General features: G+C 29.9%; 1 protein-coding gene across 1 annotated transcript; it reads right to left on the bottom strand.

Annotated features, from left to right (window-relative positions):
• Nucleotides 1–35,761: 35,761 nt before the first annotated feature.
• Nucleotides 35,762–58,662, bottom strand: LOC110282384 (GTP-binding protein REM 1-like). The gene is made up of 4 exons (XM_043044282.2): nt 57,289–58,662; nt 49,094–49,182; nt 46,942–47,122; nt 35,762–39,877 (listed from the first exon to the last, which is right to left on the bottom strand). The coding sequence occupies exons 1-4, from the start codon at nt 57,992–57,994 to the stop codon at nt 39,624–39,626; spliced, it is 1,230 nt and encodes a 409-aa protein (XP_042900216.1). The 5' UTR covers nt 57,995–58,662; the 3' UTR covers nt 35,762–39,623.
• Between the last annotated feature and the right edge of the window lie 13,427 nt (nt 58,663–72,089).

Here is a 72,089-nt window from a genome sequence, read left to right on the forward strand (position 1 = left end):
ATTTAAAAATTTTCCAAAAATCCTAATATACCTATTCATTGTGGTATCAATAGAATTCATAATAAATGCGTACAGAACCTTCTCCTTTATAAATAAAACACCTATTGTTATTTTAAATACATCTGAGTTTCTGCGAGCTGGCCTACTGTATAAATCTTCTTTTAAAGCGTTACTAATTTTCAGACATACGACGAAACTCATGACGTATTTTTTTTATAATTTTGTACCATCTTTAACAAATGCAATTATTTACTTATCTTTAACAGAAAATTTTCGATTCATCTACAACTATAATCAGATACTAAATTCAAATACTGATGTTTATACGTCACCAAATAAAATTAAGCAAACTATTGATTTGTACCAAAAACTCACTAATATTGTACGGAAAGTTAATACAATAATATCGCCCATTATATTTCTGTTATTTTTATATCGATTGGTGAGTGTATGCTATTCTTTGAGTGTTATTTTGCGACCGAGTGCTGAAACTCCAGCGAGAATTGTTGTGTACGTACTTTCAACTATTGTAGCTATTACTGAGTTCATTCTTTTGGTACGTGCATCAATTAAAATAGAAAATGAAATTATTCAAGCCAAAAACAGAATTTTACTAACGCTGAAGCAGGATTATAATTTCTTAACAAAGCCAAGCAAAATTGTGAGATCTTTGTATGTAGAAAATGTTTTCAATACCTTCAGGCATGATGTTTCAGTAGCTCCGATGGGTTTGTTTAAATTAGAAAAGAAGTTAATTTTAGCTGTTACTGGATTAGTTGTTAGTTACGAAATAATAATTTTACAGTTTAGTGTTCTGAATTCGTAAAATTATTATATGAATATAATCAGGCAACCGAGTGTTGAAAATCAGTTGCACAAGCAATCGTACCGCTTACGTTGATCAACTAAATATACTTCATTGCACTATTCATAGAAGAGGGGTGCCATTGCCTCTGAAAAGGTTGGACTGCAAGTACTGTCCTCATTTTCAACTAACTCCAGACCATGTTTTTGACTGCCAGGCCATTATCGGCTCCCTCTTTCAACTAGGAGCACCCCCCATTCTCCACGGCCATCGGGCTCCAGAACTTGCAAATCTTGTTATCAAGACTTTTGGAGGACTCTAATCTTTGCACTAGCACTGCATGTATAGACACGACAACAACAACAACTAAATATACTATCGATTTATATCAAAAAATCGCTAATATTGTACAAAAGGTTAATACAACAATATCACTTCTATTATTAAGTCGATTAGTGAGAGTATGCTATTCTTTTAGTGTTATTTTGCGACCAGGTGCTGGAAATCCTGCAAGAATTGATGTATGCGTACTATCAACTACTGTAGCTATTGCTGAATTCATTTTTCGGTAAGTGCATCAATTCAAATGGAAAATAAGATTATTCAAGCCAAAAACGAAATTGTATCAACAGCAAATCAGGATTAAAATTTCTTAAAAAATCCAGGAAAAACTTTGAGATATTTGTACACGGAACATGATGTTTCAGCAGATCCGATGCGTTTGTTTAAATTGGAAACTTTAATTTTGCTATTACTGGCTTAGTAGTTAGCTTCAAAGTTTTGTGGTTCAAATTCGTAAAATTATTATATAAATAAGAATCAGATACAGAGCGTCAACAATAATACAACTAGGTTGAATAGTTATATTAATAAGAATCTATGTTAAAATTATTATATTAATAAGAATCAGACACAGAGTATCAAGAATAATACAACTAGGTTGAATAATTATATTATTAAATCTAGGTTGAAATTATTATATTAATAAGAATCAGACCCTGAGTGTCAACAATTATACAACAATAATATCGTACAACAATAACATGATACAATAAAATTCAATAGGTATATTAATAAGAATCTAGGTTGAAATTATTATACTAATAAAAATCACACTCTGAGCGTCAACAATAATGCAACTAGGTTGAATAATTATATTAATAAGAATCTGGATTGAAATTATTATGCTAATAAGAGTCAGACACATTGCGTGAAAAATAATACAACTAGGTTGAATAGTTATATTAATAAGAATCTAGGTAGAAATTCTTATATTAATCAGAATCAGACACAGAGTGTCAACAATAATGCAACTAAGTTGAATAACGAAAGATACGTAGCCTAAATAATCCAAAGTAGCGATGTAAACTATTCCAAAATCGAAATTGACGTTTAACTATGAATAAGAGTTAATATTCATTAATTCCAGTACCCTCTAACCCTCATTAATTTATCTCAGACTGTAAAATAAGGGTTAATTTATTATTTGAAAGCAATCAATTCTGAACGTTTTTGGGTTTTTACAAAATTGTTGTATTATTGCTCAAGAAGATCTTATTCTTAACCAGTATGAATATATTTAACCATGCAGAACAATTTCTGGAATAAAAATGACTAAGTGATTTGGTTAGTGAATCATTATATGGTTTTTCAGCGAAGAAAAAGCTCCTTATTACGATACCCAATCATTTGTGGACTTTTCTTGCTCTAAGGACATAACATTAGAGTTGATTCCTCACCATGAATATATGAGCGAATAAAATTCAGACAACCAGCTTTCAACACGGGCAATAAAACAGTAGTCCTAGTCGTGAAATGCGAAAATTGAAATCCCCAAACGAACTGTTTCACTGCTACTAAATAAAAACCACAGTAAAACCTACATACGTTTTATTTGCGTCATTTAGTTGCACTTTCCAACTCTTCTGTACGCAGTCTATTTAGGCATCTGTCATAACGCGATACCAACTTCTAAACCCTCAAAAAAAAGAAGCCATTTGCGCTTTCTGTGAATTCTTTACATTAGTTTGCAGCTTATTGTCTGAGCTAAAATGCTGTCCTCCCAGTTATCGTGAGCTAAGAGATAAAAATATGAGAGAGTTTAGGTGTCACTTCATCGAGTCTCTAAACAATATCATCGGTTGACTGTCACTCATGACCGTCACATGAACGTCTGCCTATCCTACTTCAAAGATCAAAGTTAATCATGAAAGTGCTATCACGCACATTATTCATTCATTAATGAATTCTGGCAACACAGAGCGGCTGAAATTGAAAGAAAAAAAACGAATTACAGCCCACAACTCACATATGGTGAAAGACTTTATTGTTGTCACTATATTTAAGTTTGCACAGAAAGTGCTCTAAACTGACAAAGGGAAACAAAACTGAATCACAGAACACACATCACGCATGGTGAAAACTTTATTGTTGTCACTCTATTTATGTGAGCCCACTAAGTGCTCTAAACTGGCAAAGGGAAACAAAACTGAGTCACAGCGCACATTTCACAACATGGTGAAAGACTTTATTATTGTCACTATATTTATGGGTGCACAGTAAGTGCTCGAAATTGACAAAGGGAAACAAAACTGAATCACAGCACACTCTTCACGCATGGTTAAAGACTTTATTATTGTCACTATATTTATGTGAGCCCACTAAGTGCTCTAAACTGACAAAGGGAAACAAAACTGAGTCACAGTATTCATTTCCCGCATGGTGAAAGACTTTATTGTTGTTATTATACTTATGCGTGCACACTAAATTTTTAAAACGGACAAAAATTTAACATTCCTGACTATTCCCGAAAGGAATAAGACAGGCATTTATTTAGTTTAAGTGAGCCCACTAAGTGCTCTAAACTGACAAAGGGAAACAAAACTGAGTCACAGGACGCACTTCACGCATGGTGAAAGACTTTATTGTTGTTATTAAATTTATGTGTGCACACTAAATGTTTAAAGCAGACAAAAATTTAATATTTATGACTATTCCCGAAAGAAATAAGAAAGGCATTTATTTAATTTAACCAATTGCAGCAATACAGATAATAAAATATTTAGCACATTTCACCATGCATCAAAGTAAAATTAAATAAAATAATTAAAAACAATATTTTCTTTTACTTTAATTTTTTCATAATTTTTTTAAATTTTTATTAATTTTACTAAATTTTGGTAAATTAATCGAAAGTAGAAAGACAGAAAATGAGTAATCACTACAGAGAAATCAGAGCAAATGATAAAATTACAATCTGACGTGAGGTGATCGAAGAGACTGTACAAGATCTGTGCAACACTCTTCAAAAATAAAAACATTAAATTTTTTTTACGATTTTTCATGATTTTTTTCAATGTTTTATTATTCTATCATTATTTTTTAATTGATTAAATCAGGTAAAGCAATTAAAAGTAGAAATGCAGAACATAAGTAGTCACTACAAGGAGATCAAAACCCACAATAACAAGACAGTATGAAGGGACGTAATGGACGGGTATACCAGAGACATTGTGCAACATCTGCCAACACTGTCCAAAAACAAAAACTTCTGTTTTGCTTTCATTTGTTTATGTTTTGGTAAATCAACTAAAAGAATTAAGGCAGAGTCTGATAAAACACTACAAATAAATCACAACTCACACTGAAATTACAGAGCTACCAGATGTGATTGACAAGTATACTAGAAGCATTTTCTCGAAGCTTCATAGGTTTTTCATTGTGATCTTCATTTAGCGACCGATCGAACCTTGAAAAACGCTTATAAGATGATCCTAAATATGCTGACATTTTTGAATTTTTGGAAAATGAATTGACATATATTTTGCTTTCTTAAATACTAAGAAAAAGGATTTACATTTCCTATTTTTATTGAACTTCGTTATTGAGAGATGTAGTAAATAATATATTATGTATAAATGATAATAAGAACAAAATCCGAATCATTCCTGAATTTGTAAGCCTTTGAAAAATCCTTTATCAATTTTTTTTCTTTTTTAATTGTTTAAGGTTTAAACAAAAGAAATTTATTTCAATTTTTAAATATTTTTCCGTTTTATTCCAGGTGATAAACAGAATATTATTGTTAGTGCCAGAAACTATTTAATTTCTTCCAATTTATCAAATTATTCAGCAATATATATATTTATTTNTGCGTAATGCATATAAAACTTATTTGCAATCAATAAATTATAATTATAAGTTGATTCACTTTCAGAACCTATTTTCTTCCACAAATTACTTTTCCGAATTGATTTTTTTAAAGAAATGAATAAATCAATAATATTGGCAAAATTTCACATCTGTTTGTTCGGTGATATTTTATTTGTGAATTTTTTTTTAACTTAATAAAAACTGCTTTAAAAATTTTTATTTCTTGGATGATAAGACACTTCTGTGCTAAGATTAAACTGACTGAAGATGAAATTATTACGTAATGAAACGGCTAAATGACATTTTTCCGTCACCTAACAAATGATCAAATCTATTGAAAAAGTGACTAAGCTTGCAAAGGATGCGACGCTTGCCACAAGTTTTGATTGAACGAGACATTTTTTGGTAAAAGTTTTAACCCTATACATTCAAATTGTTGAAACTTAAACTTTAAGCAAGTTTCAAATCACAAGCGGCAAAACTTTTGTCTGGGGAACGTATCTTGACTGGTTAAAAGATATGTGTATTTTCAAAATCATTAGGTATATAGTAATCTATCGTTTAGCTTAATTTACTTAGAAATACACTAAAATAATAAAATTATGAGGAAGTAAATACTGAGTCAGGATAGTGAAGTACTGGACGAATTAGAACATTTACCTCTATACCATCCTGTCAAATGGTGCAAATGTTTTAAAAATCAATTAAAAATTGTTGAGGACCCTCTAGAATCACACGTGCAAAAACAATTTAGTCAAGATATCTGAGTATTTACATTTAGATAAAACTCTCATGGATTGCATGACGAAATTATCAATCACGAAATACAGATTGAAGACTGCATACATCCTGCTTAAAATATCATGGATTGCATGACGAAATCATCAATCACGAAATATAGATTGAAGACTGCTTACTTTTACTAAAAATCGCATAGATTGCATGAGGAAATTATCAATCACGAAATACAGATTAAAGACTGCTTACAGTTAGCTAAAAATCTCATTGATTGCATGACGAAATTATCAATCACGAAATACAAATTAAAAACTACTAAATTGTGAAAAGTTTCATAAAGTTTTCAGAAAGTGTTCTATTGAAAGACGAACGGCGTCTTAAGAAGTTTACAGTTGAGCTTTGGCGTCATAATTTTCAATCAAGCATAAATCTGTTTTGTTTGCTATCTGATTTTTAACATCACTCATAGCAAAATGATATTTTTAACATTAATCTGATATTTTTAACATTAAAGATAACTCTACCCATAACTTATTGTTTATCAAATTCCATAAATTTTTATCCAAAGCAAAATGAATTCAGTTAGAGTGTCATTCTTTTCTAAAAAACCTCAAAATGAATTTTTTGACTCAATTGTTATTAATAAGGAGTGGAGAACTTTGTTTCTTATTTTGAAACTATGCTGCATGCATCCGATAAAAGATTATAACAAAAAAAATTTACGTCACACTTTACAGAAATATTTTCAAAGTTTCGTTTTCATGCTGTGGGTTATGGTAGCAACGTATAATGTTCTAGTTTATTTCTTCGTTTATACTTTGAACACGATTGGTTTAATTCACACCATTGAATGTTTCATGGTAATTATTTCGAGCTTTATTTTGCGTGCAGTACTGAAAGAAATACCTAACCTCCTTGGAAAAGTTTTCAAAATAACGAATATGCATATCAAAACTAAAATAAACAGTCATTCACATGTATTCCAATATTTATTACTTTTCGTAATATTGCATTGCGTTATAAACATTCAAAGATCTGTTTCCACTTTAAAAATAGCTGAAGATGGTTCTATTTCTGTGTTAAAAATTTTACCTTTCGATTTAGTGTTGGCTCCATACGTTAAAGCATTTCTGATGTTTCGATTCGTATGTGGAGTAATATCTAATACTTTCTTTGATATTGTCCCTTATGCAGTAACTGGTATTATTTATATGACACTGGCGACGAGCTCTAGACTAGTGTATTCCATGAATCAATCATTGATATCGAGAATTAAATATGATAAATCACTTAAAACAGTTATGCAAATCATTGAATGTTATTCTGAAGTTACTTATAATATCAAAAAAGCAAACAAAACACTATATCCTTTACTTGCTATTTTACTATCATATCAGTTTATTAGCGTGTGTTATGCTCTAAGTGTAATTTTAAAACTTAACGATATAATTGCTGTTAAGCACATAGCATATACGTTATCTATTTTAATTACCAGTTGTGAATTTGTCATGCTGGTTAATACGGCTGTTGATGTAGATAATGTATTTCTTCAAGCCGAAACTATTTTTATATCGAATGTTAAAAGTGATCCTGAATTTTTATCTAAACCAGACAAAGCTTTTGTTTACACATACGTAAGTACTGAATTCAAAAAACTAAAAAAGAATGTGGCTGTAACCCCAATGGATATGTTTAAAATGGACAAAAAATTAATTCTGGCCTTTACTGGGCTAGTTGTTAGCTATGAAATCATCATACAACAATTTAAATAGTAACATTTAAGGGAAACCTACATTACACTCTAAATGTTTCACAGTGTATGGTGATACTGAAAATTCTTCATGTTTTGAAGGAAATGGAGGAAATATTGTGGAGGCAACGCTGGGACTCGAACCCTCTTTCAGTAGGTCATGAGTAGGTCACAGTGTATGGTGATTCTGAAAACTCCTCATGTGTTGAAGGAAATATTATGGAGGCAAAGCTGGGACTCGAACTGGTAGTAGGTCATGAGTAGGTCACAGTGTATGGTGATACTGAAACCTCTTCATGTGTTGAAGGAAATATTGTGGAGGCAAAGCTGGGACTCGAACCCTCTTTCAGTAGGTCATGAGTAGGTCACAGTGTATGGTGATACTGAAAACTTCTCATGTGTTGAAGGAAATATTGTGGTGGCAAAGCTGGGACTCGAACCCTCTTTCAGTAGGTCATGAGTAGGTCACAGTGTATGGTGATACTGAAAACTCTTCATGTGTTGAAGGAAATGGAGGAAATATTGTGGAGACAACGCTGGGACTCGAACCCTCTTTCAGTAGGTCATGAGTAGGTCACAGTGTATGGTGATACTGAATACTCCTCTTGTGTTGAAGGAAATATTGTGGAGGCAAAGCTGGGACTCGAACCCTCTTTCAGTAGTTCATGAGTAGGTCACAGTGTATGGTGATACTGAAAACTCTTCATGTGTTAAAGGAAATAGAGGAAATATTGTGGAGGCAACGCTGGGACTCGAACCCTCTTTCAGTAGGTCATGAGTAGGTGGTCACAGTGTATGGTGATACTGAAAACTCTTCATGAGTCTTGGCTGTGATCTTCCTATGGACTGTTTGAACCGTCTTACTCCCACTGAAATCCACTCCCTGGGAAAACATCGTCTGCTTCCAGTGTGGCGCCGTACTCCATCCCATCAGTGGTATGCTGGCAACCGCCCTGGCCTATCATTAACATGCAACGACCCTCGGCCTTCCCAATTAACCAGGGCCAGATTTCGTAGTGGCCATCTTAAGTGTTTAAGGTTTCAAAATGGGGAGAAGACTTTCCAATCTTGTTCCTGCTCACAACCTGCTAGTCCTGATCATCTTTTTTTTTTTGCCTTGGCGCTTCTTGATCAGCCCGATCAACCCCGAGCCCGAAAGTCCCGATCAACCAGCGCAGCTGCTGGTTGATCGGGACTTTCTGCAGATATATGGGGAACTGACACGACGGGGCCTTCTGGACCTGGTCTAGGCTTTCCTTTTCCTGGGGAATGTGTAACAACAACACTATAAAATGGAAATTAAAAGGAAAATTAAATATAAAATTTTTTTATATTTTCGGTTTCAAAATTTCCACATCTTCGAAAAGAAATTTTTGTTTTTGAAACTGAATATTTCGTTTTCTGAGACAAAGAGATGGTAAAAAATATTACCTGCTATTTTTTTCGCAAATTAAGAAAAAAATAGAAAAATTAACTAAAATGAGCAAAAAAATCATTAGAAATTTATTATAAGCATGAAAATAAACACGCCTTGTTTTGCTACAAATAAATTTATAAACTTTAAAAAAACACTTTTGATAATAATGCCTTTATTAAGTTTGATTTAATCGAACAAACAACTTTCAGGCTTTCAGGCTACAACTTTCAGGCTTTCTTTCTAAAAAAAATACATTTAAAACATAAAAATAAGAAAATTCCAATCACTTAAGCAACACGTTTTCAATCAAATTATTTTAATTTTGTATACGAAATGTTTATCAGTCAAGTATAAAACTATTAAAATTGGAAATCAATAAAAAAGACTGAAACTTGTCTTTATTTTTCCATTAAATATTTACATAACTTTCAAAATCATTTTTTCTAAAATGTTAAGAAATTATTCTTCCTTTTGTTAACAATGTAATTACTTACTTTTATTGACTCCAAAAATAATAACCTTTATTAAACATCTCATTTGCGACTAAAATGTAGCTAATATGAAAAGAAAGGAGGGTGGCGAAAGAAGATCGGCATCGTAAGAACAAAATGGTGTGATTGGCAATACACTATCTACCAATAAGTATTTGGGCACGTGTGATTGAAAAGAAAAACAAACTTTATTCATGATAAATAGTTGTTAGATCTTCCACGAGAGGCAATTTCAGCGGGAATCCTCCGGGGCATACTTTCCACAAGTCCTTGTGGTATTTTCTTACACTCGGCTTGGAGAAGACATGTAAATTCCTTCACCGATTTTGGACGGGTAGTGCACCCCTTAATTATGCGATACAACTTGTCCCAGAGATTCTCGATAGGGTTCAGGTCTGGACTCTTGGCAGGCCAGTCCATTCGGTTAACCCCATTGGCACCATACAAAGCCTTGGTGACCCTCGCAGCATGACAGCTGGCATTGTCGTTCTGGAAGTAACAGGGATCCACCCCGTAAAACTGCCACAACGAAAGAAGCACATTGTCATCCAAAATAGTGCAGTTGGCATCTTGCATGGGACTAATGCCGATATTGTTCCCTACACGATATATACCGGCGGAGGACATGATGTATCTCAGGACCGCTGATATAGTCATTTGCACAGGTGTCCAAATACTTATTGGTAGATAGTGTATTATAAGGATACACTTTGGACGAGAATCAGCTCCTTTACTTTATTTTTGAAAGGTTGTAAATCAGCAGACATTTTAAAGTAGCGTATAAAAGCTGTAGTGCATGTCATATTGCTATTATAAATAGTAATCTTTATAGAGTTTCTTCTGAGATATATAGGTGAAAAGTCATTTTTACTTTTATAAATCATGCGTCAATTCTCAATCTAGTAAAGAAACTCAAAATAGCATTCATAGTTTTACAAAGAATGGAAAATTCTACATAAACAAGATGACAGAAAGTAGCTTAGCCGCAATTTCAAGTATCAATCATCCATACTCGCTCAAAATGCTAATTATTTTATATTATATTACNGCGTATAAAAGCTGTAGTGCATGTCATATTGCTATTATAAATAGTAATCTTTATAGAGTTTCTTCAGCGATATATAGGTGAAAAGTCATTTTTACTTTTATAAATCATGCGTCAATTCTCAATCTAGTAAAGAAACTCAAAATAGCATTCATAGTTTTACAAAGAATGGAAAATTCTACATAAACAAGATGACATAAAGTAGCTTAGCCGCAATTTCAAGTATCAATCATCCATATTCGCTCAAAATGCTAATTATTTTATATTATATAACCGTTGTTGAACAAACAACCCAATTTTTGGGTTAACGACTACTAATGTTCAACTCCGTAGCCTTGTAGTTTTGAACCCAATCCAGAAGACAAGGGAACTCCAGGATCAAGTATTGGGAGAAATTTCCATCGCTGGAATTCGCTGGAACCAGCCATCGCTGGAATTCGAACCCGGTTCAAAACTCTGGAAGGCGAGCGTTCTATCTCCTGACCCATCACGACTCCACCATGCTTATTAATGATAAAGATTGGAATGCTATGATCACATTTCTTAGACTATATGGCATAGACATTTCAAAAAATTGCAGAGATAGCATTCTCCGGCAAAGAGTAGGAAAATGCTTTCGAAACTTACTTTTTATGATGTGGGTGATAATATCTTTGTATAATATTTCAATTACTCTGTTTGTTCACATCGTAACATCCAATCCTTTTACCGATACAGTTGGTTTAATGCGCAATATAGAATGGCTAATGATAATTATTCTAGGTATTTGTTTACGTGCAAAAGTAGATAATTTACTAAAGTTAATCAGAAAACTACATGAGCTGAGAAATACAACTTTAAAAACAAATATGAAAATTATTTCGAGTACCTTCCGATATTTATTTCTTTTAGTATTAATTACTTGCGCATTGAACATTTATCGAAGTATTTTTATTATAGATTCTTGTAAATCTTTATATGTGTCTACTTTTGGAATTTTAAACGAAGAGTCCTGGCCTACTTCCTACGAAAAAATATTTCAAATTTTCAGAAGAGTGATCAAAACGATATCAGTTATTTTCTTCTATACTATTCCTTATACAGCAGCTTGTATTATTTTCATGTCTCTAAAAGAAAATTTCCTCATAGTTTATTCTATGAATCAATCACTGAAATTAGAAATCGGTTTTAGTATATCATCAAAAAGAATCAATAAAACCATTGATTATTATTCCAAGATTACGAGCATAATCAAAAAAGTAAACAAAACGTTGTCTCCTCTTCTGGCTGTTTTATTGGCATATCAATTAATCAGTGTGTGTTACGCTTTAAGTATAATTTTGAAGCCAAATGGCATATATACTACGAGAATCATTTCGTTTATATTATCTACCATCATTTCCGGAGGCGAGTTTGTTAGTCTAGTGAATGCGGCTGTAAAAATCGACAATGAAATTTGCCTAACCAGAAAAATTATAACGTATAAAATTAAAACCGAGGAGGAATTTTCGGAAAAACTGGACAAAATTGCCAACTATCTATACGTAGTTACTGCTTTTAAAACACTGAAACGAGATGTTTCCTTGTCAGCAATGGATATGTTTAAAGTAGAGAAAAAATTAATTTCAGCTGCTTTAGGATTGATCATAAGCTATGAAATCATTATTTTACAATTCAATGGATCAAATGTTTAAATTATAATATGTAAACAGTGTTAGTTAAATGTATTTATAACTTTTATGGACAACTCATATGAAAATTATATCTTACTCTTTTTCTTATATCTAGCCTTTTTTTATTTATTAAGATGTTTGAAAAATCTTCTCTTTATTGAAAAATAACATCGACGTGTTTTATCATTTCACAAATAACAATTTTTTAAGCAAATTTTATTTTGCTAAAAAAATAATAGTCTGCATAGAAATTACTGTCTTATACACCGAAGAGCCATTACATTATGACCAGCCTGCTAATAACATGTAGGACCACCTTTAGCTCTCAAAACTGCTAGCACCCGCCGTGGCATTGATTCCACAAGGTGCTGATAGGTAGTCGGAGGTATCTGGTACCAAGCGCTCACCAGCTGGTCCTGCGATTTCCTCACATTGGGAGGGGGTAGCGTGGCAGCACAAATTTGGTTTTCCAAGTAGGACCACAAATGCTCTATTGGATTAAGGTCAAATGAATTTGGGGGCCAAGACATGACTTGAAAGTCACTGGAATGTTCCTCGAACCAATCCATGACGATTCGACCCTTATGACATGGTGCATTATCCTGTTGGTAAACACCATCCCCAGCAGGAAAAACTGTTGCCATGAATGGATGAACCTGGTCTGCAACTATGTTCAAGTAGCTTACAGACGTCGGGGATTGTTCTATGAGGATTATGGGTCCTGATGTGCCCCATGAAAACATTGTTCCTGGGCGAGGAACATGAAAACCTGGGCAAGCCCATTGTTATAGATGGAGGTTGGTCATAATGTAATGGCTCTTCGGTGTATCTAACAAATAGTTTTCCAAATTCATAAATACTATTGATTTGTTAATTTTTTTTAATGGCCGTATTTTCCATAATATCATGCACCATTAAGAAAATTAAAATCGATTAGAAAATTTGCTTACAAAACATTCACTATTTAAATAATAGTCGAACATATTCGTTGAATAAAAATATTATTATTTATATAATTATTACCTTTATATTAAACTAAATTCTTCAAAGAAAATTCGCTGCATTTTTGTCTTTTAAATATGGTCAGTCAAAATCAAAGTTGTTTAAAGTTGATTGACTACATTTGAAAAAGGCCTAAATGTCAAAGGTGTTATGTGTCATTCCATGACATCTATTTCTAAAAGAAAACACAAATTTGGTTTCTAAGTTTAAAAATATGTGATGGAACTATTTCTGCACCATTCCATAATGTTTAGTTGGCTTCATTTGACGGTACTGTTGGAATAAATTATCTACAATGGGTTCATAGCATAGAGTTGAAATACTACAATGGTTCATAGTGTTTCATCGTTTTAACCTCCGTAATGGCGTTGTTGCCTTGATTTCACTGAGATAAGTATTTTCATTGAGGTCATTTCGTGACAATGTTACGGTTAGAGCACTTAGTGCTGATTTAATATAGTTAGGTTATGATTAACATTCATCATCTTAGTTTCAACGTGTGTTCTATAACGGAGTCCTCAACAATCTTTATTTTAACATGGAAAATAGGGCGTTTCCTCAAGGCGTCGCTGACAAGTTTTTATTTCATGGTATTTTACAGTAAAAAAACAGCTTAGTTGTAGATCTGAACATCATTTGGGTTTAAACTGGGTCTGTCCGTAAAAATATTCCAGTACCCCAAGTTATACACGAAATTCTAATTTTCTAAGTTCTGAACAATCTAAATATTCCGAACTTTACCGTTTAGCTTAAAAAGCGGGTCTTGTTTGGCCATAATCTATGGAATGCCTTTAATCTTAAAAGGAAAACAATTACAGAAAAAATCATTACATGAAATACTATAACAGAAATATTACTTAGAGTTTCGCTTTATAAAATTTTACAGATTGAAAAAATTAGACTTTTTGTTAATTTATGAAGGTATACTATGCAATTGTTAACTTTTTCGTTATTTAAATAAACTTTCATTCTGGTAGTTTATATTTAAAAAGTATAAGTTATTTTAATTTTTCGCTACTTTAAAAACATTTAGTTTTAGCTTTCTAGCTCCATTGCTAGTCATTAATAAACCACTTATTCGAAAATATTATTAAATTGTTTGCTAAACACAAATATATTTTAAATTCAAACTACCATAGGAAGTATTTTAAATATTTTAGAAATAATAAAACTTAAACATTTACTTTAACATTATTTTTTTTTTCATTTTGTAAATATTTTCATAACATGTACTGTAAAATAACTAGCGTTAATACTTTAAACTTATCGATTATTTCAGCAATACATTCTTAATAACACGTTTTATGCTGATTCTCTTGATTATAAATTTACCAAAAGTAGCATGGTACACAGAGAAAACAAATCTGGGGAAATTACCATATTCTAGGCTAAGAACATTTGTGGTAAAAAATACAACATAATTCGGGTTAATCTAACAACCTATATGGAATTTAAACCATTCATCTAGTAATTTCCCCTTTCACGTGCAATTTGTATACCAGAAATTATGGTTTTTAAAATTAGAGTTCCTATTACCATGCATTTAGTAAAAAATAGAAAACTATTAAGTGAATTTATCCGAATAAATGGTTTTTATCATTGTAAAATTACGAAATTTCATCACATTTATCCAATTTTATCTTAGGTTAAAAACTATATAGTTAATTTCACCAAACCCTTTTACAAAGTCCTGTGGTAAAAATTACCGAGCTTTTCAATGCCTCTATAGAACCATAAATGCGGTTAATTTTGCCATATTCTGGTAATTTTGATCATACTTTTTTTTTAATGTATAAAAATTTGAGTTGATTTAAAACTTAAAATCTTGGCTACTTTTCGACTAACTAAAGCACTCAAATCGTTACTAAAGCTCCGTCCCTGATATCATTACAAGTTACAATCGTTTCTTGAACGCTGAAAGCAATATTCATCGCCAATCGAAATTCCGACCATTTTTCAAGTCAAACGAAACTTCAGATATAAAGCTAAATGAGTAATTAAAATAAGATAATGCCATAAAATCATATTTGTTGTTAATTTTACCAAACTCATCATCAGAGCGCTTTTTTGAAAATTACCGAGCTTTTTGGTGTCTAAATGGAACCAGACACGTGGTTAATTTTACACTATTCTGGTAATTTTAACCATACTTTTATTCTCAATGAGGGAAAACTTAACTGTTCCTAACTTATACTTTTAATAATCTGGGAGAAAGAAACTTTAATGGATGCGAAAAAAAATTTTTTTAATTTTCTAAAATAATTGTTTGATGAAATTCAAATTATCTTTTTTAAAAAAGGCAGTCACCGCATATATATATATATATANGAAGAGCTGTTTGGACATAGTACCCTTTATGTTGCATATTATGAAGAGTTGTTTGGACATAGTACCCTTTATGTTGCATATTGTGAAGAGCTGCTTGGACATAGTAACCTTTATATTGCGTATTATAAAGAGCTGTTTGGATATGTGTAGAAAAATGCTATTCTCGTTGAAGGTCGTTGGAAGTGCTGTTTGAGCAAAAATAACAGAATATTTTTGTTGTATGTTATTAAAAAAGCGGTTTGAAGGTGAAAAATATCTTGCTTGTTGAATATCATTGAAGTGTTGTTTGAACGAAAGCAGGGCAAAAATGGTGTGGGAAACTCAATATGTTTCACAGATAGAGGATGAGTGTAAGTAATCTACTGCTTATTTTTATTTTATAACCATCGCTGAATAGCTGACCCAATTTAGAGTTTACGGCTACTAATGTTCAACTCCGTAGCCCTTGTTATTTTGAATCCAGTAGAGAAGACCAGGAAACTTTCGGATCGAATATTGGGCGAAATTTGCCATTATGGAGGACTTTCTGATGGAACTAACCCGCATTTGCGTTGCATGGAGAGGAAGACCTCGAGAACCTCCCACGATTAACCTGACGGCAAGGGGACTCTAACCTATGATTCGTCTACTACTGAGGATATTTAACAGCAGCACTGTGGTCGGTGCAAACCGGTAGCAGAATTCGTATAAACCAGCCATGGCTGGGATTTGAACCCGGTTCACCTCATTGGGAGGCCACCTGGGTGAGAGCCAGGTATCCTAACCACTAGACCAAGTAAGAGAGGAAGTTTAAAAAAATTAAAATTGATAGGAAAATACTATTTTTGATATATATATATATATATATATATATATATGCATTTATAAAATTCAATTATCTAGCCTTTAAATTGAAGAGACTTAATACATTTAAAAAGGCATTTTATTAAGGGATCTTAAGTTATTTAAAACAGTGTTCGTTGACTATGTACAATGATGGTTTCCCAATTATTCAGGGATGTTTGGATTTGGCCCAGATTTATCTAGCTATGAAAAATATGAAAAAGGCACTCATTTTTGGCTGTCCCGAGATTTTAAAGGGAGGTTCTGAGAGGGAGTGGTTGCAAGGATCTTCTTGTCTTCATGAAGCGTCATTCAATTGATAAAATTTAGAGATTTTGATTCGCTAAAAGGATAGCGCCGTCTGGTTCTGGGAAGTTTTTGTGACAATCTTAATGTGTACTTCATCGACGAATTATTGCCCATTAACTTCAGAAAATAATCTTTTGTGTGACCTTATCTGGTTCATCTTGATTTTGTATGGCTTTTTGTGAGAAATCGACTTCTACATCTTAAACTTGATAAGAAACATATGTTTAAAGCCTATCAGTTAATATAGAAATCAGTTAATATAGAGTTAATGAGAAATTCTAACATTTAAACTTACAATAGTCTGAAAAGAACTAGGACCACAGTGAATACTATATAAAATTTTAACGTGATTTTTTTCCATCGCGCGATTAAGAGAAGTTTAAAACCTTGAAATGCTAAGACAGTCTAATGCTTTAAACCTTCAGAAGTTTAACAGCTTCAAATATTTTAAACCTTCAGCAGTTAAGGACTTCAACCGTTTTTAACTTTCAAGGCCTTTGAGCAAGCGTATATAAATTTAACTTAAATTGTTTCAATAATGTGTATTTAATGAAGATTATACAATAAAATAAACTTCCATTTTTTGGCAGCATTTTCCAAAATGACCACGTTTAACACTTATTTTTGGTTTTGTGATAAAACTGAAGCCAAAAAAATATGCTGTAGAAAATTAAAATTAATATTTGGTGCTCAAAAAACATAAGCTTTCAAAGTTTGACTCAACTAGTAAAGCGGGTGAAACAGAAAACGCCAAAACCAGCTTGATTGCCGAAGCAATTAAAAAGGAGTTTAAAAAAAAACATTCCATAGATTCGACGGATTTTAATTAAAATAATTTTTCACTGTCATTTAGTATTAATTGTCACCTTTTAATACTTTTATTCATTATTTGACAAGTGTTCTAAAAATACATTTAGGATAATAAAAATATATTATATCAAGATTAAGAATATTATTACATTACGGGTCATCCTGAATATTGTTGTTGTTATCGTATGTCGTCAAAGTAAGAGGGATGCCCTTCTTGTTTTTCAGTGACGGCATCCATGGCCAAGAATTCGACTTTTGCCACACACATGCGTCACAGCCTATTTTACCAGGACAATATATTCACACACCATCCATCCATCCGCAGATCGTAATTTTGACCTAAACCAGAACACCATTAAATCTCCGAACCAGTACTCCCAGATGTATTGGTTTGTTATGAATGTATTGGTTGTATTGGTTGTTTCTTAAGATGTATTGGTTTGTTATGAGAACTTAGAGGACTTTATATGCACAAGTTACCATTTTGTACATTTTGCTTGCACCAGTTGCCATTTTGTACATGGAGAATCTGGAAGGGGTCAAACTCACGAAGTCTTGGACATGGGCACAACGTCCTACCAAGCAGGCTATCCCGGCAGCTCCTGCATACTAATTATTATATTCCATATTTATTTAAAAAGAAATTAATTACTAACGTTTAAAATAATAAAAATGTATTACAACAAATTAGCATATTTAAACAAGATGTTCCAATGATTGTCCTTAATTTATTCTAATGTAATATCAGTTTTCATTACCAGTTCGCTTTTTCTAAGAATAAATTGTTAAAGCAACTTTTATACACCTTTCGCTAATTTCTTTGCTAATTGAATAAACTTTCACATTTCTACTTCTCAAGGTAAATTACTACTTACTCGTTTTCGGAGGGTGGAATTTTGTAATCAATATTTCGACTACTCTTCAATTAACTAGGGCACTCATTACAAGTCCTTTCCTCATGTCCTTACAAGTTACAATCATTTCTTCTTGACAACTGCAAGCAAAATTTATCGTCAATCAAAATTTCGACCACTTTCCAAGTTACAATCATTTCTTCTTGACAGCTGCAAGCAAAATTTATCGTCAATCAAAATTTCGACTACTTTCCAAGTTACAATCATTTCTTCTTGACAACTGCAAGCAAAATTTATCGTCAATCAAAATTTCGACCACTTTCCAAGTTACAATCATTTCATCTTGACAACTGCAAGCAAAATTTATCGTCAATCAAAATTTCGACCACTTTCCAAGTTAAACGAGATAACAGAGATAAAGCTAAAATAATAATAATAATAATAAAATAAAATGAAATAATTCTAATAACTACATTTTAATTGAAAAGGGTGGAAATATATTTATTTTCTAACAAAACGTATCCCTCAACCGAAATCCCTAATTTCATGGCTTTCGGAAGATTTTCATTTTAAATCTTAAAAAGTAATTTTTTTCTAATTTTTTTTATTTTATCTTATTTGTTTCATATACTTAATTATACTTTCAAGCCTCTACAAGTCTTTAAATAAAAAAATATATTACTTTCNCTGGATTGGTTCAAAATTACAAGGCTACGGAGTTGAACGTAAGTAGTCGTAAACCCATGAAATTGGGTCGACTGTTCAACGACGGTTATAAAATAAAAATCATTTCTTCTTGAAAACTGCAAGCAAAATTTATCGTCAATCAAAATTTCGACCACTTTCCAAGTTACATTAATTTCTTCTTGACAACTGCAAACAAAATTTATCATGAATCAAAATTTCGACCACTTTCCAAGTTAAACGAGATAACAGAGATAAAGCTAAAATAATAATAATAATAATAATAAAATAAAATGAAATAATTCTAATAACTACATTTTAATTGAAAATTTTGGAAATATATTTATTTTCTAACAAAACGTAGCCCTCAACCGAAAGTCCCTAATTTCATGACTTTCGAAAGATTTTCATTTAAAATCTAGAAACAATAATTTTTTTCTATTTTTTTTTATTCTATCTTATTTGTTTCATATACTTAATTATACTTTCAAGCCACTACAATCCTTTAAATAAAAAAAATATTACTTTCTAAAAACATGTAAAAAACGTATTAATCAGAAATGACATTTTATACAAGATACAAATTTATATTTAAATGAAGTTCGAAAAGAAAATTACTTTAATGGAAGAACATTAAAATTATTTTAGACAATAAAAAACTTTTCATTAAAAAGGTTGACTGTTCCTTTATTTTTCTGCCATCAAGGAAACATTCTTTAGCTTGGCATCAAGGAAATGAAAATAGTTTTTACCATGGAATCTTTTATATTTTTAGTACATCAAAAATTTTGAAATTACTAGAACTGAATGGCAACGTAATGGAAAACTTTCACAACTCTATTGTACTCAATATTTTGCATGGGTTCTGGTGTAAGTTGTTCGTTATTAAGATATACTTTTTTGGAAGCATATAAACTTGTTTTTTCCATGAGTATTTTAAAAATTATGGTTCCTTTATTTTTCTGTCTTGAACTTGGCATCAAAGAAAATAAAAATGGTTTTCTACCGTAGAATCTTTCATACTTTTAATACATTAAAAGTTTTAAAATAACTAGAATTGAATGGCAACGTAATGGAGAACTTTAAGAGCTTTATTATACTCAAAATTTTTCGTGGGTTCTGGTGAAAATTGTTTGTTATTAAGATACTCTTTTTCTGGAAGCAGCAAAACTTGTTTTTTCCATGAGTATTTTAGAAATTATGTTTCCCTTTATTTTTCTGACTTGAACTTGGTATCAAAGGAAATAAAAGTAGTTTTTTACAGTAGCAAACTTTTTTGTACAGGTATTTAAGAAATTATGTGTGCTAGTATGTTTGACAAACTTAAATTGTCTTATGACTAGTATAAACTGCTATATCAAAGATACTTTAACAAATTAGACATTAAAAAACAAGACATTTTTTTATTATTCGATACAATTTAATATTTTTTATGTAGCCTCTTATTTTTGGTAGCAGCAATCTCTAAAGAAACAAAGATTGTTTCTTGCATTATATTTTATAAAATATATTTTTCAATATGTTTGACAAATTAAAAATATCTCAAATAAAATGTAAATGCTTCTACTAGAAATTTTAAAAAGTTCTTTTTGTTGTTTTTATAAGAATATTTTAAGTAAGTACTTAAATACAGAGTAACAGTATAAATAGATGATAAAATAATTATGATAAAATTCGATGACCAATGTAAATTTGAGCTCAAAAGTACTAACTAATGTTTAAAACGTGAAGCGATCTCAAAAGCAATAGATTTCAGCAACTCAACCATCGGATTATCTTCATTCTCTTAATAAATGCTCAATTTAATTGCTACATTTTTCAAAAGTCGATGCGAGTTTTAGAAAAATAACTACTTTCATCGATTTAATTTTATATGATAATCAGAGAAGTTATTACGATCTCTTTAATATGAATAGTTCATTGAATTCTTTTTCTTCAATAATCTTAAGACTTTTGGTTATGAATAATGATGTTGTTTTGAATTAAAAGAATTCTACTCATTCTTTTTTTTTTATTTTAAACGACTAATTCCGTAGAGATTTCATTCACTTATTTAGCATACTAGAGTTGAAATTCGAAAAACTTGTATGTTATTATGTTATTAAAATACTTCATGAAATGTATTTTGACTTTCAAACATTTTAACACAGTCGCATCTGATCAGTAAATATTTCATAAGACCAGATTATTTAAAACAAACAAGTGTAAAATGAAATAGTTTTCAGTTAAATTTAAATATATATAGAATAAAATAATAATTCAAACGTAAAAAGGTCGTACCTTTACTAGAAAGTACCATCATCTACAAGAAGTTCAAGTTCCAAATTAGAATTTAAAGCTCTACAAAGATCGGAATAATTATTTATTTATAAATCTGTTTGCAGAAATTTTTAAAAACAAAATGGCTTATCATAATCGTTATAGTTTAATCAAATTTCATGTGTTTGCAGACGATTTTTCTTATTTTTTTATCAACAGAAAAAAAAAGTTTTTCCTTTTATTCTGCGCATTACTTTCTGCACATTTACGTCAATGCAAATTTCTCAAGATGTGTTTGTTTAACTCAATCGCAAATTTTATACCTCTCAAAAAATTTTCAGCACAAGTAAAAAATTTCAGTTTTTAAATGAAAAGAAACAAATGTAGCGGACTAATAATTTTCCTGAAGCATTTTCGCGTATTCTAAAATCTGTTTATTTAAAAAGAAAATTATACTTTAAATAATATCCAATAAAAAGCTTTTTAATTTGTTGTCTCTTTATTTTTAAGATTCTAAAGTGTTTGTTGTATTTTTAAGGATTTAAAGGATAGATAAAACACTAAATTCACATAATATATTAAAAAAAACTTGATATACTAAGTTCGTGAAAGCAATCTTTCGATATTCTTTACAGCTCACCACCACAGTTTGCTGAAAACTAAATAAACTGTTCAAACACTTATTAACTGACTGATTAAGATCAAAGAAAACTAGTTTAATCAAATACTAAGCTATTTGTATTTAAGAGAATTTGAAAAAATTTTAACAGAACTCAAAATAGTTACACACGCAGGGTTTCAATTTGATTCGAACCAATCAATTTGATTACAATTTGATTAGGAGGACAGGTGTGACTGCTCGGTCAGAGAGACCCCTGAAGAACAAATAGTTAAAAAACAAACTACTATTCCAATTAATTGAAGATAGCCAAGGCCTTTAAGGGGCTGGCGTGCTGAAGAAGAAGAAGATTCCAATTATTTATTTGTTTATTTATTTATTTTCATTTATTTATTTATTTTTTATTTTATTTATTTATTTATTATTTATTTATTATTTATTTATTTATTTATTTTCATTTATTTATCTTTATTTATTGCCAAGCAGCAATGCAGCCAAGGCCTGAAAGGGGCTGCCGTGCTGAAGAAGAGGAATATTCCAATTATTTATTTATTTATTTATTTATTTATTTATATTTATTGCCTGTGTACTTATTTGTCTGTATACAATTTTTTTAATTCATTGTTTCCATTCATGATTATATTTTGATTCAAGCCAGCTTCTTTATTTTAGAAAGCTTTTGGTGGGAAAGCGAGGCAGCTGGCCCAGAGAGACCCCTACAAAACAAACAATTAAAAAAAAACATTGCTATTCCACGGATTTATTTATTGATTGATTAATTTATTGCTACGCACATATGAAGGCTTGTGTGCTCAATACAAAGTACGATTTATTAAAATTCCTTGTCAAGTTAAAGAACAGATAACACATGATAGAGAAAAAGTGCACACTCTATATAACTATTGATATAATAATCCGATTTTCACTCACTGGAACTCAATCTTAATTGTTCTATGGCCTGACTTCAAATATGACGATAAATTTGTGCAGACGATATTTTTAAGTTTAGAAATCAGTCACTAAAACGTACTTTCTCTGAATAAACATACCCTTTCGTTTTCAACAACCTTTTTCTTTTTCTGATCCCCAAACTATGTGGGGGTGGGAGTCTTGAAAATTATAATTCCTATAGTTTAGTCAGAACAGTCGAAAAATTAGACCTTTTGATATTAATTTTACATTTCGTGCATTTCGCTATGCTTGCTATATTAAATTCATTATATTAAAATACTAGGTATAAATAATGAAATATTACAGTACTTGCCACCTTTGGTGACCAGATTAGTCAACTTTTAAAATTATTTTATTATCAACATTTAAACTTTTATGGCAACCAATTCGAATGCTCAGTATAACCGCATTTAAAAGTTCTAATTCTTCAGCCCCTCCGACAATCTTAAACCCCTAATTCGTTCTAAACAATATATTAACCACATTTTTTTAAGATCTAGCTGCTACCCGCAACTTCGCCTGGACGAAAGGGCTTTGGCTTCACTTTTAACTATTTTCAAGAGATATTAATGGTCAAAGTTCTTTATGTTTTGAATTTTAGTAATTAATACTTTGAAATCTGTACGGCAGTTATTAAATCACACGCATAAGTATGAGTTCAGAACTTTTCAGCACAGTAGGAAGCAGAAGTATTAAAATTATTTGCATCTCTGTCGTGATATAAAATAGAAAACTCATCTCAATATGACCCCTGTACTACTTCCTCACACACCGCTCGAGCTAATTTAAGTATCGTATAATATATGCATATATATTCTGTGACTCGAAAAAGGCAAGCTCTTCCACCAATAATTGATAAGACTGTATGCCGCACCATAGTACCGCCTATGTTTAAAATCTCCACAGCCATTTTAGAATTTATCAAAAAATTTAAATAATACTTCGTATGTAAGTTTCTATTTTTATGAAAATGCAAAATTGCACTAAATAAATACCAAAATTATACTAAATAAATACTCCGTGGTCAGAAAAACTACATTATGTTTATGCAGGGTAATATATAATTCCCTCCGGGGTTTCGAAGCATTACAGTAAAATAACGAAGACGAATATGGCAAAAAAGAACATATGAAATTATTCCGAAAGTATTCAAGTTTTAATTTAAGCAGTTGCCGGTAGNTTATAACAATTATTTATTTATTTATTTATATTTATTGCCTGTGTACTTATTTGCCTGTATACAATTTTTTTAATTCATTGTTTCCATTGATGGTTATATTTTGAGTCGAGCCCGCTTCTTTATTTTAAAAAGCGTTTGGCGGGAAAGAGAGACAGCTGGCCCAGAGAGATCCCTACAAAACAAATAATTAAAAAAAAAAACATTGCTACTCCAAGGATTTATTTATTTATTGATTAATTTATTGTTACGCACATATGAAGGCTTGTGTGCTCAATACAAAGTACGATTTATTAAAATTCCTTGTCAAGTTAAAGAACAGATAACACATGATAGAGAAAAAGTGCACACTCTATATAACTATTGATATAATAATCCGATTTTCACTCACTGGAACTCAATCTTAATTGTTCTATGGCCTGACTTCAAATATGACGATAAATTTGTGCAGACGATATTTTTAAGTTTAGAAATCAGTCACTAAAACGTACTTTCTCTGAATAAACATACCCTTTCGTTTCCAACAATCTTTTTCTTTTTCTGATCCCCAAAATATGTGGGGGTAGGAGTCATGAAAATTATAATTCCTATAGTTCAGTCAGAACAGTCGAAAGATTAGACCTTTTGATATTAATTTTACATTTCTTGCATTTCGCTATGCTTGCTATATAATGTTCATTATATTAAAATAATAGCTATAAATAATGAAATGTTACAGTGCTTACCGCCTTTGGCGACCATCTTAGTCAACTTTCAAAATTATCTTATACAACATTTAAACTTTTATGGTTAACAATTCGAATGCACAGTATAGCCGCATTTAAATATTCTAATTCTTCAACCCCACCGACAATCTTAAACCCCTAATTCGTTTTAAACAATATATTAACTAATTTTTTTTTCACCCGCAATTTCGTTTGGGTGAAAGTGCTTTAGTTTCAATTTTAACTATTTTCAAGAGAGATAATTTATCAAAGTTCTTTATGTTTTGAATTTTAGTAATTAATACTTTGAAATCTGTACGGCAGTTATTAAATCACACACATAAGTATGAGTTCAGAACTTTTCAGCATAGTTGGAAGCAGATGTCTCTGTCGTGAGATAAGATAGAAAACTCATCTCAATATGCCCCCTGTACTACTTCCTCACGCACCGCTCGAGCTAATTTAAGTATCGTATAATGTATACATATATATTCTATTACTCTAAAAAGGCAAGCTCTATCACCAATAATTGATATGACTGTATGCTGCGCCATAGCACCGCCTATGTTTAAAATCTCTACAGCCATTTTAGAGTTTATCAAGAAATTTAAATAATACTTCGTATGTAAGCTTTTATTCTTATAAAGATACAAAATTACACTAAATAAATACAAAATTATACTAAATAAATACTCCGTGGTCAGAAAAACTACATTATGCTTATACAGGGTAATTTATAATTCCCTCCGGGGTTTCGAAGCATTATATTAAAAAAACGAAGACAAATATGACAAAAAAGAACATATGAAATTATTCCGAAAGTATTCAAGTTTTAATTTAAGCAGTTGCCGGTATATGGCAGTAACTTGTACCAATGAAGCCAGTTTTAGTAAACATAAGGTTGTAGTAAACAGAGGGAATTACGAATAACCCTGTAGTTTGCTATAGCTACAACGACTACTTTATTACAAGTGTAGTTAAGTACAGCTACAACAACTTTTTTAAATGTAGTGACTGCAATCTACTTTCAAAATAGAAGCTACTTCACTACTTTAAGAAGACGAACTTTGTTGGAGGACTTAATTTACCCCTACGTTTAAAAAGGTTTTGAAAAAAAATTGGCTTGCGTTAAAAATGAGGAATTATTAAAATTATTCATGTTCACATGAGCCAGTTCGTATTCTAAAATTATAAATATTTTTTGAAATTTGTTCATTAAACCTTCAACACTTTATGCCTTTCTGGACAGAGAATATTTAATTTGAGAAATGTTAGGAAATTATCAAATATTAGCAATTTTGTTAAGTGTTTAATGTTCTTTTATTTCTTCTAAGAAATTAACTGCATCGAAAATATGCCCTCCCCCCTAAAATAACACCAGTGTTTCAGGAGTGTGCATTCGCATGCAAAAGTGACACCAAAATGATAAATTATCTATTATTTGTAAGGGCTGGCTTAAATATTAGTTATACTTGTCTCCAAATACACTATTCTTGTTAACTCACAGTCACAGGGGCATTTTAAATTGCGTCAGACAGATCGGCAAAGATTTGTACCTATCAAATTCGAAAAATTAGTTGTGTTAGAACCCTGTTTCTTCACTAAACTAACATAAAAAGTTAGTTCTCAGGAATCTCTACAACTACTATTTTTCTAGTTGTATCGCCCTACTCACTGCACTATTTTTTTATAACAAATAGCACACTGCACTACAAACTACAATAAAAAGTAGCGACTACTAGTAGTTTCCCTATGTAGTGCGATTACTGTAAATTCTTACCCTAAATCTAACTATTCAACACTACTCAAATTATTACTTAAGACAACCTAACAAGACGAATAATAACTGTAGTGTTGGACCGGGATAGCCAAGAGGGCGTGGGTTCGAACCCCATCAGCCGAAGACACCCCGTGTAGTAAATGGTGACTGGTGCACGTTAAATCAGTCGAGTCACAAAGTACTCCACGTTGCCATAACAAATCATACTTCTAGGGCAGTGTTTCCCAAAGTGTGGTACGCGTACCGCCTGGGATACGGGAGCAGTTTAGCGGGGGTATGCGTTCTTATGCGAAATATCTTGAAACAAACGAAAATTTCAAAAAAATTTATTTAAAAACAAAGCTAACCATGAAAATTTACGATTATGTATTTTTCTATTGGCTATTTCTTGTAGTTAATGGTTAATAATTTGTAGTGTCGACAGTCAGTTGTGATTTTGAACTTTTGTGCAATTTTTTTATAGTAAAAAATACATAATTTTTTTTATTAGTGGAACACAGCGTTGCGAAGAATTTAGAAAGGGTACACAAAAGTCATAAGTTTGGGAAACACTGCTCTAGGGGTACTGATCCAGGAATTTCCTTGTCTTCTGGATTAGTTCAAAATTATAAGGCTACGGAGTTGAATATAAGTCGTAAACCCAAAATTGGGTTTTATAAAATATAAAAAAAGAAAATAATAGCTACAGTGTTGCCAATTATTATAGAAATACACGAGATTATGGTGCCACATAAGAGAAATATATAAATAAATAATGCGTATATATAGTATCAAAACCTTTTATTTTCTTCGGAAGGCTTCGTATTGTCTAATAAAACTAACAAGAATATATATTTTTAGATTTTCTTCGTAAAACCTACTTTCAGAATTTATGCTCATGCGACAGCCACTGCAACCAAGAAACTCTAAACTAATTAGAAGAGAAAATAAGATTTCATTACAACGTCAAAGAGAATGAACTTTAACTATGATTAATAGCATCATAAAGTTCTCCTTTCCTCTCCTAATCCTATCAAATTCAAGTCAAAATTATTAGAGCTTTTATGGGTTGTGTAGAACTGAGCTATAGGGTTTTACTACATATTAGATTTTGGCTTTTGCATGTCGCAATTTATAGTAACAACACCCACGCTTTTAATTAAATAAATGGATATGATAGATTGTTATGGAATTCCATTTCGTGTTATTTTTAGTCGCCAAATGTCAAAACATAAGCCAATAACATTGCTTTTTTCTTAATTTCACAAATGGGCGAATTCGTGATCAATTGTTACATTGCTGCAACCAAACTTAAGGTATATTGCTATTTTCTTTATATCCATGCAATATATGATTTTTCGTGTCTATAAAATTGCTTTTACATAAAAATAAATACAGTTTTTGAAAAGATAACCGGAGAATGATTGAAAAATAAATAAAAATGCAATTTAATGAGAGTGAAATTTTCTTTTTTATACACAATTGAGTCTATTTGAAAGAACAAATTAATTAAGGAAGAAATATTTAACCTCAAAATATTCAAAGCAATGATTATATAATCTGTTTTAGAAATACATATTTTTAAAATATTAAAACTAAAGCTATGATTTTAGGAAGACCTCAAGGACAATTTAATTCTAAAGACATTGCAACTTAAGTAGATTAAATCATTTAAATACCTGTCAAATCAATGTCTAAATGTAGAATTTAGTTTTTACCATATACTTTTTAGCATACATTATGCATACATATGTCTTATGTGGTATTAAAACCATTGATATTTTTGAAGTTAAACTCAAAAATTTTGACCAATCACTTAACACACATTCTGTTACTTTTAACAATTATCATTTTATAATTGAAAATAATGAAGAATTAAAAAAGATTTTGAAATTGTCGAACCATGAAGTTTATTAAATATTTCAGGCAATTTTTTATACTAATATCGAAATATGAAATCAATTTTTAAAATCGCACTTATAAGGGAAATAAGTAAGGTTATAAGCATAAGTGTAATGAGCAAAGTACACTTATAAGGGTAATCTTTTTAAACCACTCTTATGAGGGTAATAAGTTATCCTACGCTCCAATTAAGTTTTTAAATAATTACACCATTTTTTATACAACTGAACTAACATGAGTCTTACATTATATAATCAATTTTTAATTGACTTATTTTATGTATAATTAAGACTTCAAAACTAGTTTTATATTTTAAAAACAAAATAATATTCTTTTTTTATTTTTTTTCCTCAAAAAAAAATTTTTTTAATTCATGAAAATTAAACTCGACTGCAAATGAGATCATGTTTTCTATGAAAAATTCCGAATCAAAATAGTACAAAATAATACGTTAAACAATACTGACATCCTGAATGCCTGCGCTTTTTACAGTAAAATTTATTTTTACCTAAGATTTTACAAAACAAAAATCTGATATACCGTAATTTTTATGTAGAGTAATATCTACTGTAAAATCACTGAATATCTATAATTAAATAAATCATACAGTAAACATAAAATTTTACGGTAAAAACACATTTTATGATAAAAATGGATTTTACAGATGCTGCACTTAGAGTGCCAATACTTTTTATTTTAATTTTATCCAAACTTTTTACAGTGTGGTTCATTCGAATCTGCTAATAATTTAACTGGTGCATTAATCTATTGGGAGAACAAATTACTTCGGTCCGCTTTTTTTCGGGGTCAAAAATGAATTTATTTTTGAGCAAAATGAATGAACAAAATAATCAAAGTATTGTCCATCGCTGGCTACTACTTTTTCCCACCTCTCAGGCAATTTTCGAATTCCATCTCGAAAAAATGGTTCGTCTTTCAAGGTGATCCAAGATAAAGGCCAATTTTCGATTTCTGCGAAAGAAGTTAACTGGTGACCTGCCAAATCATGCTGCATCCGTCGGAACAACCAGTAATCAGAAGGAGCAATGTCTGGTGAATATGGCGGGTGCTGTAAAATATCCCACTTGAGAGTTTCCAAATAATTTTTACGACTTTTGTGACATAAGGCCGACCGTTATCATGCAGAAGAATAACTTTGTCAAGTCTTTGCTCGTATTCCGGCCATCAAACAAATCAATTGTAGTCTATACCGAATCGCCCGTAATGGAATAGCCAGGTTGTAGCAGCTCATAGTATACAACACCATTCACCATTCTTCTTTCACCATTCACCCTTCTTGAAACGTCGAAACCATTCCCTACATGATTTATCAGTTGGAGCATTGTCACCATAAACATCTACAAGCATTCGATGCTCTTCTGCTACACTTTTCTTGCAATTAAAGCAGAAGCATAAAACTTCCCCAAATGCTGCTTAGTTACCCCAAAATTAGACATATTCAACAAAGTAAAAAACAGGGTTTTTGTATGAAACTCAAAGCGATATAAACTGAATATTATTGACAGATGTCTAACCTCTCTGAAACCACCGAAACCAGCCGTCACTATGAAACATTCATAACAGCCAGAGACATCTTTTGAAAACGGACCGAACTATTTTGTACTCCCACTATCAAAATATAAAAGTAAGTGAAACTTCAAAGAAAAAATATATTCTCACAATTTTGCTTTCTAGATCATTTTATTGATACATATTTAAAGAGATTTAACACTTTCTATCCTGACTCCGTGAAAATCTATTTTCGGCCCAATTTGAATACTAAATATCTTTTCAGTTTGATTTGGCTCTTACGTAGACTATTTTATGCTTTATCTAAATCAAATAATTAGATTTTATATTTTTATATCTGATTTTCATAGCATTCGGTGCCTGTAATATTCATCATTTTATAATTTTATAGGAAATCAGGTACTTCTGTGACTTTTCTGAGACGGAATGTAGTCTCCAACTAATTCTCTCAAAGTTCTGAACACAAAATTGAACTTTAAGCTCTTAGTTTCTATAATTTTGAGATTCCGAAAACGGCAAGTTTTAAATAATAGGACAATATATGAAAAAATATTTTTCAATGCTGTTTGGTACTCCTGTTTCTACGTGACATCAAATATAATCAAAATAAACACGGTAAGATTAATAGTTTAAAAGCTATAAGGGTTTTATAACTTAAAATTTTGAGTCAAAAGTTATAACTTCTATTCATAAAACCCCCTATACTTCTAAACTAATAATTTTATCTCTTTTGTTATGATTTAATTCGAAACTTCTTCAAAACTTCTAAACTATTAGAATGATCATAAAGCTTCAAAAATTATCAAACTGGAAATACAAGTTGGTTTCGAGCGGAGTACATATTTTCAATTCATACATATACTCAAGTACATATTCTCAAGTCATTCATACATATTCTCAAGATTCCAACAAATGTGTTTTAAAAATTAATCATTATGCTTCCAATGAAGAACCAGAATTAATTTCAAAGCGAAAAAGCTAGAAACTTAAAATCCCAAGGTATCCGAAGGGAGCGAATGTGGTCGTGGGAGACAAATCAGTACCAGATGCATTTCCTAATGGTATGGTGTATATCAGAGAAACTCATGCTGTTAACAATCATATGAACGAATGAGACAAGAAAAGATCCAATGCATGTTATTTTTATTAAGTTTATTACTATTTTATAGTTTTCTAAATTCTTCATAAGTCCGATAGTATGCATCTACGATGCTTGAAGGTAAATGATGTAAAATTAAGTGCTTTTGCAATAAAAACATTCAAAGCGTATAGACGTAACAGAGGGGTAGAATTCTGTGTTACATATTGCCCAAGGCTCCAAAAATATGCAGTATTTTATTTTATAACCGTCGTTGAACAGCCAACCCAATTTTGAGTTTGCAGCTACCAATGTTCAACTCCGTAGCCTTGTAATTTTGAACCTAATTCAAAAGACAAGGGAACTCCTGGATCAAGTATTGGGAGAAATTTTTATTTATGTAGGACTTTTTGATGGAACTAACTCGCATTTGCGTTACATGGTCAAGAAAACCACGAAACCTCCCAGGATTATCCTGACGGAAAGGGAACTGAATTTTAAAGAGTGTATCATTTTCCCAAAGAGACAATATCTGGATACTTATAAGCTCAATCTTATATTTCCCTACGAGTTTTTGAAAATTATTCACTTTTTTATTAGACCTATCAACTTAGGATTGATTTCATTCGATTCAGCATAACAAAATACAGAAATAATGCCGCATTTTTTGTTTCTCACCCTTTGATATCCTCTTAATATTTCTCCAGTATTACTTTAAAGATAGCTCTAATATCTTAATTTTGTTCGTATCATTTACTAAAAATAATTAAAAAAATTTAATTTTATCATAAAGTGCGTAATTGGGTAAATGCAGCTAATCGCATGGCTGTGTTTAATCATGTGGTTGTGTATGGCGTTTTTACGTTAAGCTTTAAGTCTTGGGTTTGTTATCATACTGAGTCAATTTACGGTTTTAACTGAATAATTAAATAATAATTAATAATAAATTATAAATGAGTAATATTAATAAACAATAATTTGAATTGTTAATTTTCGGATTTAAATTAATGCTTTCAAGCAACGTCACTTGTGTATGTCAGACCTGATTGGCAGACTCACACGTGACGTCACTTATAAGTATCCAAATATTATACATTTCTTATAGCATACAGCCTCACTATAATGCTTTTTTTCATTAAATTAGCTTGATTTGACCCCTTTCAGTTATTATTAAGCATTTTTCAGGGGTATTTAATAGAACAGTTACTACATGTATTAAAATATTATAAAAAATATTAATGAGTAATGAATAGTAAATAGTAATGAATAATAAATAATAAATTAGTAATATTAATAAATAATAAATAATAATTTGAATTGTTAATTTTAAGATTTAAATGAATTCTTGCAAGCAACGTCACTTGTGCATGTCAGACCTGATTGGCAGACGCACACGTGACGTCACTTATAAGTATCCAAATATTATACATTTCTTAAAACATACAGCCTCACTATAATGCCTTTTTTTCATTAAATTGGCTTATTTTGGCCCCTTTCAGTTATTATTTACCTTTTTCCGGGTTATTTAATAGAACAGTTACTACACGTATTAAGATATGATAAAAAATATTGCCTTTATATAGTTTATGAAAAGAAGAAGAAAAAGGTTTAAGTTATGTGAATGTGTCTGAAATTAGTACTACATTCTCTGAATCAAGAATTTTATGAGAGAGTGGCTATATAATTGCAATCAGTAATCCTTTTATGGTTATTATTTTGCATCATAGTCCGTGTCAAAAACTTATTTGTTTTTGTGTTCCTGAAATGGACACTTAAAACATTCAATTAAGATGTAAAAGAAAATAAAAACACGAGGCAAGCAAATATCATAGTTTAAAATTAGTTAAATAGAATTTAATATTTTTTGTTTCTAAATTTTCTTTGGCCTGAGCGCGAACTTTGTCATTTCCTGTAATGCAAAACAATTTAATTTAGTTGCTACTTTGATATTTAAGTTCCATAATTTAGACTACACCATGCAGTTCATAACTTCAATCTATTTATAAATAATATAAATTTAATAACCGCGAATAAAAAGGAGAAATAGGTAATAAAACACCGCGTACAACAAGTTCGGAGCTAATTTGTGCACAAGATTCTTGCGTGTTTTGGTTCGTGTTGAAATGAAATTATACTTCGGATTTATTCCGCTTTTATGACAGGCCATTCTAATCATATCGTGATATGGCGAAGTTCAAAATCCTTTAGGGACAAAATAGTAATGTGACTGCACGCGATTTCTGAAGAACAACTCAATAATAGTAATCCCATCCGGGATTGAAAACTTATGAGATTCAAAACTGAAACATAAATTTTAACGCCATCTATGAGAGGTTACTAACATTAATTTGTATTGTTGAAAGAAATTCTGCTAAAGATGCGTCTAATGCGTGCTTCTAACTAATTATCAAATAATATTAAAAATATTAAAATCAATTCCTACTTAGGTAAACAAAGAAAAATTTCATTTTAGTTACTTTTTATTAATTGATTACAATTTTTTCTCCCATATAAAACTAAAATTAATTAGTTACATTTAATNAAAAAACTGTATTAACGTCAAGTGTCATCCACTACAAGCTTAAAAAAAATTTATATATATATATATATATGTATATACAAGAAAACACGAAGAAAGTTAAGAAAAACAATAAGTTTAATAAATCAATGCACAGAATAACAAATCACTTCAGTAGTGCAGTAAGAACGAAACTTTAAAACCCTCTTGTTACACTCAGTTAGCGCTTTTGTTTTCATATTTTGTAATCTGGCAATCTTTCTGCGAAAACATTTTTAATCATTCTTGAAAAATTCCCGTCCATGTAAGTTGATCTGATTTCTCTACTCGCCTTATAGTCCACTTTTATATTGTTTTTTCTTTTTCTTTTATTTTATTTTCTGTTTTTACATGTCATTTTTACTTTTTGTGTTCTATTTTATTTGTTGCAATTTTTATAAAAAAAAATTTTTGAGTGCTCCTCACACTATTGTATTAATATATTTTGCTTTGACTTTATTGATACAATATCAGAAAGCACTCTGTTTTGCGGATATAATCGTGTGGGCTGATGAAAAGATTATATCTTTNTAAATATATATAGAGAGTGTGAATAAATAGCAAGATTTGAAAAAAAAATGCGCATAGTATCAGACAACTATAAAAGTATAAATTTGCTGAACTGGACCACACGTGTTACCACGTAATGTTCTTCATTGAATATATCTGAACCAGCTAATATAGAATAATTATTTATTTAATTGCGCGCAATAAACTATTTTTTTTTGTTCAAGTAGAGCTATAAGTTAGAAATTATCCCTGATATTATCTTTAAAATATGTGATAAACTGAATCGTTTATAGTAAAATTTAAAACAATGACCGACGCTTAACCAATCGGAAAATTCCATTTCATTTTTTACTTATCCCTATTTAATTAATGAATTACTATTTGAAAAAACTGCATTAGCATCAAGTGTCATCTAATAAAAGTTTTTCAAAAAATGTATTTGAGCTTGAGTGGATGAATAAAAAGTAACTTATTAACGATTGAAAATTTCTGCAAGATATACGTAGAGTGAGAACTAATAGTAGGAATTGAAAAATATGTTTAATCATTAGAGTGCGATTACTAAAATACAATATTTAGTAATCGTTTTAGTAGTTTTAGTTAATCGTTAGCAGTTTTTAAGTACATTTAGATGTACAATAAATTTAAATGTAGAAAAAATCTTGTATTAAAAATATCATTAAAGATTTTATATTTTTAAATGAAAAGAAAAATTTATATATATTTTTATACATAAATTTTATATGAAATATTTTTATATGAAAATAAATCATTAAATGGAATGATTTTATAAATAAAATTGTGTATTTATATGAAGTTGAGAAAAATTTATTTGATAAACGAAACAAAATTAAGGAAGTATAAATCTTCTGCGGCATAACAAATTAGGTCGAACTTCTTAAATTAAACTTCTGAAAACAAAGAAAAGCACTTAAAATGTACAACAATTACTAATGTAAGATTTTTAAATTAATGCAACTAATAAACAATTTAAGCTGCTTAAAAATAAACTAATTACATTCATTTTAGGGAGAGAGAAATGATAAAATTAAGGTATTTCTACATTCTAAGAATCATATGTCAATACAAGTTGCAGTTATTTATTTACGTCGCGCTAGAGTTGCACAATGGGATGTTAGCGACGGTCTGGGAAACATCCCTGAGGGTGATCCGAAGACATGCCATCATAATTTTGGTAGCCCAACGACCAGCACGCGAAGTCGAACACTTTACGGCAGAACAGTTTAGCGAAGACAAATACTGCACAACCTCGGTCCCTACACAAAATGATCCAAGTGGTCACCCACCAGCACACTGACCGCAGCCAGTATTGCTTGACTCCAGTGATTTGCTGGGTACCGTGTCCACTGCGGGATATCCTGGTTGGTAGGGCGCTGGGTCCATGTCCGAGAGCTCGTGGGTTCGAACCCTTCCGGCCGAAGACTCCCCGTGTAGTTGGTGACTGATGCCCCATAAAATTGTGTCGAGTTGCAAAAGTCCTAAATGTTCCCATAACAAATCCATACCTCTGGGGGTACTGGATTGGAGACCGATCGTTCTCTGTTTCAGGTCAAAATTACGATCTGTGGATGAATGAATGGATGTATGAATGGGTCCGCCTTATAAACAGGTGTGACGTATAATGTGGCAGAAGTCAAATTCTTGGCCATAGATGGCGCAACTGAAAACCAAGAATCGCACATTCTGCCTTAAATTTGCTCGATTTCACCAAGCAGGCTTGCCCGTTTGGCAAGTGACATTAGAACCAACCAACCAATTTAGGGTGGTGTTTTGTTAGTTTTTTGTGCACCGTACAGTCTGAATGTTTACCATTGCAAATATAAATACAAAGTATACAACTTTCAAGCACTTTTATTTGATATACATTAGATAAATAACCTTATCAGATTTTATTTCTTTACTAACTGTTATATTTTCAGTTACATGAGCTTCAGTACCTTTCTAAATACTATTTGACAGTCATATTCATTTAATCAATATATTCTTCTAAGAACTGCATGAAGCTGAAAATATCGTAAAACTCATAACTTATGAAGAAATACCACCTCGATTTTCTCAAATCAATGAACAGCAGAAAATTTTTAATGAACAGCAAAAAAAATTAAAACGCATAGCTTTACATTCTTCTACATTTTTTAAAACTAAATTTTAAATGGTATTAAAATGAATTATCTGAAACAAAATGCGTGTATAGATAATTGAAAAAAATTTAAACTTCTAAAACTGACAGACTTGCGATGACTTTTCCAACTTCTTATCCAATTTACTGAAATTTTCAAGAGTTATTATGTTGATTTATTTTGCTGGTGAGATTTCCTTTTTAAAATAATATTTTAAAAAATATGGTATATTAAATGAAACATCTCTTACAAGTCAGAGCTCAGCTTTAAAATTATCAAAAAACTATAAACACAAACAAAATACCATTCCTTCAATTTTTTATGCAATGAAAACTACAAACCCCATTTTTTTTTTAATAAATCAGACTGAAATTTAATTGTGCATCATTAAATGTTAATTTTTCATTTAATGTGTATTTTTAAGATGTACCTAGACGATGGATTTAGGACTGCATAAGTTGAAAATTTGTTCCTAATTTCTAATAATAAATTAAAGGAACTGATTCAACCTGGTACACTATAAGAATGTTATGAAATATATTTAATTTACGGAAGTGTACCCATTAAACCACATAAGATTTGTAATTAAAACTTTCCAACAGAAGCTAAGCTTAAACTTTATAAGAAAAATTTATATAAGTACATAATTAAAAATAATTCCTGCAACTGAAAAATAACATGCGCGAAAATAAATGCATATAAAACAAATGGTAAAAAACATAATGTATGAAAATAAACATCACCTTATTAGTAGCTTTTTATATCATTTTATACAAAACACAAGAACTGAAACAACATCACAAACTTAACTTAAACTGGTATATGACTTTTTTCCATACGGCATTTTAAACGCTACATTATCAACATACTGAAATCTAAGTTCATAAACATAAAAAAAATAACATAAACATAAAAATATTCAAATTATTCTATTAAATTATAGTTTTGAAATGCAATTAAATATAATTTATAAACTTCATTGAGAACTACATTTTTAAACAAAAGCTAATTAAACACCTGCTTTATAAAAATTACAATAGCACTATAAAATTTTGTCAATTCAGAAGCCAATAAGGTTTCACACACACTCTTAAATGTCGCTTACTAGTAACAAATCGAATCTGATTTAAATCACGTGGTTAGGCATAATCATTTTACTTCTTCGCGAGCGGCAAGTACTCAATTTAAATATTTAAAGAAGAATTTGTTGAATCATGAGTAATAGTACTGCTAGAAATTTAAAGTTATGTTCCTGAAAATAAACTGAGAATATGTTGTCTCAATGCACACTTCAGTTTGCCATTTTTAATAAAATATGAAATTATAAAGTGAAAAAGAACACACTTTTTTAAGCAAACGATTCTATAAATTGTGCATTTTCAGTGTTGCTTTTTAATTTCGCAATATTTTAAAATCAGAAAAAAGTAGTGCACTCTGAAGCAAACGATTAAACAAAAAAATGCAACTTTGGAATCGTTTTGTTTTCCACTTTCACATTTAAAAAGGCAAAAAGAGCATACGTTCCTAAGCCAATAATTCTTTAAGTGTTACGATTTTAGAACCTATTTTTAATTTCATACTTTGAACTTTTATTACTAAATAATACAAAGCATTTAGAGACTATTTGATTATTACAAATTTTAATAAGACAATAATTTATAAGCTGTGCAAAACTTGTGGGCTATTTTGAATAAAACAACTCGTGAAAAACGTAAATGCAAGTAGAAATATATTTTAGTTTCAAACTAGGTAACCAAAATATACGTTATGTAAGAAGACAGCATAAACAAGACTTTTTATTTTTTTATATTTTTCAGAGTCAATAGCTTATAAGTTTGTTGAAAGCATTTTTTGACAAAGTTTCTGTAAAAAGTATATCAGTAGAAAAATAATTATTTATCTTTAAAATTAGGAAACAAGTCGAATTTAAAATTAGGAAACAAGTCGTCGAGTAAGAAAGTATATGTAATTTTTCGAAAGATTTTCAAAATTTTAAAAACAAAGCAATCCGAACATATTTACACAATCTTTAGTTCTAAAATTACTGACATGAGATGAAAATGTAAAACAGTTCACAAAACTTGTCAAGTTTCCAACAGGCAGCCCAAAAAAATTACGCTCGTGTTCTACTTCGTGTACCTACTTAGTAAGGCAAAAGGCTACGTCAGCGCTTGTGCAAAGTAGAACACCTTAAAACCTTTCGTAAGCAAAGTTTCTTTTGTTCAGAGTTACATTAGCATGATAATAAAAACAAAGTTTTGAGGAAAAAATCTTTATTATGTAAAAAAAAAATTTATTTTTTCAGAAACATGTTGTTTTATTTCATTGCATCATTTACAAACAATAAATACGAAAGAAATACAAATAAACTAATTTTAAAATCATCAACTTAATACGTTGCGAATGCATTTTATTATTAACATTATTTTTTTTTAATATTTGCTATTGTAGTGGATGTTGCAACGACAAAGGTTTTGTTTTCTGTGAAAAACAATTTATTTTACCTGAATTGAGAAAACAAGAAAATAAATGAATAAAGAAAACAAGTTCGATATATTTATTGTAATGCGCATTTATTTAGATGTTCACATTTTGTAAAACAGAGCTCATATTCTAACATGTTAGTAACATATGTGATGTTTAAAACTTGTTGCCAATTATTTTTTTGCTTAAAAAATAAACTAGTTTTATTTATTTTAAAACATTTGCTTTTAATAAAAATATAAATGTATCACGTTGCAAAAATTATTTTTTTATTTATATCCACCATGATTCTGTATGTTATAGAAATAAAACTTTCGCTTTAGTTACAAAAAATGTAAATAATTTAAATAGAAATAAAGAGCTTAGTGGAGAAAGGTGGTAAGTGGAATTATCAATGATATTTTAATCAGGGAAAATAGCAAGAAGTTGTTGCATCAATATCATTATATTTATTGTAACGAAATAATTTTTGCTCCCACTATAATTTTTACAGCTTTGCAGGATTTTTATTTCAAAATCAGTAGTGATAAATAAAGTACAAAAATGAATCATCAACTCCGCCTTCTGATAAATCTTTTATAAAATAGTTCAGATGGCACTTTTTTTCTTTTTACACTGCGTTTAGTCTCTCTGTAAATGTCACTTACCGGTTCTTTCACTCAATATAAAAAATATATATAATATAGTTTTAAAATAATCTTCATTTTCGTATATTTTTACATATTACCAACAAATATAAAGTTATTTAATTCTCACAAACTAATTTTTTATTACAATCTCCATTGCAAATTGAACAACGGATGTTTGATAGCAAAACTGTTAGCACAATATAAAGTTACAAAAGTAATTTCAAACTTATCAGCTTATTTTATTTTATTGTTTACATCGCACTAAACATATTTCATTTTAAGAAAAAAATACACCTTCATAGAATATGTAATCAAACCACTAAAAAAATCTAAAGAATAAATACAAAACACAACAACAATTACAACCACTTTTTCATGTAAAAACTAATTTTGATCTTAGAAAGTAACAGTAAACATAAACAGGGATTTTTTATCCCTATGTAAATTTAATGGTGAAGAATAATTTAAAGAGCATGTAAATTGTCGCATGATTTACTAGTCATGCAGGTTCTCCTCCAGATTCTTTTGATAATGCAAGTAGCTTTGTTGCGAGAAGTTTGAGAGCTGCGATCGCTTCGCTTTCGTTGCTTTTCGGCTATCTTCGCCTTTATTCGGATCTGTGTGATGATTCCAACCAGCAACTCGTCTAATTGATGGTTTATCGCAACCGAAGTTTCAACAAATTTGCATCCTCGTTCCTTTGCTAATGATCTTCCCTCTGTGAAATAATTAAACATAAATTACACAATTAGTAAATTAAAATAATAATAAATTTATTATTCTATAGAGTTTACTACAAATCAAGAATCCTTTTTATCAATAAAAAATAATTTTTAAACGTCTAGAGATTCAATTGATTTTTTGAGATTCCTAATTCAATGACAAAAAGAAGAATTGAAATATAAAATGTAAAACTTGCCAATGGAAAATCGAAACATAAATATGAGAAACAAAGCTAGAAAAACCTCAGTAGCCGAGAGGGGAAAATGATGAAAAAATTTGAAAAAAAGTTGTCGAGAGTGAATCAGGGTAAAATGTATTTCCACTCGCAATGAACAGATGGTGGGGAACTATTATCGTTAACAAGGTAGACAGCATTCATATGAATGAAACAAGATTCCAGGACATCAAAATGAGCTGATGTGACTTGGATGGAAATAATCTTAACATTGTCATAATTGAATTTATGCCCTTGATTCTAACAATAGGCAGCAATTGACGATTTCTCGATTTGTTGATAAGGGACATATCTATCGTGCTCCTTAAGTCTAAATATTAAAGTGTGCCTGATTTGCCCGACGTATCCAAGGTCACACTTACAAGGAATGTGGTAAATGCCCAAACAATTATCAAACCTGATAGAATATCGCTCCCGTGAAAATGACAGCGTGAGGTTTCGCCCTCTATTTCTCGCTCCCGTGATATTGAAGATCTGGAGTGTTCAGTAACGCGACAATAAGAATAAAACTAATTCATTTCTTTTGCCCGGAAAACACTTTATTTCTCATTTTACACACCAGATGGCAGTACCAGGATATTTTTGAAGTAATTGTAGATAGTTTATTTTAAGCTAGATGTCAGCACTAATCAAATACGTAATACAAATACAAAAGTCAAAAAAATAGGCACTTTTATGACCGTTTTCTTGAAAATTAACCGATCGTTAAGGGGTTAAGAAACTTAAATTTAATTTTGTTAAAAGGTCTAAAAATTACTTTAAAACCATTGTTTAAAGCTTTGGATCTTTAAAATATATAAATGCCAAAACAATTATCAAAACTGATAGGATCTTTAAGAAACTGAAATTTAATTTTGTTAAAAGGCCTAAAAATTACTTTTAAACCATTGTTTAAAGATTTGGAGTTTTTTGAACTATAACATAGTACAAATTTACTGCAACTATTTAATGCGATTTTTTTTAATACGGCATCGAAATAACGGGGCCAAAATGGCGGACTGAAGTGTCACGGACTGACTGGAAACGGTCAATGAAGCGAATGCATCGCTTGGTGAAATGACCAGGAAGCATCGGAGTCAAAATAAAAGAAGCATTCAATAATGTTGCCCCTAAAAAATTTTAAAATAATGACGCAGTTCTTAAAGCGGTCATCATCCATATCAGTCTGGTGGCAAAGAGAATAACAAGATGAATTCTTGACTCCAATTCGCATCATAAAGCAAAATTAAGCTATTGATGCGAATAGGATGATTCTGACTCTCCTGTTTCTTGGTCATTTAACTGGGCTGCTTATCGACTAATGGCGGAGATGAAGGGCGTAAGATAAATAAAAAAAAATTATAATAATAAAAGCAAACTCCAAAAAGATTTATTTCTCAAAAGAAATTGATTTATCGCCTAAAAAATTGTAACATATACATTTTTATATAATTCTGCATGTTTTAAACTGAATTTAAAATATTTCATTAGATAAATTGCGTTTAGTTAGACGCGTTTTTCGAGAAAAGAAGTAAAAATACTTCTTTTGAAAGCATCTAAAAACAGTGGATTACCCTGGGGAACAAATACTTTATTGCATTTATACAAATACGTAATCTTGTTTAGTTCGGGTGTTGAGCTTTCAAATCTCAATTGAGTTTTGCTCAATGATTCAAATGATCAGTTTTGCTACAGATTTTTTTTAATGACATTCTTTGTCTATTTTTAATCTAAAGGTTGTAGATAACAGGAGATCACGTGGATGTTATGACATATTTCTAAGGCACATCATCAGAATTAAAATTGCATAGTATCCCATGACGGAAATGCCATCATACGCGGCTAAGGACGCTTCTGTTTCATGACCTATTCAAAAGCGCACAAAAAAACAGTTCATAATGGAAAAGCGCCCCTAGCAGCTTACAACGACATTTCCTGGCATGGACTCTCATACAATTTTAATTTTGATGATATCCCCCAACTCCTCTAGAAGTTTCTAGCAACATTTATGTGATCCCCTGTTATATAAAACGTTTTTAAACATGTACATTTTAACAAAAAAAAAATTAAATATGTCATTTTAAAAAAATGTAGCTCAGAGGAAAGAAAAACCGATTGCAATCAGCTACGGAAAAATATCCAAAATCCGTCAAAAAACCTTCATGCAACAGAAAACAAAACGATTTTTTTCCCAACTGTAATTCAACTTCTTAAACTTTATTCGACTATGTAACTTTCTCAATTATGCATTGTACTTAGGCTTTTCTTCTTACGTAAGCAAATGGTGAAATATCAAAATACTTCTCGAAAATTTATTATTTAATATTTAATTAATCAAGATACATAACCGTAATATAAGAAATACTAAAAACTGCAGAAATTGATCATACGCAAGCTGCAAAATTAAAAATAAATTGGAGGACAGTTGTAAGAAATTTTTAATTCTACAAGAAGACATATATAAAAAAAGCTGTTTTGATGAAATGCCATTTAAGGTTCGCGAAGACTATTTGGAACTTTATGCTTTTCAATATAAAAATTGCTACATCGTACAAATTTACATGTGCAAACTAATACTTCTAATGGTGTTACTATGCTAGAAATGTTACTTATTCAAACTACACATTCTTAATTTAATGGTTTTATATTAATAACTTTTATATTCAATTGATCTAATTTGAAAAAAGTTAGTCTTCCTTTATATAGAAATACGAAAGAAGCACATGATTTCTTTTCCTTAAAATTAAATATCGTCATAACCTTTTGTTGTAAATAGTAATTCCAAACCATACTAAATAATTTGCATCAATTAAAATATGCAATATCAATTAAATGTGTGAGTTTTATATTTAAAAATAAAACTATACTCAAACATTTTATAAAATTTAAAAACGATTCAAGTTCTATTCGTTTAGATCCCAAACTATTTTAAATAATGGGATTGCAATTCAAGTAGACATAAATGTGCTTTATTCTTTTTGAGCAATAGAAATAAGGCTTCATTTAGTTTCGAAATCGACCTTCCAAAATAACACATTATGTTCAATCATTCATTCTTTCATTCATTCATTCATTTACTTATTCATTCATTCATTTCTTGATTGTTTTTTATTCATTAATTGATTGTTTTTTCATCTATTTATTCATTGTTTCCGCTTTTCCATTCAGTCAGTCAGTCACTCAGTCAGTTAATCACTTCTTAAGTTATTATTTTCTTCAGTCATTCAATTATTCATGTATTTATTTATAGATTCTTTTTTTGTTTATTCATTCATTTATTCATAATATTATTTATAATAGAGATACATTTATGATAATGTAAGAATACTAAAAAGGATAAATAAAAAAGATTTTGTACATATGATTTTGTACATTAGATTTTGTACATTAGATCGATGTTACATTTCCAAATAAAAATACATTAAAAATAATATTAATATCTAAATTTAGAATGTTTTATTTGAGTTAAAAAGATAACTATGAAAAATAGGGTCTTTTACTACTGTTCATATACTTTTATGTTTGAAGCATTAACTGTTTAATTATGAAGCATTTGTTGTCTGAGAACAATTTAATTCACGACGAATTCATTTTTAAGTAGAAAACAGCAACCATTCCTTTTCGTTTTAAATCATTTTCTTAGAAAAACGTGACACATTTATCACTTTAAAATATTATCCAATGCCAAAAACGCTGTGTTCATTTACAACAGGTGTAAATTTTCCCTACTTTCTGAAACTCTTTTGGGAATTTAGAACATTTTTTTCATATTTAAATCTAATCCAACCATATTTCTCCCGAGAAAGATTCATATTCATTTATTTTACACGTTAAGATAAAGCAGAATATATGAATTAACGACTCGTATCGTAACGAAATTTATAAGATATAAAATACAAAAAAAAAGATATTACAAAGCATTTTTATTTAGCCTCTCAATCAACGATGCTTAATCTACACTATTAGATATTTCTCAGGAAAAAAACGGTTAATTAACAATTTATTTTATTGTTATTTTTTCACGTTCAAACAAATAAGAAGGTATTCAAACTATTTACTGAGAGAAAAACCGTTTATTAGCTGCTTTAACCTAATACAGTTAAACAACCAGAATTTTATAGTACCAACTAGACCTGCCTAACGAAACCACTTAGCTCCTTGTATATAGGTACATGCTACCGCGCAAATGACTAATCTGTCAATCTCATGACCTACGGAACGGGGGTTCGAGTCTCAGCTTTGACACCACAATATTACCTCCATTCCTTTCAACACATGAAGAGTTTCCAGCGTTCTGCGTTCACCCTTTTGTGATACTGTGCTATTAGGATATGATACTCTCATTCACACATAGATGGCAGCACCATAAAACTGCTAACTATTTCCAATGTCCAATTAAATTTCTTTTTTATGGTTTCGAAACCTTGCTAGATGTAAATGGTTAAAAAACATACAGTTTTGTATTCATTGCTTTTTAGCAATACTAATTGCAAGTTGCTTCAACACCGTAAAGGTAAAAAATCTCCTTTACCGTTAACTTTACGGTAAATTGGATGGGCAGACTGAAGCCAGTCATTTTTTACCATAGTTTTAGAATAAAAATTCTAGCAGTGTATATTTTGATATAACTGTGCATATTTTATAGTTTTAAGCAATAGAAAACAACTATTATTGAGCACTCGGAATTAAATAGCTTCTTCATATAAAAAAAAGAAAGAAAGAAAAACGCGAAAGGCTTGGTGCAAAAATCGATTTATGTACGATATACATTTGCAAACATTAGAAAAATATTTAAAAATATATACTTTTAAATGGAATTCCCCTTTAAGAGTACTTAATCATTTTCTTAAACAAGTTTTTTTTTCATTTTCGGAAAGCTTAGAATGTGTAAAATTATCTGTCAAAGACATTTTCCGAAATATGAAATTTTTAGAAAATAAGACGATCGATTCTAAGTTACGTAATAACTCAGTTTGCTACAGTGGTAGCATAAGTTTTAGAAATGCTCTAATATGATTCAAATTAGCGCCATATCAAAATTGCAGAAAATTTAAGAGACTAACTATTCCAGAAAAATTCTAAAAATGTAATATACATAATTTCTCATTTTCCTGGAAATGGTAATTTTCATCAGATTTTATGAGATTTTAGGAATTGTCGTCTTCTTAATATAGAGTAAGTTTTAATTCCTTCATTTTGATTTTTTTCCTGGTTTTTAAAGGTTTTGAAAGTTTTATTTATCCAAATATTTTATTTTTAAATAAATACATAAATAACGGCGACGACCTCGTTTGAAATAATGACTTGACGATATCGTTGATAATAATGGTTGATGTCAATGAAAAAATGTTGACAAATATTTTTGCTGTAAAGTTGTTTCGAGGAACGGGGTTTATTTTGCACATTTGCAACTTCCACACTGCACAAGTATTTAAAAAATAGAAACTAATTCTGATAATTCTTATGAAAAAAATTGTGAAAAAAAAACTCAATCTAGTTAAGCTATAGAAATTCGTCATCAAGTTACAGTGAAATGTGGACACACCATTCTTGCATCATCCGTAAAATTAATTTCACCGTAAAATTCATTTTTACTGTAAAGTTTTATACAGTATATTTCACAGCAAGAACTATTTATGAACAGTAACTCAGTGATTTTACAATAAGTGTTACAGTGAAAATTATGGAGATCAGATTTTTTTGTTCCGATGACTTTTACGGTAAAAATGAATCTTATGGTAAAGAGTACCGACACTCTGACTTCCGGTACTTCTTATCATAAATTGATGTGGAATTTTTTACGGTGTACCATTTTTTCACATTGATTTTTTAGAGACCAATCCAATCCTGTGATCTACTAAAACAAGGGATAAGCATCGCGTGCCATAAGGAGCCACCACTGCCTAAAGCTAGAGAGATTTGGTGATGAAAATACATAAAACTGATCTCATTCAGTTCAACGTAAAAACATACATTAGAAGCAATACCTCACTTGTCTATACAGTAATGGTTTAGCTTCTCCCCCACTCCCGAATATGTAAAATAAATATTTTTCTCCATATATTCCGTACATTCATATATCATATAATTTGTGAACACTTTTTATATGACTGAAAAACTTGATACCGTTTTTAAAATTACCTCAAAATAAAAAAGTGAACAAAAAGTATGAAAATTTCAAAATTATTTTGAATTTTACTTGCAATGATTGCCGAAATTTTTTATATACTAATTTATTATTTAATTGAGATTATTTGCAATTAATTTGTACTTTTTACAATGATATTTACAAAAAAAGTATACATTTCGGTTATCAGGCGCATAGAGATTCAAATCTCTATTTTTGAATTTAATTTTTTTTATTTTATTTAATTTTTAGGTGTTCAAAAGTGTAAATAAAAAAATTAAAGGTTGATGGATACTGAAGTTTTTTTAGTCTTTCCACTTGTGCCTGACTAACCGAAAAGTACACGAAAAGCTTTTCAAAATGGTGGACAAAACTGAAAAATGAAAACTTCTGTCAAGGGTCAAATAGTAAGAAAAACTTCCGAAATAAATTTATGTTATAGATAAGCATGTTCGAAGTATATTATGTGAATACCAAAAAGAATTTTAAGTAAAATTAGTTACTCTATTTTTAAAAAGTTGACGAGAAAAAATGCTAAAGTTAATTTACAAATCCATATCATTGAAAAAGTGTAACTGACAGTAGCCTCGCAATGAATCTGGCTTCCATTATTCTTGTTTTTAAATACAAAATGGACTTTCTATCATAATTCAGAGGTTTACTAAGCAACCTTCATAATGCATGTTGTGTAATTTTTAAGTCTAAAAAAAGATCTTACCCACAGTTGTGACGGTTCTGAGTCTAGCAAGATCTGTTTTATTTCCAACCAAAATAGCTGCTTTCGAACCAAATGTTGTTTCAAGTTTGGAGAGAATTTGGCGGGCTAGGATGTAGCTTCGGCGATTGGTTACGGAATAAACAATTAGAAATGCATCTGGCAATGATTCCTTATTTTTAATCTGCAATAATAAAACAATTTTATTAAGAAGACAATTGCAAATTGTCACTGACACAATGCAAAATCACATATATGTTCAAAGGTAACATTGCAATTTTTGTCTAATTTTAAACATGCATCTCTAAAATTGCATCATAATATTCCGCGATCGGTATTAGACCATCTAGAAGTAAACATTACATTTTGATCATATATGCTTATGTTGTGATATGTGATAATCATATATGCTGATGCATAAGATTTATGTAGCATTTCGATCAAATAATAGTTGACATTCTATCTGCGAGGTCTGTTATGTGTATTTATCAAAATTCGTACGTTTTCAGATACATTTTTTAATTAAAATATCTTTCACGTTTCACTTATTGGTATGCTGAAAGTTTAAATTTTCTCCCCAAATAATTTAAAAATATATCTAAGTAATTTAAGAAAAAATGCCTTGAAAAGATTTTAAATTATCTTTCAAAATCTATTGATGTCAAAACTTAAATATGAATGAGTTGATTTAAAAAAAAAGCCTTGCGAAAAACTTTACTTTGGCCTTTACAAATAGCAAATTATTTTTAATTTTTCTCCCTTTTTCAAATTTGATTGGCCAAAGCTCAAACAATGAGATTAAGAATAAAACAAAGTATACATTTGTTTAAAAAACTAATTTCTAAAATTCAAATTACAACTCCCGTAATGGACTTGATCTCACTTAACAATTTCAGTGAAATTTATTTTGTTTTGATAAAATTATCAAAGCAAATTTCGGTGCTATCGAAAACCCTGTTACGCCGTACACAAGGAAGATTTGCACAAGGAAATTTACAAATAAGCATTTTTTGGTATAATAATAATAATGATGCTTTATAAAGTCTATGCTAAATTTCGTATTGTCGCATTAATTTCCAACAATAATAACCATTACTTTAACTTTATCTAATATATAAAAAGCATTTAAAAAATTGCGAATTATACCAAATCATCCAAACTGAAAAAAATAGGTACGGTCAAAACTATAAGAACATGGTTAAATCAACCATGTTTCGGGCACTATGGGAAGTTTTAAAATCTTGGTAACTTTCACCAAAGCGCTTTGGTAATGATTTCGGTAAAATTAACAACAAAATATCTTTTTATAATATGAGATAAAGTTTGACAGTTTCATCCTACCTTAGAGAACGGCGTAAAAATCTTTTATTCGGTTAAATTTATTTCTCTATTTAGTATTGTTTACTAAATGTATGGTAATAAAAATTTCGAAAACTAAAATTAATAAGAATAAATAGAAAAATGACCAAATAAAAAGTACCATTAAGTACCATTATTATCTGAATTATGTTCTTTTCAACAAAAAATTCCATTATCGTACAAAACGATAATTTTAACCATTATTTTTTTCTCTGTGTAATAATTGTATTTTCTTTTATTTATTTAAGAAAATTAATTTTAAATATATAAATTTTATTAAATATTTATAATGATAATATTATTTTTTCATTGATATTTTCAATGTTTGTTTTTATTTATTTTTTATATAAAGTAAATACAAAAAAAATTTCTAAAAAAAATATATAAATATAACATTTTGAAAAAAAAAAATTTTATTTCCATTCATTTCAAGAAAAGGTTCTTACTTTCGTAAGGAAAAGTACAATTTATTCTTAAAATAACTCTCTCTTTTTTACTCTTGCTATCTAAGTAATTTTTTTTAAATCTTGCTTTTCCAAAAGTAATATATAATATAAATTAGAAGCATTTTTTTCTTGGAAACAATTTTGGTTAATAAGTATTCATAATATGTTTTGAATAGTAAAACAGCTATTTAACATTTTGCGAGAGATGAAAAAAAAATAATATTTACGTGTAGAATGATATAATTAGATTGTTGTTTCATTTTTCCGCAAGTCATTGATAGTCTACATTCAACAATCCTAAAAAGTAGAAAGCTAATTTTTTTTTAATTTCTGAAATTGATATTACATACCTTGTCTTCGACAGAGATGTACTCCGATATTTCCAATTCTGTTTCCTCTCCATCTAGCGATACAACAACGCTTTTATGCACTGATTCATCTGAAAATACATATAAAAAGCATTAACGATCAAAATAGAGCATTCGAATTGTAAGCTGATTTATCGCTTTGAAATCGGTAAATTAGCACAAAAGCATTACTATGTAACCTCTTATAAAGTAATTTAGCGGATCGTACTTAGTAGTTTTTCATACAATACAATTCGAGTAATATATCCATTTTTTTACATTTTGAGTAATTTATTAAAAGAATAAATGGTGAGACATTTTTTTTTAATTTAATCTCAGAAAAATATGTTCTTCGTTAAACCATAATATCGTTCAAAATTTCTGCAGTCTTAATAAGGTGTTACATTGGACAGTTTTAATAAAGTGGAAATTTAGTATAATGCAACCGAATTTCATAGGAACTATTAAGTAGCCTAATCTAACAGTGAATTTAAGCAAATTCGAACAATTGAACCTACATGACCTCCTTGGCGGACAACTGACTGCTGTAGTTTATATTAAATTTACTTTTTCATTTTATTTTGTCAACTATTTGAAGAACATAATTGGTTTATTTATTCCGTGTTTTCTAAAGTTAATTCTTCGATTTGCCAATTCACTGATTTTCTTATTCATAGCGTTGATTCCCTGGATCACTGATTCATTAATCTTTTCAGTCATAAGAATATTTAATGGTGATAGCTGAATTCTATATGCTCTTTCTCTAGACTTACATAGTTTTTATTTTTTGCTATAAATTAGTATTTTAATACAACTTGCAGAACATAACCATTTGACTAAATACGATAATTTCCTAAATCACTTCTCTGAATCATCAATTCAGTGATTTTCTGATTCATGGCGTTGATTCCCTGGATCGTTGATTCATTGATTTTGCTCTCTATTTTTCTTTCATTTTTTCTCCAGTTATATTTAATATACTCGTTCTGGTTACGACGAGCTGTTCATTAAAAAAATATTAAATGTGTTTAGCTAAAGGCTTGAGTTTACTATTACGTTGAATTAATTTTTTGATCAGGTTTAATTGCATTAATTATTATTGTACGTCACGTGAAATTTTAATTGTACGTCACGCGTGTGTATCGAACAGATTAGCTGCTCACGCGTGTCGTCGCACGCAAGCATCCAGTTATGATTTGTTTATTAATTTTTAATTTTTTATAATTTCAAATAATCAGATCATAACCATTTCTTTATTTTGTAATTTTTAATTGATTGCTTGTTTCAAATTGTAAAAATATGTATTCAAAATATTACTATTTTCGGAACTTTTTTTTTACAATTTTATAGCAAATCCGCATAGATAATACAAAATGTACTATTGCAGTAAAGGTCAATCTACTTAAAAGCAATCTTTAACTCAGTTCGAAAAACCTTAAGTATAGCAGACAGTGCCAAATTTACTCAGTCAACTCTTAGAAAAATACAAGCTCCTTTCTTTTAATAAACCGAAACCCTAAAATACTACGGCCCACTAGATTAGTAGTCTTTTCGGTAGATATTTTTAGTTTAAAACAAATTAATGAATTAAGAATATAATAAAAAAGTCATGAGAATAAGCTCTAAAAAAAAGTCTAGCTACAATTTTTTTAAAGGATATAAATGCTGTCATCTGTGTGGATTTGAAACAGTATTTCACCATGTGCGTTTCATATTTTAAAAATATTGTGCCGTTGAGATAATAAGCTCGTGATGAAAAGCAAAACCACTCTCGATATATACGGGTGCGTTGAATAACAACTTTAGTAACAAAAAAAATCACTTCAAGTTATTTTTAAACAAAATCTTTATTTTTGTAATATTATAGCGTTTAAGTATATTTTTTTCATCAACTAACTTGGGAACTTTTTTACTCGTTTTTAAAGTAATGTTCTATTTTGATAATTCTTTGTGCCTACACTTCTCAAGTGAAAATGTTGAAACTGCGAGTTTCATTAAGTATATGATTCGTTTGTTAAAAAAATGTCTTTTTATAACTTTATCGATAATATTGATAGCTCTGAGGAATAATTTTTTATTGCTACATTCAAAAAAATACCTGATCTTTCCTAATTTGGGTGTGGAATTTTCAAATCTAAAATTATTTTTGCTAATAAAGCAAAAAAAAAATTTTTTTAAATAACATTTTAAAGTCTATTTTTTGACAAAATGTAGAAGTTTGAAAACGTTACATATTACAAGGTATCGCGAAAATGGCAAGGCAAACTAGAGAAGTTGGAGCACATCATCACGCTTAAAATTACATTGAAACCCACACTCGGAAATGTCACAGTACGCAGCTAGGGGCCCTATTGTGGTCCCTTCAAAAGCAAGCGACGAAACAGTTTAGAATAAATAAGCACCTCTAGTGCGTATGACATTTCTAGGTATGGGTTCCTATGAAATTTTGATCCTGATAATATGTTTTAACTCTACTAGAAGTTTGTCACGATATATATGCTACCTCCTGTTATTTGTCTGGTACAACAAAAAACGTCACTTAAAAAATCTGTAGTTTTGGAACAAAATGAATTACAAGTTTAAAAAAATTGAAATAATTCTGAATAAGGCAAGATCAAGTATTTGTAGAAATGCAATCTCATGTAGTAAAACCATATTCTATTGATAATTTTTTTTAAAAAATCATTTTCAGAACCAAGAATAAATAGCTCCCGGTACACTGTATATAATAAATTTCAGTAACTGTAAATCCTTAATTAAAGTACTAAGACTTGAGTGAAATTCAAATTTAAAAATATAATACTACACTAAGAAAAAAGTATAGTCAAAATTTCCAGATAACTAAATTTACAAGGTTTCTGGTTCTATAGAAACACCAAATATCTCAGTAATTTCTACTGAAGCGCTTTGATATTAATTTTGATAAAATTAACAATAAAGTAATGTAATAAAATTGGGTAACTGTAGTGAAATTTGGTTTTTTATCATCATACCTTAGCGCGTGGCATTTGCTTTCCGTATAATAATAAAACCATTTATTCATTTGAATTTATTTGTCAGCTTTGTATTTTTTACCAAATGGGAGTTATAAGAGCTATAATTATGAAAATCAAAATTTCCGCTAAACTTTTATAAAATGAACGGGAAAACTAACAAATAAGGGTTTAAATACGGTATATTTAGGTTTTATTATAGCTAGAATTGTGGCTTTTTCTTTACCATAAATGTCTTTCCAATATTTTACGATATTTTTACTAGAATTTGTTCTCCGTTTAATTATAAAAACCATTTATTCGGTTATATTTGCTTTTCAGCTTTGCATTTGTTTACAAAATGTGGATAATAAGAGCTATAATTTCAAAAATCAAAATTTCCTGTAATCTGTTACAATGTGAACGGTAAAAAACTATCAAATAAATGGTATAACCGTATATTTTGATTTTAATATGGCTTTCTTTTACCACGAATCTCTACAAATTTCTGAAAATGGTATTTTTACAAGAATTTTTTCTGCATGCAATTATAATAACATTTAATAAGTACTGATTACTATTTACAAATTAAATTACCAGATCAATTAATACCAAAGACAAAAATATTTTCTAAGTGTAAGAATAATTGAAAAAATTTATATGCATAAATTAAAACTTTAAATATGGAAGAAATATAATAAATTTAAGTGTGATTTTGTAGCTTATTTCATATTTACAGGAAGTCAAATTTGCAGAAGCAAAACTTTTGTAGACAAAAAAATGATGAAAAGGAATTGACTGAAGTCTGTATTATTCCTTTAAATCTAATCTAAAAGCATGTTTTAATTAATTTTGCATACATAATATTATCCAAAATTAAACAATTCTACGCTATAGTATTCGCAATTTACGTAGTCCTTAGAATTACAAAATAAATAATCGATTCAGTAAAACATTTTTGCATTCAGTTTAAAAGACTGCGAAAAACTAATTCGGACGAAAACGTTCCAGTTATTTCAATCTCAGTAAAACTTGAAATATCGAGCGAGTTGTTTTTAAACGGAAAACATTTAAAATGAGTCTCAATTAGGAATGTTGCCAAAATGAAACTTTCCTCATTTATTAAATTTAGTTTGTTTTTAAGACTTGAAATGTCGTGTGACTCAACCTATACGAATTCCTTTCTTTTTGCGAAGAAATTTTCCTAACAGCCCAAAAAACATCGTTTATCTTTTAACATCTCTTAACTACAACAACTTCTTTTTTCTGAATACTCAAGCTATTTCACATTTCGCACCAGACTATTTTTATATGTAATTGTGACAAATTATATTAATGCGTTTTTATAGGTAGTTATTTTTAATGTTAATACTTCTATTTTTCTTTAAAAAAAAATGTACTTTATATCTTGCGTAGTATCTGACGTAGAATTTTTTAATAAACATATTTTTCATGTTTTTTTTTTCAATTATTTTGTATTAATTTAAGTCAAATTAAGTGAAATATATAATATTTAGTATTTTTCAATTCCTACTATTAGTTCACACTCTCCTTATATATATTTATATATCTTGTTTAAATTTTTAATTAAATCAATCAATCAATCGTTAATCAATTAATCAATCGTTCAATTAATAAAGTACTTTTCATTCATCCACTGAAGTTCAAATACATTTTTTTGAACTTGCAGTGGATGACATTTGATGTTAATACATTTTTTTTTCAAATATTAACTCATTAATTAATTTTAATTGATTGAATTTAATTAATTGAATTTAATTAATTGGATTTAATTAATTAATTATACTTTTATATGAGAGAAAAAAATTTCTCTTATATTTTGCCACTTAATATTGTGATTCTGTCATATGTATATACATATTTATATTAATTGTAATTATTTAATAAAAAGTAACTAAAATTAAATTTTTCTTTCTTATCCCAAGTACGAATCGACTTAAAAAAAAATTTTATATTACTTGAAATAATTTATGGTTTAAAATACAGCATAAACACCTGTGTCTTTTTCTGCGTTTAAGGTGAAATCTTCCAAACACGGCTCTCTTCCAAATTAGAATTTTTCAAATTTGCACTTATATGCAGTTGTCTAGATCTAAGAGAGACAGTTATTTATCATTGACATTTCTTTAATTTACAAAATCAGTTATTGATAAATTTCTGAATATGAATGAAAAAAATTTTCGAACTATACTTTTTAGGAATTTTATATTTTAGTACAAATATAATTCCAATAATTCAGCAGATTTTATAAGTAAATCGCAGACTGTTTTTTTTTTTAATGAAAATTACCAAAAAACATTTTTGCTTGTAATTAGAGAGTCAGGAACAAAGTATAAAGGGACACTAGTGTTCCACCTGCCTCAAAGAGTTAAGCAACGAGTTTGGAATTACAATTTCAGACCGGATTCTATATCATAGGTATGAACTTTCTTATAAATTTGTAAATGTTCTTTTTTTGATAAATACAAGTTCGAATTTTAATCTTTTATGCACTTTGTGTGTTTTAAGTGCTAATAAAGAAAATTTTATTATACAGATAAATTAATAACAGAATAAATAAATAAAGGAAATTTTATTATACTGATTGAATGAGTATCGAGATATGAGTAAGAGTTTAAAACTTGCAATTGATTTTTTTTTAAATATGTTCTTTAATTTATGTTTATTTTTATGGATACATTTAAAAATAGAAACTCTTTGTACATTTTCTACACTACATTGTAATCGCAAGCCTTTAAGTCTTGTGAATTTTGAAGAGCAAAGCAAAATGTAGCGTAAAACAAAAAAAAATTGAAAAAGTCACTTAAAATTGCGAAACGTTTCGAACAAATTTGTATTCTGAAAAAAAAAACTTTAGATTAAGTTCATTAACAAATATAGCACTTTCAGCAAAATAAGTTTTGACTCTGTAGTTGTACTCTTGCGGCCTGTAGAGCGGCCCGTATAATATTTTTTTCAACAAATATAACACTTAATAATTCTCAAACTTGTTATAAAATGTTCGGGTGTTTTTTTATTTTGTCTTAATTCTTGTACATTTTTGTACATTTATAAAGGTTTTGTACAGTAAAACAAAATGTAACCTTAAAGTGAACACCTAAAACAAGCGTCTGCGACCTTTATGATTTTTCAGTATGGAGAGAAAATTGAAGCTATTTTTCTTCTATTCACTTTGATATAAAATTATAACAGATGTAAATTTAGTTACAAAATGTTTTTTACAAAATTATTTAAAATCACTTTCAGTCATAAAATCATTTTGAAATCACTCTCATTAATTTTATATGCAATAAAGTTCTCAACATTTGCAAACCTAACCTTTATTTTCAAATAAATAAAATATTTATGCCCCGTGCAGTTTTAGAATTTACAAAAAAAAAGCAACTTTGAAACATTATTTGTTTATAAACTTCAATATCGGTTCTTAACAGAGTCGATGGCCGCGGGTTCGAATCCTGCTCAGGGCAAGGATGTTTCTTTCTCTCTCTGTGTGTGTGTTCTATGTCCTTCGTGTGTATGATTGTGTGAATGTGACCCGCCCTATAAACGGATTTGTGGTTGTGTGACGTGGGCGACGCTGCTCCACCGCCGTGGCTTCTCCACAGGTGCCCACTGAAAAACGAGAAGAGAGTAGCAGTTCTGGCATTCCAGAGGCCAATGGGTCTACGTCCCAAGTGCCCGTCGTTAAAAAAAAATTAATAAATAAAAAAATAATAATAAAAAAAAAATCGATTCTTAAGAATCATCAAATGATTGAATGAATATTTGTACATTTTGTTAAATTTTTATATTTATTTTAATATTATTCCTTTAATTTACATATTACTCAATTATTAGTAACTTAAATTCACTATAAAACACAATAAATATTATTTATCATAGAATTCTTCTGATTTTGAAATTAGATTCAGATATTAGAGTTTTAAGATATATATATGCATCAAATTCCAACTTTTTACAGAAAACAGAAAAATCATTCAATAGTATGAAAATTACTAAAGAGTTTAGGTAAAATATTTGTATATTTTGTATAGGAAATCAAAATCAAAATGTTATAAAATACTTTAATCTATTCACAAATATCAAATTTCATTGAAATCTAAAAATAATGAATACCATGCAATAAGGAATTCATTAGTTTTGTTCCCATAATGACCACTTCACCGTATTATAGTATGCTGTAATTGTATTTTTCAGCACTCTCAATTTAGCAATTTTAAAAAAAAAATTTAATGCAGTATTAAATAGTAAGGAATATTAAATTTGCATTTCTTGTTAGTCAAATCAGTTTACGAGCGTCATTTTCTTAAAAATCAGAGAGCAGTGTACACTTTAGTTCAAAACTCATTTTATGGTTTTGAAATGACTAAAGTAATATTCATGTTGACAGATTAAAACAATGCACATCTACTAAAATTGAAAAAAAAAGTATGAATCTATAATTTTAAATTGAAGCCATTGTATCTTGTATGATACCAGTGGTGAAAAGCAAAAAACTTCAGAAACAAAAAAAAATCTATGCTATGAAACATAAAATACTCTAGGACACTATGGAGAGTGTGCATAATATTTGGTTATGGATCGTATAATTTAATTTTGTCAGTCTGTATCATATTATGAAGAGAAAAGAGAAAACGTAAAGAAAAATGTGATACAATAGACAGAAAAAAGTAAATATAAAATGATGTATGACACTATATGCAGAAAAAGGAAAACACAATACAGTGTAAGATAATATGAATACGTGAAGGGAAAACATGAAACTATGTAAAATACTATGAATACGTGAAGGGAAAACATAAAACAAAATGTGATACAATTGACAGAAAAGAGAAAAGAGAAAACGATGTAGGACACTATATGTAGAAAAAGGAAAACATAAAACAGTGTATGATACTATGAACAGGAAAGAGAAAACATAAAACAACAAGTGAAACTATATGCAGAAAAGAGAAAATTTAAAACCATGCATTACATATAGGCAGAAAAAATGAAACATAAAACGGTATATGATACTATAGGCAGAAAGCGTAACGCGATATGCAGTATGTCCGTAATGCCATGGTACACTTTTGACCGGTCACAGGACAAAAGTGCACCATAATTTTACGGATATACATAATAGGCTCGACATAATACATGACATAATAGGCAGAATGGCATAATAGGCAAAAACGGGAGAATAAAAACAGAAAAAGCACTAACCTTTCCAAGTTTCATACTGGCATATATATTCAGAAGTCATGAACTGGTTTCTAATCGATGTCTTTCCAACTCCATTCATTCCCAATATCCACACTGAATATTTGGGTGGTTCCTTTGTTTCAGGAACAGTTGAGGAAGCAGATGGAACTGGAGTAGTAACCGGTGAAGCCGATGCTGAAGCAGCTTCATCTGTTGTAAAAGCTGGAAAAGCATTCTCCTTTTCGGATCCAGGGGATGTCGGTGTCGAACTTAGAGATGCAGATCTCGATTTGCACCGGAAAGAATCTCCCCTGTTGACCACACCCTTAGAAGTTATGCTAAAGTTCCTTACCAGGTGAAAGTCTCCTTCATCCCCTGATGGAACAGACAAGGAGTGGCTAATGCTTGACCGTTGATTTAGACTCGCCTTAGTGTCCAGTTGAGAACCACTTAGGGAATGTGGTATATGTGCTGAATGGCGTTTAGCTCTTAATGATCGCGAACGAGCGTGGTTCGTTCGCGTACCACTTGGAGAGTCCGAAAATTGAATAGCTGAGGCTCGCCTGCGGTTTCCAGGGCTAGGACTTTTGGTAACCATTCTGAATTTAGGTGCACTAAGTCTGTCTCTAGAGCCATTATCTTCTAGAATTTTCTCTGATGATCTGCTTCTAGATTTTGAAGGGGAACGCGACATTCTGCTATTAGATCTACTTTGTTGATGCGTCATGGTTATATGCTCTTTTTTTTAGTTCAGAACAAGAGTTAAAAGTTTGGCTTATAACTTTTGAATTTATTGCATATTTTATGCTACTTTACTAGTTAGGTCATTTATCGTTTATTTATTTTTTACAATGTCTGTTCGAAAAGTCTTCACACTTATATTACTTTTTCTTTATTCACCAGCAAAAATGGAAAATTATCTTCTTTTTCTTTAATTTTGATCAACAACAAAACGAAACTAAAATTTCACACTTCACCTAAACTTGCAAAATTGCTTTTGTCAGTCATGTTTGCAAGCAATTGTCTGGAAACTTTTAGAGTAAAAATAACGTTACACTTAAGAGGAGCAGCAATTCAAAGAAGAAACAATAGTTGCTTCTTTTTAGAGGCAAAAAAAAATACTTAGTCGCAACTGCAGAAGATCAAAGAAAAGTGGGAGTCCCACGCTTTTTCAGGCACATGCGATCCTTAGAAGCAAATTTTGGCATCTGTCCTGCCTCACCTGGGGCACAACGACATCAAATCGCAGGAGCTCACTTGACATGCGCGAACGTTCGTCACAACCTTCACAGTCCAATAAATTTGAGTGACGTCATCCTAGCTGCTGTTGCCAGCCAAAAAAGATGCAACTTTTTCCTGCTTTTCGTCGCGATGTCTGTTTTTTCTTATTTTAGGGTACCTAAACTGTTGATAGGTTTGGGTAAACACAGGCTAACGTCCTTCATGCTCCTAATATTTTAGAAAGAAGGGTTGTCAAGAAAAAGAAAAGAATCCCGAAAGTGTCTGGGATTTCTTTTTTACGCCAATTTCAGCTGTCTTATCGAAAGCAAGCAGCTGTTAAGGTAGGGAAAAAAAGAGGCTTTTAACTTACAATGGATTGCTCTTAAAAACATCTGCTGAGAACGAAACAGTGCTTTGATGGCTGAAGACTTTTATGAGACTTCTTGATTACTTTGTTCCTTTTACACTACATCAAACGCCCAAGAAGCAATTAGCTTCTTAAAGATTAGCGTTGCTTTAGATTAGCATTCATTATTGAAAATGTTAGCACAAAACTGCAGATAAAAGTCTTCAGATATGTCTACAGTCTACAGATAGTCTTCAGTCCCTAGACAATTTATTAGACACACTAGTAAGATTCTATGTAAAAACTTAATTACTAGATGATACTATACAGTTTTATTGTTTTTGCGCGACTGAAACCGGTTTGCACTTATTTACGTTCGTATATCAATTGATTAAATTAGACAATATATGATATGAATTCGACAATTTGATAAATTTTGACTATATATTACATAAATATAGAATATTTATTACATCAAGTATTATATTAGTATATTGTAATAATTAGACCAAAATATTAGACACACTGTAGTTTTTTTAAAATAATGTTTTGAACAAATTTATATACAATACTTTTATATTCAAACATACATGTAATGGGTTTTTATTCAGGAGATTTTCTATATACTTCCTATTTGTTTTTATTTTTAGCGTATTGCATTATAATGTTAACCAATTGATACACGAACATAAACAAGTATAAACTGGTTTCAGTCGCTCAAAACATTAATGCTAAATAATCACCTGATAATTAAGATTTTACATAAAATCTTATAAAGCGTCTAATAATTTGGCAGGGACTATAGAATTGAGGTTTGCTGTTTAAACTCATGTTGCATTTTCTTTTAGTAAATTTTAAACTTTAACAAAATTTATATCAAAATAAGATTATAAGTTTACAAATGAAAGGAATGACAAATTTTTGCTGTAAAAGTAGAAGGGTTTTATTTTATTCTTTTTTTTTTTTTTTTTTATNTTTTTTTTTTTTTTTTTTTTTTTGAATTGTGCTGAAGGAGACATTTTTGTCCCCTTCAATTTGACTACATCACCTCACCAATTTGAATGTTAAAAATATCACCTCACATGAATAAATTTCGCTGTGAGGTAAAAATTTGTAAAAGCAATTCTTCGTGTGAATAATCTATGTTCGAATTTAATAAATATTTTACTTTAAAATTATTTATTGCTAAGGCCCTAAATTTCAATGGTGATAAATTTGAATGGTAGCATCATTTAAAAACTAAATTTCGCATTTTAAGTTTTCTTTTTTAGTAAATTTTGCATGCATCAATCATTAGTAAATGGCTTGTGCGCCATGCAAAACCAAATGAAATATAAAACATGATTTGCAACACATCTTTTTTTTTTATAAATTTTAAACCAATTACAAAACTACATTAAAGTAAATTTTTAAGTGATTTGTAATTACTTAAAACTCGCAAAAAAATGAGTGATATAAGTATTTTTTGAACACACAGCACAAAGATATTGTGTGGTCTGCTTAAAAATTTTCCCTTTCAATTTCATTAATAAGGATAATATAGTAGAATAAAGGAATTGTGTTCTTGAATAGTTCTAAAAAATTAAATAAGTTAATTTAGTTGTATCTGAAGATTGAAGTATGTGAATTTTACCAGTGTAGATTATTTATAGAAAGTTGAAATCATTATTTTGGGTGTTGGGTGAAATTCATGAAAATATATTCTTCCTAATTACATGAAACTACAAATTCTGGTAATATTATCGTACAGTAGGGTTTTGAAATTTCTAGTTTAAAAAAAAGGAAAAAAATATTTTTGGTTATAAAAACCAAAATATAAGGTATTTACACCATTCAATTTATAGTTCTTCCGTTCATATGATAATGGTTTACCGGAAATTTTGGTTTTCAAAAATTATAGCTTTTGTTACCACGAATTTAGTTAAAAATATAAAACTGAAAAATAAATTTAACCCAATAAATTATTCTTTTTCCATGCTGTAAAGCGTCATGATAAAATTGCTAAATTTCATCACAAATTATGAAACTATATTTTATTGTTAATTTTACCAAAATCTTTACCAAAGCGCTTCTGTTTAATATTACATAGTTTTTTGGTATTCCCGTAGAGCTAGAAGTTCGATAAATTTTACCATACTCTGGTAGTTTAGACAATATTTTTAATCAGTGTATGCCTTCAACAAATTAATAACGTAACCTTTAATTATTGTCATTATAATCCTCAATTTTATTGCAGTTAAATATGAATGATATTTATATGAAAAATGATATTTGTACATAAAGTCATAACGAAGAGCGAAAACAATAACGTTGGCAGCAATTATCTTGAATTCAATTGATATTTTTGCACTGTGCTTTAAACATTTAACACCTATGCAATATACTCGTTTATTGAAATAAAATTTACTCACTAACAACTTTTTGCACTAAATTTTTGAACGTCATGCCTAATTTTGGGTCTATTTGAGCACATTATATTTTTAATTTTAAAAAACTCTGTGCATGTGGACTAATTTTCAAAAATTTGAGATAAATTCATAAAAATCAAATAATTGCCCTATATTACTCAAATTTTACATTAATTTTAATGTTCTCATTAATAAATGCGAAAATAAAAAGATTTTTCAAACTTTTAAATAAAGTAGTATTATAATAATATTTGATGTTCCTTTTATACTTAAAACAAGTACATCAATACCAAATAATACTAACAATAAATCTGAGCATTGGTGATCATGACGGTTTTGTCGGCATACAAATTGCAGTTATAGATAACTTTACAATTTAAATCCCCTCTTTTACCCTTTACAACTAAGCTTCAAATCATTCACTAATGTATAAACTTTGCGTAATTTCTGCAGGGAGCACTTTTTCTGTTATACATGATCTAATTGATGATATTTTCAAAGACGATCGTCACATTAACTACTTTAGTTCATAATAACATGTAAATTACATTTTAAAGACAACTTTGGTAATTAAAAAAAGAAAGAAATCATTCAAATAAGCATTGATATTAATAAAACTTAAATCTGCTGAAATAAGATAAAAGGTAATGACCAAAACATTTACACTCTTCTCATTCTTTTCCGGATCTTCAACCCTTGATTTCCAGTGTATGTCCTCAATTAAGCGCTCCAATCCAACAGTAGATCTGAATCATCAAGATAAGAAAATTAAAGGAAGAAGAAGAAAAAAGCTCATTTGTTGGCGAACTTTTTTCGGTGAAAGGAAGCATTCAAACAAAGTCGGCGACGTGATAGCCTTGAGACATATCTTGCCAAGTGTGTCAATGGCCAATGTCTCTTTACCTTCCTACCTTTTGGCGACATGTTAAGAGTTTATTCTACCTTGGTGCATCGAAATCTGAATCCTAATCCAGACTAAGATAGATCTTGAGGACGAACAGTCATTTAAATGAGATGTAAGAGAGAGTTATTGTATAAACAGTGAGAAATCTGTATTCAACAGATTCTTGTCGGACAAAAATCTGATGAGACTGAATCTCATGAGCTAAATCTTTGCGAGAACGAGACTTCGTGTGGTCTACAACTCGCTAGACATTTCGCTCGTAACGAAATCGAAACTGAGATACGAAACCTCACGCGATGAATCAGAGAAAAAAAACCTTTCTCGAATAATATCCCGCTGGGTGCAACCGCAAATATCGCGAGAACAAACTCTAGAGTAGACAATATTCCTCGCGATAGAATTTCACATGATGCTATCTCAATTAATCAAAACATGATGAAGACAAAATCCTGCCGGACGAAATCTGATCAATAACCATACCTCGTGTGGACAATGTTCCATGGAACGAAATCTCGTGGAAACCAAACCTCGATTGGACGATATGTCGTGAGACGAAATAGAAGGGGATGAAATTTCATGAAAACAAACCTCGCGTGGGCAATATTCTGCGAGGCGAAATCTCAAAAAACGAAATCCCACGTTAACGAAGTTTTAATATGGAAAATATCCGGCTGGACAAAACTGACCACAAGAACAATATTTCTTTCACTCCTACACCTTGCGTAGCAGCTGATGCGAGGAAGTTAATTTTAATTTTAATTAATAACCGTAGTAAATTAACCATAGAATTTTACAAATATCAATTTAGAAGCGGATAATTTCCTTATCCAATGAAACCGCCAATTTTTTTCTGTTCTAAACAACATTTTTCTAGATTAATTCAATAATTCGATTCTTTTTTTTTTTTCTCAAACATAAAATTTCCTCCAATGGTTATTCCCTGGACAATCAAAGATTTTTGGTAGAAAAATGTTCGTTCAAAAAAAATTTAAATGGTAAGTGCAATTCCCTTTTTTCAATCATTGAGCTGGAATAATTTAGTTTTCTTCATATTTTGAAATTTTTTTTAAAATTCACGCTTGAAAAAAAAAACAGAAATCTACTGCAAACTTTTAAGAAAAACCTATGTTGAAAACAAATTTTTCGAAGCATCGTATGAAGAATCTAACCTTTATCATTGTTTCTTAAGGCAGGCTGCCTTAGAAAAATATAAGATTTTTCATAGCAATTGTTTTAAACTCTAACCTTATGTTCTATGTTCCTTCTTCCCCTTCTCAAATTGTGATTCACGTGTTCGTTGTAAAGCTCAAATAGCATTAGTAAGAAACCGTAACACAATACAAAATCTCTCAGTATTTGAAAGAAAACATTCAGTGATGATAGCTGATATTCAGTGATCTTGAAAAAAAAAATACATTACTCAGAATTTTTTAGAAAAAAAAATTCCTTTTTGTTGCGTCGATTTATCCTTTCGATGCAAAATATTTTCCATGTGGTTGCTAAGAGACGCCTTTTAATCAAGGGAAAATGTCCTTAAATATCATAAAATAGAAACCAGTCTGTATCAGTATTCCTGATATTTTGTACTTAGTAGTACTTAAGGGTAGCTAGTACTTTAAATGAATACGTCATGAAATTTACGAATACATTAAGCAGCACTTCAATTGTAAAACATAAAATTTAGTTAAAACCCTAAAACTTGCAAAAGAAATTAACTTTACAATTTTGTAAATTTAACATCCAGATGACAGTGCCATTTTAAACGTTAAATCTTATAACTGATTTACTGCATTCATTCGGATTGGATTTACACCTCTCCCCCCCCCCTCCTCTTTTTAGGAAAATTATTCTAATGTTAGTTCCACTAAGGAGAATAGCTAACTACCTCAAAGAAGAAACGGTAACTTATTCTCTAGTTCAATAGTAACTAATTGAGATGTTCCGGGCACCCAGGCATAGCCGGTTACCTGGGCTACGCAGCCATATTTTCATCACAACAGACCCGACAAAAAAATTTCTTGGTACCCGATCCCGGCCAATTTTACCAGTTATCCAGAACCGGAAGTTGGTTTCACGAAATACGTACCTCTCAGAAAAACCTAGACAGACCCATGATATTATTCCATTTGGTAATGGTTAGATATAGAATTGCAGTATTTTTTTACTTATGGAATATTAAAAAGAAAAGTGTTTGCTGCGTAAAATTTACCAAACAAAAGTGTGCAGATGCATTACAAAACTGACAATTCTATTTTATCTGATTCAGTAAGCAGGGACCAAATTAAACATCCTATGCATAATTTTTTTTTAATATTTTTATATTTTTGGACCGTAATTTTACATTTAATTCCAGCTTCATGTTGTTGTTGTTCACGTATGCCTGTTTAGGCAGAGGGGGTGCGATTGTTCTTGTTTTCCAGTGGCGCCATCTATGGCTAAGAATTCGACTTCTGCCACACCATACGTCGCACCCGTTTATGGGGCGCACCCATTCATTCATTCATCCACAGATCATAATTTTGACCTGAANGGCAGAAGGGGTGCGATTGTTCCTGTTTTCCAGTGGCGCCATCTAGGGCCAAGAATTCGACTTCTGCCACACCATACGTCGCACCCGTTTATAGGGCGCACCCATGCATTCATCCACAGATCGTAATTTTGATCTGAATTAGAGAACGATTGATCTCCAATCCAGTACCCCCAGAGGTTTGATTTGTTATGGGAACATGGAGGACTTCGCGACTCGACAGATTTAACGTGCATCAGTCACCATTTCCTACACGGGGAGTCGTCGGCCGGCAGGGTTCGAACCCACGAATTCTCGGACATGGGCTTAGCGCCCTACCGACCAGGCTATCTCGGCCTTAAATCTCGTAAAATAATTGTTCGATAGACATACGATTCTTATATTGATGTTCAAATGATTCTTATATTGTTTTGAAATAATATTTTAATAGCCGACCGTGTAATAAATCCAAGTTTCACCGAAACCACCCGAGTTGAAGATTAAATTTTTGAACTGATACAAGGGAATTGATATTTCAAGATTGATACAGTTTCAATTTTGCTTCATCGTAGACATTCGTAAAGAGTTGAGGTATATAACTCTTAACGAATTCGTGATGTTGTAAATGAGTCCTATCATTATAGTCAGTATATTCAGTAAATTTTTGAACTGATACGAAGAAGTTGATAGTTCAAGACTGATACAGCTTCAATTTTGCTTCATCGCAGACATTCGTAAAGAGTTGAGGTATATAACTCTTAACGAATTCTTGATGTTGTAAATGAGTCCTATCATTATAGTCAGTATATTCAGTAAATTTCTGAACTGATAAGAAGAAGTTGATATTTCAATACTGATACAGCTTCAACTTTGCTTCCTCAGACATTCGTTGAGAGTTAAGGTATTTAACTCTTAACGAATTCGTGATGCTGTAATTGAGTCATATCATTGAAGTCAATAAATTCAGTAACGGCCACCGTGATAAAAATCATAAAAAAGCAATGTATTTTTAAAACAACAAGTATGATTTATTTAGTAGAAATTGATTTGAAAAAAATAGTGAATTCGTCTTCTTTTTTTTTATACTATTAAAGTCAAAATAATCAGATTTTCAAACAAAAATATCAGATGAGTGAAATTTGAAAATGTTCTTTTCAGATGATTTTTCGGTGATTTTATTAAAATTAAATTTCGAGGCGTGATAACGATCGAAGAAAAATGGAATATCTCTTAAGTGAAAGATAACTAAATGAGTAAAAATGCTGGAATGTTGTTTCAATAGGACAATACTTTGTGATATTTATTGCAAAACTAAATACTATGATAGTTTTTCAGCAACCATTTCACTATAGTTTTTGCATGAACTTCGTCCTAAATATTTTGGAAAAAATTGCGCAAATCGTTTTTTTATGCTTCGTGCTTAAAATTACGGAATTTTTGCATTTCTATGAGCATTTTGTGTTAATAAAGTACACATTTTATACTAATCAACTTCACCAGAAATGTTTTAACAAACCCGACGCAAAACCTAACAATTTTCTTGTAAGCATGTTTCAGAATTATTTAGTCGAAGCAATGAAATAATTATAACCTTTTAAATTAAATGTTCAAACGAAATGTTGTGGACAAAATGGGTTTTTTCTTTTTTTTTATGGAAATATTCGTAGAAAACTATATTCATATAATTGTTTTTTAAATATTTTAATAATTATTTCCCGGGAGTCAATTTTCGGACAAATCTATTTTTCACTAATTTTAATTAAAATAAGTATGCATGGATTAGAAATCTTAAAATTCATCTAACTAAAATCAACAACAAAAATTTAAACTGCGTTACCAAAAATTGGAGTGTTAAAAATAAGACTTGTTTTTTCTAATCCATCCAATTTTTAAGATTGCTAGTTGTAGATTCTCCCGGTACTATGTAGTATATAGATTTTTACGGTATTAACTTAGCGATAGTTAGTAAAATTACACAGTAGTTACAGTAAACTAAATCTCAGAAGAAGGTAAACAAAAAAAACTAACTAAATAGCTTTAAATCAATTAAAATAAGTTACAAATCAAAGCCAAAAGAATGTATTAAAAAAGACTTTCAGGGAAAAATTACCAGAATAACTTTTTGAAATTAGTTATAAAATAGATTTCTGCTTAAAGTTCAACAAAATCAATTGTTTATCGACTTCTCTTCAGATGTTTAATTAATTATAATTAAATTGCAGTAGAGTGCAAATTAAAACCCGCGTACTAATAAAGCGTTTAAATTAATTTATTGATTTTCACTCAAAATATTAGTCCATTTATTAATATGAATCATTATTTATTTATTATTCGAAAATATTTATTATACTCAATTCAAAGTCAAAATAAGTTGCAGTTTCTAAAAATAAAATTAAATCTTGAATCATCTTCATCATTTTCAAACGAACTGTTGAAGTCGCAGAAGGATTTCTAAAATGAATATTTCCCCATCCAAAAAAACAGATTCTTTTTTTTTCTGTTCCGAAGATGCGTGTTCTACGTTTTTGGTCCATCATTCAAACCAGAAGAATTAGCCACAAATCCATCATCCCTGCTCGAAGGAACAAATCAACACAATCATTCTTTGTACGAAGATAAAACACTCGAGAATTTATTCATCGGAAGTCCTTGCTTTTTATGACCTTTAGAGATATAGCAAAGGAATCCTTGCTAGTTAAGGCTACTTAGTGTATTTTAGGGCATGGAAAATGTTTTTTTTCCTCTCTCTCTAAGTTCTTTCCTTTTATTTTTGAAATATCGATGCCTAGTTCGAACATTTCGTAACTTAGGAAAAAACATTATTACGGTTGTCTTACTTTTCTAAATACATTCACTGATCTATTGAGATACAGGGCCATGAAGTAATACAGTATATCAACCTCGAATTTCCTCATTTTAACGCTATATTCAACGCACTATTATATATGCATTGTATACATTGTAACCAATAGGGCCACATTGTGGGCTCCCTAATTGGCCTATAATTATTTATGACCTTTTACTTATTTTCTTACAATATAAAAAGACTAGCCAAATTGAGAGACCAGCTTGGACACCTTTTAAAATTATCTTGTAAAACATATAAACTTTAACGACAACCGAACAGAATGCATAGCAAAACTTCATTTAAATACTCGAATTCCTCGACCACTCCTGAAGCCTTAATTAGTGATAAACGATATATTAGCCAAATTTTTTCACTGTCTACGATATTGTCAAAATTCTTCCTGCGTGAAATTTTCGTAATAATTTAAATTCTGTCAGGCAGCCATTAAGGTACACAAACCACCATAATTATATATTAGGGACATTTAAGCGTGGTAAGCGGAGGAAGTATTAAAAATAATTCCATATTTGTCGGAAGATAAGATACTACTTCCTACTTCCTCACGCACCTCCCCATCCATAATTTAAATATCGTATAATAAATAGATGCTATTGTACGAAAAAAAGTAAGCTCCACCCCCCATAAATAGTATGACAGTATGCAGCACCATAACACCGTTTAAATTAAAAATTTCTACAGCCATTTCAGAAATTTCCAAAAACAAATCTAAATAATTACTTATTAATTAAGTTTTAGTTTCTATTTCAAAAAAAATACAAAATGATTCTATATAAATAAATGCTTAACGTATGTCTAACTATTCAGCACTGTTTAAATTATTGCTTATGCAAACCTAACGAAATGAATTATAGATAGATAGATGACCTAGATAGTCTGGTTGGCAGGGCACTGGACTCATGTTTGTGAGAACTTGAGTTCGAATCCAGGCGGCCGAAAACTCCCCGTGCAGTAAATGGTGACTGGTGCACGTTAAATCTGCCGGGTCATAAAGTCCTTCACATTCTCATAACAAATCAGTACCTCTGGAGGTACTGAATTGGAGATCGATCTCTGGTTCAGGTTAAAATTACGATCTGTGGAAGAATGAATGGGTCCACCCTATAAAAGGGTATGACGTCTAGGGGTGGCAGAAGTCGAATTCTCGACCATAGATGGCGCTTGTGGAAAGCAAGAACAATCGAACCCTCTCTGCCTTAATAGCCTACGACAACAGCAACAATAGATAGATGCATAAAGGCTTAAAACGTTCCTCATTGTTGTCGGAGCTTTCTTTTTAGTGCTTAAAAAAGTTGCATAGCATTATATTTTTCTGAATAAAAAAAAATTTCGTTTCGTGAAATTTTTTGTTAAAATATCATAGTATAATAATTTAACTTATAAAAAAAATTCCAAATTTCCTTGGTTATCATTAATAAAAACTATAAAGGTATTTCTTACCTTTAAAATATTTTTTAGCCTTTATACAACGATAATTTATTTCTCATCATTTCTTAGCATTATTCTAGGTAATTATTATTTTTTTTTTATTTTGATTATTATACCAGATTAAAATCTTAAATCTGAAAATGTTGTTATAAAATAATTTTACCATGTTTATTACACTTTTCTGCAGCATAGTATGATAAACATATTTAAAACTGTATCAAACTTATTAGCCATTTTGCAATTATTGAGCAATTAAATTAATTTAAAATTATGTTATCTTATCTAATGTTATCACATAATGTTATCATCTATAGAGACATAGTCAAAATGAAGCATAGTTTTAATTTTTAAAAGGGTTTTTTTTTTAATAATTTTAATTTTTAATACATTTTATGCATATGAAGATAAATAAAGCAAAAACACGGACAACAGTAGTAGTTACATAAAGAACATTCAGAGCCAGGGCAGCCAGGGTCCCGTTTACTATAACAAAAAGGTTTTCAGTTGCGCCTTTTTTTCTGGCCCGTGGAAGTGACTCATCAATTGAAGTAGCTTTACCCGGAGAAAAGAATTCTGGCAAAATTACATTTCTGAATAGTAATGAGATTTTTGTTTAAAAAAAAAAAAAAAAAAAAAAAAAAAAAAAAAAACACAGTTTTGGTAATAAAACAAAGATATAGGGTCTTTAATTCCATTTGATATTTTTTTCCGTTCATATGATAATGATTTACCAGAAATTGTGGTAAATTTTTCAGAATAAATGGTTTGTTATGACACCCTCTACCATATTCTGGTAGTTCCAATTGTAACATATTCTGGATCCCTTAATGTAAATCTTACTTTTCGCGTATTTTGAAAATTATCGAAAACTTTTTAAGCGAAATAAAATATTTTTAGACTCAATTATAAAATTCATTTATCCAGAGACAATTGCAGGCAAAAAACTAATTTTTAGTAAATATATATTATTTTTCATAATTTTATTTAATAATAGTAGGAAAAATTTTGAATTGTAAGCTATTCAAACTTTTACATCTTTCTAAAAAACGTAATTTTAAATGGCAAAAACAGAGTTTGAGCGAAATCAGTCAAATAGTTCCTGAAAAAAACAATTTCAAATATACGACTTTTTTAAAATTCGATTTCTCAGGAACTATTCGACCAATTTCGCTCAAATTATGTATTTTGCCATGTAAAATTACATTCTCTAGAACGAGGTAAAAAATTGCATACTTAATGATTAAATAAAATTTCGATTATTATTAAATAAGCAAACAAAAAACATTTATTTTCTAGTTTTTTTTGCATCATCTTCGGATAAATAAATTTTATAATTTTATGCAAAAATCTTTCCACTTGCTTAAGTTTGCGAAATACGCAAAAAGTTAAATTAACATCAAGGATTCCAAACTTTGGATCGCTCGGAGTTTGCGACTACTGATGTTCAACTCCGTAGCCTTGTAATTCTGAACCTAATCCAGAATCCACCTGGATCAAGTATTGGGAGAAATTCGCCTTCGTGGAAGACTTTTTGATGGAACTACCCTGTATTTGCGTTAAATGGAGAGGAAGACCACGAAGACTTCCCACGGTTAGCATGACGGTGAAGGGACTCTAACCCATGATCCGTCTACCACTGAGTATATTTCATGTCAGCACTGTGGTCGGTGCAAGCCGGGTGGGGATTCGTATCGACTGCCATCGCTGGGATTCGAACCCGGTTCACCTCATTGGAAAGCGAACGCTCTATCCCCTAAGGCATCGCGACTCTGGTATTAAATTTAAAAATATCAAATTGTACTTTAAAAAATGTTGCAGACTTTTTCAATTTGGAGGATACATTGCAAAATGTAATCAGCGTTTGCAAAGTGCTGATTTTTTCACTTAGTCTATGATGTAAATATCATCAAAAGACCTATAAAACTGTATAGGTGAATATCAATTAGTAAGTGATGCATGTATCAGTTGCTAAATTAATAACAATAAATAAATAGCAATAACTGAATAGCAATAAAATTATAGCAAGACAGAAAGAACCATGTTGTAACCATTTTCCTACATGCTAAATTCTTGATTTAAAAAATAGTTGCAAATATCTAATGTAACTGAACGAAATTCCATGTGATGTAGGTTTTATTACTGACACTAGTTGCGGAAAACGTGACTTAATCTTAATGGAATGAGTGAAATGTATTCTGTATAATGCTCTGCCATTAAGAAAATTAGAATTGTCTTCATTTTGTCTTATTCCTTAAATTCAGAGAAGTAGAACACTCATTGCATTTAAATTATCAGTGTAGAAGAATGTAGAAGAGTTAGCTTTTACATTCTACACTACTTAAACCTAGTTTTCTAACAACAAATTATGCTCAAAACTCATTTGGTATAATTATATTTTTTAATCAGAAAATAAAGGAGTTGATTTAAGAAAACGATTTCAAAAATGTTTTTTCATTTAGAATCCATGTATTTTAAAAATTATGTTCTTTTTCTAATAGTTTATATTATTCATAATATAAAGCATATTGACGCACTTTTTAGAGACAAATTATTTTATAGCAATAAGTTTTACATTATCCGATATTTAATTCTGAACAATCCTTCAATAAAAACTTAAAAGCAGATTTTTCCTATATTTTAACGTAGAAAAAAGCTTTAAAAAAGTGAGGAATTTAATAAAAAAAAGGAAAATAAAACTGCGGTAGAAAAAGTTAGCACAGGCTATAAATTTAATGTCGAAACACTAACTTTTTTTTCCGTGATAGGGAATTAACAAAAAAGTTTGAAACTTGGCAAGCGATACTTAGAAATTCTTTTTTATTGAAATTCTTTTTGACAGTATCTTTTTTTAGAGTATTAAGTTACCTTTTGTTTTGTATTTTCAATTACAACATGTTCTAAGTAATTATTAAAAGCTGAAAGCATTTTACTGGAAATGGTTAAATATTACATTAATATTTAATAATGATTTGATTTATCTGTCTTCTATAAGAATTACTCAGCAGACGTTTGCTATCAAATTTGATTTATTACGCCGCATTTCAGCATTTAAATCTGTTCAATCAGTTTGAAATTTTGTTCCGAATATTTCAGGTAGGATTCTACTTAAAAATTGTTTTTCCACATTTTTAATTCTTGATCAT

This window comes from Parasteatoda tepidariorum, chromosome 10 (genome assembly GCF_043381705.1).
Source record: "Parasteatoda tepidariorum isolate YZ-2023 chromosome 10, CAS_Ptep_4.0, whole genome shotgun sequence".
Classification (NCBI taxonomy): domain Eukaryota; kingdom Metazoa; phylum Arthropoda; class Arachnida; order Araneae; family Theridiidae; genus Parasteatoda; species Parasteatoda tepidariorum.

Coding starts and splice junctions, on each gene's coding strand:
- LOC110282384 (XM_043044282.2), bottom strand. CDS start 57,994: ATGACGCATCAACAAAGTAGATCTAATAGCAGAATGTCGCGTTCCCCT. Junction 49,183..57,288: donor CCAGTATGAAACTTGGAAAG/GTTAGTGCTTTT, acceptor ATGTATTTTCAG/ATGAATCAGTGCATAAAAGC. Junction 47,123..49,093: donor ACATCTCTGTCGAAGACAAG/GTATGTAATATC, acceptor TTATTATTGCAG/ATTAAAAATAAGGAATCATT.